The sequence below is a fragment of the Myotis myotis genome, unplaced genomic scaffold, assembly GCF_014108235.1.
Source record: "Myotis myotis isolate mMyoMyo1 unplaced genomic scaffold, mMyoMyo1.p scaffold_m19_p_16, whole genome shotgun sequence".
Classification (NCBI taxonomy): Eukaryota; Metazoa; Chordata; class Mammalia; order Chiroptera; family Vespertilionidae; genus Myotis; species Myotis myotis.
Window position 1 is genome coordinate 47,268,159 of NW_023416320.1, and position 70,848 is coordinate 47,339,006.

At 52.4% G+C, this 70,848-nt stretch overlaps 1 protein-coding gene and 1 long non-coding RNA gene across 2 annotated transcripts; one reads left to right on the forward strand and one right to left on the reverse strand.

The window, feature by feature from the left end:
* Positions 1 to 14,578: 14,578 nt before the first annotated feature.
* On the reverse strand, positions 14,579 to 19,935 carry HEY1 (hes related family bHLH transcription factor with YRPW motif 1). The gene is made up of 5 exons (XM_036338760.1): positions 19,396 to 19,935; positions 19,074 to 19,149; positions 18,875 to 18,958; positions 18,521 to 18,602; positions 14,579 to 17,618 (listed from the first exon to the last, which is right to left on the reverse strand). Exons 1-5 carry the CDS (start codon positions 19,482 to 19,484, stop codon positions 17,035 to 17,037), a joined length of 915 nt encoding a protein of 304 aa, XP_036194653.1. The 5' UTR covers positions 19,485 to 19,935; the 3' UTR covers positions 14,579 to 17,034.
* A 12,092-nt stretch (positions 19,936 to 32,027) lies between these two features.
* On the forward strand, positions 32,028 to 37,828 carry LOC118671026. The gene is made up of 2 exons (XR_004972563.1): positions 32,028 to 32,210; positions 36,819 to 37,828. It is a non-coding gene; the product is annotated as an uncharacterized LOC118671026 (long non-coding RNA).
* Positions 37,829 to 70,848: the final 33,020 nt, after the last annotated feature.

A 70,848-nucleotide genomic window follows, 5' to 3' on the forward strand; every position in this document is an offset into this window, starting at 1 on the left:
GCCAGGTGCCAGACCCAGGGACAGCCCCACGCCTGCCAGAATGCTTCCCCCGTCAATCCCAAGCTGTTTCCCGCAGAAAACACAACTGGGGCTCTGGCCTCTCTTTCCCTCACTCCTTTCTGTCTCCTGACCAACTCTGCTGTGTCCCCAGGTGGCCCTGCACGGTGTGGGGGGCCTCCTCCTCTTAGGAGATGTCCCTGGCATTAGTCTGTAAGTTACACTCCACGGGCTCGTCATTGACACAAGCTCCCATTCACTGGTCCCTCAGAAATGGTACTAAATGTAGACCGGCAGAGTCCCAGTTCTCTGCATCCATTGCAGTCTGCTGGTCCCGTCCATGAGTGGTTGTGTAAATATGATGTCTGATCAGAGGAAAATACTCTCTCAGTTGTGTAAGTGTATCACAGAAATCTCATCTGCTAAGTGATGTATTGTTACTTCAATTTGTCCTCCTGTCATCCCACTGACTTCTGAGAAACTGAAAATCAGCAAAATTAAGTCGCTGGTTTCCGGCCCTGCAGCTAGGAAATACTAGCGGCCAGGCCCACCAGCCCCCACCAATTCTGTAGCTGAACTGGGGCCACCAGGCATGTGGCCTCCCCATGCAGTCCTGCCAAGGGAAAGAGGAGATGGCACGATCTTTCTAGAAAGCAACTGTGCATACTAAGGGCTTTAAAGACTGCACGTTCTTTGCAGGTAATATCTTAAGGACCTTATGCTGAGGAAATAAGGTAAGATTTACCCCCAAATTTATGAACAAGATGTTCACAGCATCATTATCTATATACTAGAGGCCCGGTGCACGAAATTCGTGCACGGGGGGGGTGGGGTCCCTCAGCCCAGCCTGCACCCTCTCTAATCCAGGATCCCTCAGGACTGCTGGCTCCTAACTGCTCACCTGCCTTCTGGCTTGATCCCCCTAACTGCTCTCCCTGCTGGCCTGATCCTCCTAACTGCTCTCCCTGGCCTGCCTGATGGCCTCTAACCACCTCTGCCTCAGCCCTGCCACCGTGGCTTTGTTCCAGAAGGACATCTGGAAGGTCGTCCAGAAGATGTTCAATCTAATTAGCATATTACCCTTTTATTAGTATAGATGCCACTTTGTCCTAAAAATGCAGGTTGTTAGCAGGTTTTCCCATCATGGAAGGAGAGCCCGCAGTAGCATCCTGGGTTCTGACCAGGGCTTATGCACTTGTGCTTTATCTCAGCAGATGAGATTCCTGGAAGACTCTTGGATGTACCTTGAACATTTCTATAGATTTTGCCAAATCATCCTCCAAAAGTGTTGAACCACTTTAAACTCCACCAGCAACCATGCGTGTGCCCTCTGTCCTACTTTGATGCCAGTATCATTGATTTCCCCTTAGAAGCTTCCCTCCGCTCAGCCGGGACTGCTTGGCACTTGAGCCAACCTCACTGTTCAGCCTGGGACTTGATTTCCCGAGATAGAATTATGGAGGAGGAAAGATAGTTTTCCTCTACCCTTCTGAGTTCTTAGCGGAGGCCCTTGTAATGAAAGGCAGATCACCAAGAGAAAAACAAAAATTCATTAACATGTGCACCTCGTGTATATGTGGGAGACCCCAGGGAAAAATGAATAACTCCCCAAGGTGGCTTAGAATCCACATTTAAATACCTTCTTCCTAGGGAGAGGGGATGGGAGATGTAGGCCTCTTAGAGGAGAGTACATGATTTTTAGGAAAGATGATAGGGGGTTGAGGTGAGATAGTTTGTAACCAAGTTTGGGTGTGATGTCAACTCCTAGTATCCTGTCCTGTGACAGGAGTCAGTCTTCGCTGGCTGATGACATTTTTCCCATCGAGGGGACCTATGACATTTAAGATCCTTTGGGGGGGTCCAATTTTAGGCAGATCAAAAGACTTCAGTAAAAACCTCTCCTTGCATTTGCTGTTTTTCAAGCATCTGCAGCTCAAGATCATCAATATAACAACACAACATATGTTGGGGGTAGCATGTTCTCTGACCTTCAGAATAAACCCAACAAAAGCTTGTTTCCTCTCTTAGATGATTTGCCACAGTAGCATTATTCCCTGGAGACAGTATTCTGACCAGGCCTTCCTGGGAGTGGTCATAACATACCCTGTCCTTATGGAAAGGTATGGGCCATATCACTAAATAAATCAGGGTCAGTTTCCTCATCTTGTGGAACGGGAGATAAAGTGATGATAGTTTATCTCCCTTTCCACAGGATTCCTTCAGGTTTGTGTCTCCACTGCAGCCCCAGCAGCCCCAGCGCCACCACAGCTGCAGGCTTCGGGCTGCTAGGTACCGGGCCCCCCTGCAGGCTTGTGTCTCTGCTCCTCCGGTCCCTGCGGCAGTGGCAACGAAGCAGGCCCAGAGGCCCTCCGCAGGTGGGGTGGGGCAGAACACCTGCATTGTCGTGACAACCCAAGTGTCCCGGCCCAGCCGCTGCCATCTTTGCCTCAGAGTGACAGCCAATTTGCACTTTCCCTCCTTATTGGCCGTGGGCACCTCCATCTTTGTTGTGGAGTGTTGGCTAATTTGCATATTACTCTTGTATTAGATAGGATATAAAAGCCTAATATGCAATTTGTCCCCACAGGCGTTCAACCGGGAGACCGATTGCTTGCTATGATGTGTGCTGACCACCAGGGGCTGTGTTGAACGAAGGAAAGCCCCAGCCAGCAGCCGAAAGGCCCTGATCAGCCCTGATCACCAGCCAGGTCTAGGGACCCTACCCATGCATGAATTTCATGCACCGGGCCTCTAGTATGTTATAGTGAGAAAGTGCAACAGCTATGCATCAAAGAAACAGCCACATAAATTATAGTGTTTCATTTTAAAATCCAATGACTCCACTGACATGGCAAAATCTTTAAAAAGACATGATATGAAAGTATGTTTCGTTATTAAGTGAAGGTCTATTTCCTATCATTCTGTTTTATAAATATACAAATAACTTACATGTGCATGAATAGACAAAGGACTGGGAGGGAGATCCCAGAGTTATTACTGTGATGAGATTAAGAATCTTTTCGGAAATGTCTGTGCTGTCCATATTTATTATGGCGAATATATTACTTTCATATCCATAAAAATAAAGTTTCTTGCAAAAGATTCATTCTTCAAAGCCTGGTTTAGACTCAACTTTCTGGATTGCACTTATTGCCTCTAAACACCTCTGTTTAAAAGACATTTTTTCATTGTTTTAGGACATATAGACTATATAAGTAAATGTTACGCATTCCATATGAGCAAAATTAAAGTGAATAACGTAGCATAATAAATTTAACTCACATGGAGCCCCCAAATTAAAAAGCGTTCATTATTAGGAATAAAATTAGAAATTGTTTTATTTGCAGCAAACGTCTGTTTATCTTGAATCCAGCCTACTGGAAAAATAAGATAAACATCATTAGTCCGGGCTGCACCACTGAAGGGTAATTACTGTTCATAATGATGACCCTAAGGCATTGCGAGACCCTGAAATGCCTCCTCATCCACCAAAGAAAGGTTTCGTTACATTCAGAACAGCTTTGTTGTTGAGACTGTTTGATTGCACTGAATTCTCTGAAAACTGGCCAACCTACGCTTGGCAGGTACAGCTGCTGACAGGAATCTAAAACTGCCTCCTAATCTCCATCCCTACTCCCCGGTGCTTTGGAATAAACTGAACTCATTGCAAGACATGCCTCTGGGCGCTTGACTCTCCTGCCCTCAGGCGTGGGGGCTGGGAGTTGCACAGAAGGGAAGGGGCTGACTGGCAAAAAGAAAGCCAGCCTGCCGACAGTGAGAACCAGGCCTGGCCTAAGACAGCTTCATCAGCAGAGACACGGAGGGGAACTCCCGCACAAGTGCTCTGGGCTCTAAGTCTAGAGCGGGTAAAGGCTGGCGGTTCCGGCGGGGTGGAGTCCCGCTGGGGGGCCTCAGGATGCGCTGCCAGGACTCTGGCAGCAGGAACTATTCTTCTCCATGCTCCCGGGGGAAGCCAGCTCCCTCCTGGGAAATGGAAGCTGGGCCCCAGGTGTGGGGTCAGCACCCTGAGCAGGGACCACCCGTGTCATCCTCTGAGGAGTTTCCCGGGGTCTCCTGCAATCACACCGCTGCTTGTTGGGACCAGACGGGACCATGGGCTGTGCTGACCTGACCAAGGAGCTGCAGGAGGTGACTGGCCCTGGGGCAGGGGGAGAGCGGGTACCTCTGCCAGGGGCCCGAAAGCCACAGGACAGCCAGCGCCGCAGCCGCCGTGTGGACCTCTAGATGTGCCCATGGGAAGACCATGCTTGAGTGGTCAGCACGGTACTTGTCCCCAGAAACAGTGACTGCTGTCCCAGGAAATCCGTGAAGCCAGTGGCTGAATGCAGTGTGTCCGTCTAGAGCTGCACTGCCCAATAAGACAGCCATTGGCCACAAGGGACTGTTTAAAGTCATACAATCTATAATAATAAAAGCATAATATGCTAATTAGACCGGATGTCCTTCTGGACAACCTTCAGGATGAAGCCGCAGTGGCGGAGGTGGAGGCAGAAGTGGCACAGGCCCCCGGCCACCATGGCAGGTGGTTGCTGAGGCAGAGGTGGCCGCAGCAGCAGCGGAGGGCCAAGCCCCTTGCACGAGTTTTGTGCGTTAGGCCTCTAGTGAAATACAATTAAAAATTTAGTTCGTCAGTCACTCCAGCCACATTTTAAGTGCCCGACAGCCATGTGGCTACTAGATCAGACAGATGAAGACAGAGCATGTTCATCATCGCAGGTGGTTACGTGGAAGCCAACATCGATATGGAAATGGAGCAGAGGACAAGAGCTTGTGAGTTTTGAAGACAAGATCAAGGCCTCAGTGAATGTTGGTGCTTGCACCTAGGCCCGCAGGTGTGCCTGTGCACCCTGCTCACCTGGGTCACCTCCAGGAGGGTGAGAAGCGCTGCCCAGCGCTCGGCCAAGAGCATGGCGTCAGGCCTCCCTCAGACCGCTCATTGTCTCAGGGCCCAGAGCAGAGGCGAGACTGGGCGCGGAGACTGTTCTCATGGGCTCCTTCCGCTTCGGAGCAGCTCCGTGCCTACAGGTAATGATTAGCGACGCCCAGACAGTGTTTCCCACCCAGGTCTTCAAGGCCCCGTGTCCGCACCCCATCCTTCAGCTGACAAACCACCTGGAGGGCATCCCAGGCAGCCACCGCCTCTCCAGCCTGGCTCTGCCCAGAAAGGGGCAAATGTTTGTGACACGCCGGTTCTTTCCAGGGTAATTTTAGCCGTCATTAGTCATTGTGCGCCCTGGAATACGCGCTGTCTCCAAGGACCTCCTGCTTCCTGCGGCGATGACCTCCCCTCACCCACCTTGGTGAGGCTCACGCCCCTCGAGAAGAATACTCCCGAGCCCAACAATCGACTCTATCTTCAGCACAATAAGTCAATCTTCTTAAAAAAAATGGGGCTGAAAGTCAAACCTTGTAAAATAATTCAGACGTTTTAGTGTTGTTCTGATTACATACAATTCCCACAAGAAGGGAAGTACCTTTAAAATCAGGACTATTCAATACTAGTACAGGATTTCCCCTTGTTGTTGATAGTTTCCTCCGCACAGAAGACACGATGCGGTCCAAGCCGAATGCAGAGGAGGTGGCCAGAGACAGCGCCGCATCGCCTTCTGGGGGAGCATTGTTCCATCTAATTGATGTTTTCCTCGCGAGGCAATAGAGTGAGTGCAACTATTTTTATCCAGAACAGAATAGGTTTCCCCTAAACTTGGGATTCTCCCACCTCCGACTGGCTTTATATAGAGTCAGAATCACAGCGTGTACCTTCCAAAGGCCACGTCTCCATGAAATGTTATCAGCAACAGGCAGATTTAAATGCCAAACTATGTTCTCAATCAGACGGCGAAACTACCAGCCACAGAGCTTTGAACTTTGGAAATTCTGGCTGCACCATGACCTTTTCAGTGGATTCTATCTTCTCAGCAGGTATGGAGCCTAGAAACGGGTCCTTGACCCTCATGAAATTAAATACCTCCCTCTTCGCTACAATGATGCTTGTATCTGCTGCTCGGTTGAGTTACCTGTAGAGGCTGATGCCTTCAGTAATCTATGGTCGAGTCTCTAAGCAGAGAATAAACTGGACTCTTGTGTATATAACAGCAGTAAATCGCCACGCACGTTTTGGCAGGACAGTTTTCCAATTTCCCCTCCTCAGAGACACATAATTCAACCTTCACAATTTGGGCTGACCGGTCAGAAATACACCAAGGTTAGCCTTTTGTCCAATTACATAGGCACCCCTGTGAAGGAGGTGGTTCTAACTTTAGGTTGCATTCGATGAAGCTATGATGGTGAAAAACAAGCTGCCTAGAAGGGGAAGGTATCATGGAATAGTAGCAGGAAACCTGTAAGAGACCATCAACGTCGGACTTATTAGAGCTTTGATGGGGGAGCTTCATAAAGTGGAAGGACGCCCGGCAGCATGGCCCAGAGCTCAGGACAGGCATCGAGGAACGCTGTTGACACCGTACGGCCAGCAATGCCACTGCTGGGTCTTTATCTGAGGAAACCGAAACACCAATTCGAAAAGACACATGGCCCCCAAATTCACTGCAGCATAATCTGCAATAGCTAGAATATGGAAGCAACCCAGCTACCCATCGATAAAGAAGATAATACATATATACTAATCTATATACATATATACACATATAAAAAATGAATATCATTCTGCCATAAAAAATAATGAAATGTTGCCATTTGCAACAGCATAGATGGACCTAGAGGGTATTCTGCTGAGTGAAATAAGTCAGACAGAGAAAGATAAATGCCATAGGATTCCACTTATATGTGGAATCAGAAAATGAAATACGTGAACAAACAAAACAGAAGCAGACTTATAGACATAGAGAAGCTTTGGAAGACAGGTTGGGGATGCGTAAGAAAGAGGAAGGGATTAAAAAGTGCAAATTGCCAGTCACGGGGTTGTAAAGGGCAGCATAGAAACTATAGTCAACAATACTGCAACTCACCCTCATCACCACGCGGTACATCTGAAAGCAACAACATATTGTATGTCAATGGCAATTGAAAAAAATTTTAACTTCTTTGCAAAGAAATGTTTTTGAATAAATAAATGAGAATGAATCTATAATCTAAGGAATTTTCACAGTAATATATGTTTTCCAGGTCCCACCAGCCATCCGATGGTTAAAGTAAAATTGCAATCAGAGCAACAGAACCAGCATTCCTCTGGTTTCACCGCTCCCGCCACCATGAGGTGAGAGGTAAGAAGGTGGGCTTACAGTGCAGGCATATCCGGTTAGAACTGCTGTCTCAGCATTGAACTGTGTGTGCGGGTCCTGGGCCGGTTACGCACGTCCTCCGGCTCCGTTTCCCCATCCGCGGGGCAGCTGTAGCCAGAGGACCTCTTTCCCGTGCTGTGAGCGTTAGAGGAGACGCCTGTCGAGAGCGAAACGTGCTGGCTGGCCCCTGTTAATCTTGTGTTACAAACAATGGCATGAGTGCGAAGTGCATATTCCTAAACCGCTGCCGTCGCCCTTGCTGTTAGTACGCGTGGTTCTGTGCCGGTTGTGGTGATGGCTCTGGAGCGCAGCTCCGCCCAGCCAGCTCCTTCAGTGGCCCAGAGATGGCTGCGTGTCCTTCTGGACTCAAAATGCCATTTTTCTCCCGTCCCGCTTAACAGTGGCCCAAGTTGTCCACATTGCCTCAAAGCTGCCAAGACCACGGCCGCAGCCAGCGTGGCTTCCCGAGTCCTTCCCCGATGCCTGGCTCAGATGCCGTCACTCAGGGCTGGGCCAGCTCCCCTCCCCTCCACCGGCCTTCCCGGGACACGGGGGATCGCCCTTCCTCCAAACCACGCGGGCCACGCTTGAGTCTGGGGTCTCACTGCCCTGGCGGTCATTTGGGGAAACACCATTGTAATTTCCGACCCTCTTAACTGCAGGACCTGGCCCCGGTCCATGGGGACTGAGCTGGACGAAGACGAAGGTGACAGACGCCCTCCTGCTCTCAGAACCACGCTGCCTTCCAGGCTGTGGCCCTGGCTCCCCAGCCCCCGAGTCCTTCCCTGACCGGCCACGTGCCCTTGACCAGCCCCGGACCGCCACCCGACCCGCGGCCATGCCCTGCAAGTCTTCAAGCCATGAGTGGTTTGGTCAAAATGGCATTAAATCCTTCGAGATAAACACCGAGGAGCTTGCCCCGGTCCCCTGCAGCCTCAGAGCCTGGGAGCAGAGACGGAGCCCACGGTCAGCATCACCTCCCTTTTCCACAGGGACCAACCAGACTCACCAGGGTCCCCCAGCCCCGGCTGGCCTTCCTGTCCTCCCCGACGCGCCTCCTGTCCAGGGCGGGTGTCAGGGGCACAGCGGGCTCTGCCCTGCACGCGCCCTTGTCCTCCCTGCGCCCCAGCGCCCAGCGCCTCCTTTTCAGGAGGGAAGGACACAGAGAGGGAACCTGATGGAGTCACGCGGGGACAGCCAGCGTTGGGGGCCCTGGAGCCTATACCATCCCGGGGCCACTTACAGTAACAGAGTAGTTTATTTTTGCAGGTTTCACCGAAGTACAAGACAGGCAGACCCCTTGCCGTGGCCCTGCCCAGCTTTCGGGGGCTCAGGCAGGTGGGGGCACCGGAGTCTCCCCGGCACCGCCTGGGACTTGACTGTGGCCCTGCTGCCCGGGCGCCATGTGACACAGACGGGCCGCAGAGCAGGGCGGACACAGACGCCTCGGGCGGCCGTGACCGCTGTGGGGAGCACATGCCCATGTACTTCATTACCTCTGGTGGCAGCGGGGTGCTGACCACCATCAGGCCCAAGCGTCACCTTTCTGGGCCATTGTCACTTGACTTGGCCCGTGTTCCTGGCTGTCTGGCCATCTGGGCTCCTCTCTCTTTTCTGTCGCGAATTCCGTCTCTGCTGTTCCGTGGGCTGAGGAGCAGCTTTGTCTGTGGGACTGAGCATCCCTGGAGCTGCCCCACCGAGGGCGGGGGGCCGGGGGGGTTGTTTTGTTTTGTTCCTAAACTCTACAAATAATAGAAGAAACGATATTGTTTGTGGTGGTGCACCTGCTTCCCCAGCCAGGGGAGCTGTTTTGTTTTCTATTCCCTCCACCCTCCTTTTATCTAGGCTGCTGCTTTGTTGTCGGTGGGAACGTCAGTGGCTCCTGCTTTCTTAGGGAACTTCCGCTCCCAGGCCGTCTGAGATCCTCCCCAGAGTCCCAGGGCTGCATTGTTTTATCGCCTCCCCACCCCCATTCCATGTACACCACATAAACACGCACCCAGACACACCAGATGCTTTTAAAGGAGCAAAAGCGACGCAGGCCTGAGTCTCCTGGGCACATGGGCACGTGAGAGAGAGAGAGATTCTGAATGTGCTTTTGCACACACGTGTGCACGTCACAGAAAGCGCAAACGGGAGTCTGCGTGATTCCTACGTGCATTCCCCTAGTCTTCAGTACAACAGAAGTAGACACCGTCAGGTTTCCTCTGGCTTCCTTTGCTTTTCTCCAAGTTCAAGCAGCTGCAGGTGATCAGGAACCCAACCCCCTCCTGGTTGTCCCTTCTTTCCCCAGGGCCAGTCTCAGCCCCTGATCAGGGGCCACCGGACAGCGCCCACCACGAAGGCCCCGGAGCCAGCTGGTGCACCGTGCAAGCCTCGAGGTACCAGATGTGCCTGGCTTCGTCTCTATGCCCCGGCTCCTGGCAAAGGGCTCACACCCAGGGCGTGCTCAGTACAGCTCTGAGAAATGAAGGCTGAATGAGGTGACCGGGGCCAGCCACTTCACCACTCTGCCTCTGGTTCTCTGCCTGACAAGTAAGACGGTGGACTTCTTAAATGTGTCTAATGCTATTATGATGCTCTCTGTCGAAAATGTATTGAATTCACCTCAGAAAGAGCTACCCTCAAAATCCTGCCACAAACCCGTTGCTGCTTGATGGTCAGATAGAAGGTGAACCCTCTTGTGTCTGCCTGAGTGAGGATGTGGGTCTGAGAACGTGGCCTCCATTTTCGGAAGACCCCCTCTTTGCATACTCGAACAGCCGTGTGCCTATCCGTTCTTCAGCCTCCCACTTATCCAGACCATTTAGTCTAAACATTGCATGTGTTGCTCTCTGGTGACCCTGGGTGGATGGAGTCTGCCCCTCCCTCTTCTATTTCCTCAGTTTCTCTAAATGCAGATGCTGAGCTCCCTAACCCCACACCATAGGATTAGACTAAAATCTGGAAATATTGAAACCGCTGAGACCCCTTAACTGGGGAGAAGGTGGAGACGAGGTGAACTAAGAACTGAAAATCAGGGGGAGATATTCACCACTGATACATTTGAGCAGAGGTCAATATCCAAAATATATAAGGAACTTACACAACTTACACACACACACACACACGGATTAAAAAGTAGGCAGAGGGCTTACATAGACCCTTCTCCAAAGAGAACATACAGATGACCAATCGACAGATGAAAAGATGCTTAAGATCATTAATCAAAAGGGAATGCAAGTTAAAAGCACAGTGAGATGCTACCTCACACCTGTCAGAATAGGGAGGATGTGAAGAGAAGGGAGCCCTCATGCACTGTTGGTGGGAATGCAGATTGGTGTAGTCACTATGGAAAAATGTGGAGTTCCTCAAAAAATTCAAAATAGAACTACCGTATGACCTCCTGGGCATTTATCTGAAGAAATCTAAAACACTAATTTGAAAAGACATATGCACCTCCATGTTCATTGCAGTGTTATTTACAATAGCCAAACTATGGAAGCAGCCCAAGTGCCCCTAAGTAGATGAGTGGGTACAAATATACAATGAAATATTACTCAGCCATAGCAAAGAGTGAAATCTTACCATTTGCATTTGTGACAGCATGGATAGACCTAGACTCCAGGTCCTAGAGGGTATTATGCTAAGTGAAATAAGTCAGACAGAGGAAGACAAATGCCATATGATTTCACTTATATGTGGAATCTAAAGAACAAAGTAAGCGAACAAACAAAACAGAACCTCATAGATACAGAGAACACCCTGATGGCTGTCAGACTGGAGGGGGTTGGAGGGCTAGATGAGAAAGGGGATAAAATTTAAAAAAAAAAAATTAGGGAGAACAGGCCTTTAGTGGGAATATAAAGTAGAGGATCAATGTCCCTTCCACCCCCACTAAGCACTTGCAAAAAAATGAAATAGACTTGAAAAATCATATTTGAGTTGGATTTTTTTTTAAAGCAGAATCTTATAATAGTAGAGAGAAAATGAAATTACCCTCCCTGGTAGCTTTTAAAATAAAAGATTGGGGGTAGGAGGGTGTTTGGATCTGGTCTGCTCTGCTTCTTCGTGGTAACAAAGGGGTGGATTGCATTCACAAATTCACTCTCTGTTTACTGGGTGCCTCCTATAGTCAAGCGCTGTGTAGGAGACTCAGCTGTAGAAGTGAACAAACCAGGCAAAACAGGCAGTAAATAGATCATCGGTGACACATCTGCCAGATAAGACTAGGAGAAAAACAAAAAGGGAGGGAGAAGAGGGGGGAGGGCGGAGGGGGGAACTAGGTAATTAGGGTTGTCAGGGAAGACCACACTGGGAAGGTGACCTTTGAGTCCCTAGAGCATAGATTAGAGTAGATTAGCAGACAGCTGAGAACATTCCAGGTGGAGGAAAAGCCAGTCGCATGGCCTGCAGGTGAGAGCACACTTGGCATGTTCCCGCCACAGCAAAGAATAAGAATGAGGTAGGAGATGAGGTCAAAGAGGGTGCTCAACGGCTCAACTGTGTCATTCTTTAATTTTAGGATTCAATTCCACATTTAGGGAACATTCCTACACACCAGAAACAAAGCAATGCCCCAGGGGAGGTTTTAAAAAAGTAAAAGTGACCACAGACAATGTTCAGCAATGAACTCTCTCAAGGGTAACAGCCAATCTCTTTCTGCCTCGTTCGGCATTTTTCGGTCTCTTCTGCAAGATCGAGGCACGGACCACCTGACAACTGCATGTTTTCAAATGGAGGAACGGTCTTTTAACTCAAGTCTATGTCAAAACCCAACACAAAGCGCTCAATGAAAAATACTAACTTCGCAGTAAATACGCGAGACATCCTAGCACATAGCTCTGAAGACCCATAGATAGCATCACGGCCTATTGACTCAAAACCTGGAGCCTGCCTGGTCCTAGCCCGTGTCCCAGGGCAGCTGTGGACCTGCTTTCTGGGCTGCGGGCCTGGGGAAGCAGCTGGGTTCAAGTGCTTGGTGATACCTGCAGGTGGAGCACAGGAAAGGCCGTCCTGGCTCGTTTCCTTCCTTCTTTCCTCCTCTCCCTGCCCCCTCCCCAGAGCAGACCATCCGGATCCAGGCCAGCATTAGATTTCAAGCTGAGGTTCAAACAGCTTGCTCTTTGTGGGACTCCCCACTTCCTGAAATCAGAGGGCGCTGGGTAGGGCCTGGGTGTGCTGAGTCACCAGCTGGCTGCACACTCCCTCTTGCACGTCAGGATGCGGGGCTCAGAGCCTCCTCCGTACAGTGAACCCTGGGCCACCTGGAGAGCACCTTAGAAGAGGGTCTGTGACCATCGGGACTGAGAACAAGAAGGATGATTTAGCTTCTCGCGGCTTCAGAAAATGTGGCTGCTCAGACAGAATTACAAAAACCTCTGCCCTTGTCTCTACAGGGTCCTCCAGCATACACCCCCCCAATTCCCCTTCCCCCAGCCCAGCTGCCTAATCATAGCCTTGTTTATTTTACACGAGGCCTGATTTTATCCAGTAAGCATAGGCACAAGCCAAACTAAGATGTCAGAAAACTCTGGGCCCCAGGGAGCCACTGGATGCAGCCCTAGGAGCTGAGCCACGGCTGGCTGCCCAAGGGCCGGTCTTGCCAGCAGACAGGTTTTGGTAAGTTAGCTACCGACTATACAAATCACACAGTTTCACCTAAAGATCTAAAATTGGAGACTCTCTTGAAAACTTGGAAGATCTGGTCTTCCGATAGAAGGTGCTGGAAGACGTGCTCCCTGGGCCAGCACCACCAGCCATCCCCTGCTGCTTCCCCCTCAGTGCCTGTTCCTCCGAGGGTGCCCCGGGCCCTCATCTAGTCCCACCCCTTCATCCCACAGGCGGGAAGCAGGTCCAGAGAATTTGCATGACTTCCCCAAGGCACTCAATCAGGTAAAAGCCAAGCAGGAACCAGAATCCGGGTCCTCTTCCCGGGACGCTCCCATTCCCCGGAGCTCCGATCGTGAAGTGAATTGGCCACGTTGGAAGCAGTGTCTTGGGTGACATCAGCTCCGAGGTGCTTTTCATTATAAACCGTCGCTGGGAATAATGCAAGCATCAAAGCTGCGATGCTGGCGCAGACAGAGGGCTGGGAGGCCTCGGAGAAGACGCGTGTCCTGAGGGCTTCGAACCAGAAGTCACCCATATTTCACTGTGCAGGCAAAGCAAGCCTGAACCGAGCTCGCATCTTCATTTAACTATAGCGAATACGTTAGAAATGATATTTCTTGCCTTTTTTTCTTAGAGATTTTTTTAATGCAAGAATTCTGCCCATCATTATATTAATTCATTTTAAGACATATACTACTAGTAAATGGGTAACCAATTGGGGCTTTCAAGATTCTTTATGAGCAGGGATGTTATTTTCCTCATAAGGCATATCTATTGGCATCTAAAGCGTATCTGTTTGCCCGGGCAGAAGTATTACACACGTATGCATAACATGAGAGTGTGCTGGCAACTGATGCCCCTGGCGGGCATGTTTTCTCATGTGCTAATTCAGAATAGAAGTGAGACTTTTCCTACGTTCACTTTTCTGCATGCCACTGGCTTAGCATCATAATTCCATCCTGTTTCCCCAGAAGCTCCAATTCCACCTGCACCATTTCCACAAACCTGTCACCTTGAAAGGATGTAAAAAGAAACCAAAGTATAGTCAATAACATTGTAATAACCGTGTATGGTGCCAGGTAGGTACTGGAAATATCGGGGTAACACTTTGCAGAGTATGATTGTCTAGCCACTATCCTATACACCTGAAACCAATACAAAATAATATTGGATGTAAACTGTCATTGAAAAAAGTTAAAAAAGAAAGCAAAATATTTCTTTGAAAAAACTATGTAATCTTGAAAATGAACCTCCACACCCCCTTAAAGAACAACAACAAAAACCATGTAGTAACTAGGCGGTGACAAGTGAAACATTGATGTGACAAGTGCAACATGCCCCATGCTTTACTCCTTTCTTACCCTGAGCCGCCATCTAAACCTGGGTACCTGTCAGAGCCGCTGAGACGGTCTGGGGCGATGCTGCTCAGTAATGCTGTAACGTCATTGGAAATCGCAGTTGCTAAAATTAAACTGGCACTTGGCAGAAATCATCAGAACACTTTGCATCACACACTGTGACAGAAAGTGTCTACAGCTCAGGCAGCCCTCAAACAGAGCTCTGTTCACAAGAGGGACCACGGGCCAAGGCCACACAGAGAAAGTCGCTGCCCAAGTTCAAAGTCCAAACTTCTCTTTGCCTTCCAGTCTTTGTTTTTTTTTTTAGTTTTTTTTTATTATTATTTTTTTTTTTTGGTAAAAATCGTTTATTATAAAACCACTGAAACTTCCCATAAAAGATCGAGTTTGCAATAATGTGAACGGCACAGAATTAGGAACCATTGCCCCACACCCTTCCTCAACCCTTTTCATGGCACAAACAAAACTAGATGGAGCCCTTAGCCGCCTGACCTCCAGGCCAGCATTCCTTCCACAAGCAATGCCGTCCTCTCCCGAGGTCAGCCACAAGCAGGCCGGGCTTAAACAGAGCACCCCGAGGCCCCAGCCGTCTGGCCCTCGTTCTGGCTCGATTTCGGCGGTTCCGAAGCTGGACAGCCGTGCTCACAATCAGGGAGGTCACAGCGCACCGGCACAAGGGCTGTCTGATAAGGAAGAGCAGGACTCTGCACCAAACAGCGTCGGTACCATCCACAATTCGACGTAAACGACCTCTGGGAAAGGGCTGTCTTGTAATAAGGTCAGGACTTGGTCGCGACGCAGCCTCGAAGCCGGCCCCAGCGCTGGCCTGGCGGCAAGCAGGCAGGGATATCCGGCAGGAGCTGCCAGTCTTCATTTTCTTAAAGCAGGGCAGGGAGGAGGCACTCGGTGGTTGGGCAAAGAGAAGGAGGGCTCTACTTTGTCACCCGCCCGAGTGGGTTTCCTCCCTCACTCCCCACCCCATCAGGATCAAGGCCAACTCCCTGTGAGCTGGCGGGAGCCCTCTTGAGTGGCAGGAGGAAGACTTTTAGGGCAATGGGAAGGCACCTCTGCCGGGCCCAGATGGCTGTCTCTGTTCCAGCCTCCTCACTGCACAGCTCAGGAGTCAAATGCAGCTAAAGGGTTAAACACATTCCCTGGAAACAAGAGCAGGAAAGATCCCTGGCCGTGCAGGTGCAGAATCACAGCCTGCCGCCGCTCACCAGGCCACAGACTCCCACAGAGTCCCGGCACTCAGAGGGAGCCACGCGTGGCTTTCCTTATTTTGCCATTTTAAGAAAAAGGAAAGAAATGAAATAAATTTTCTGCTCTCTTAACATGGGACCAAGCACACAGGAGGTGCTCTCAGTAAATATTTCTGGAATGGTCAACACAGTTTTATAAGATTTCATCAGAGTTCCTTCCCACCTGCACCTCCAGCCTGATACTGAGGTGTCTGGTCCACAGGCGGCCAGGTCAGGGCCAGGTCATGGGGCATAACGGCCAAAGGGCCATGTCCCCTGGTGGGAGACAGGCCAAAGCCTGCCTGGCCATGACGTCCTCTCCCTCAACAGCACGGATCCGCAGAGTTTAGAATTCCACAGGAGATGAAAGCGTTAAACTGGTGATTGTGAAAAATGCAAACAAGAGAAAATGTATCTTTTCTTAGCCAACAGAGGGAAAGGCCAAGGGGTGCAGACACACAGCAGAATAGTTTGTTCCCTCTTTTTTATTGAGTCACCACACATCAGTACAACAGCGGTCAAGCCCAGCTCGGTGGAGGTGTTCAAGTTACTCCTGCTAAACGAATAAACCTGTAATAGCCCGAGTCCAAAGAAATAAAAACAGGAGGCAGCAAAGCCCTTTTAAATATCTCAACAGCCACATCTGCATGCGCCAAAAAAGGAAAACGCAACATAAAAGCTTCCAGTGAGAAGAAAATATGGCCAGTCCTGGAAGAATTAGGGTATGCCTTTAACAGGATCCACTGGACCGTTCCACCGGACCACCTGCCCACCTGGTGCACTTCTCCGTGTTAGCATCTGGGAGATCTGGGAGATCAAAATGCGTCACACGGCTCGGGGCTGGAAATGCAGGGTAGTCTATGCAATTATCCTCATCTCCTCACAGCCCACTTCAACAGCGGCACATGGCTCCCTCCTGACTAAGCCAGAACTGCCCGTCTGGTCCCGGCAGACGGTTGGTCATGAACTCAGGGCTCCTGGTGGACTCTGTACATCCACCTTTCCTGCTGTAGGAGGCAGAGAATTCGCCTTCTTTCTTGGATAAAGCTGATCATCTGATTTGTCAAACGCTTTGTTCAGAAATACAAAATCCAATATCCCCCCACCCCAAAAAAAGAATATTATTTATACAACACCTTCATTGTCAAAGTATTAACAGACAGCTTCACGTTAATATTCAGCATCGTGGTTTGGAAAATTAATTCTAAAAACAGAATGTAACACAGCCCCCAAATACTAAGAATTCCCCAAACTCTGAGGCAAAAATTGAATCACTCGTAGACCAATAGGTTTACAAAGTAAATTAGGCACAGTACAAACCTATCAGCAGGTGTCGGTTTATACTATTTCCATTTAATGTTTGGAACAAAATTTAAAACCTGCTAATACATGTCATGATTTAAAAAAAAAAAAACATTAAGAAAGAAAAGGTAAAACAACAAACCTTTCGCCTTTCAACAGAATTTATCTGGGATTGTACCTGTTTCCTCTTTATTATAACTGACGACTTTAAGGTGATGTCGGCAACCGCCAGCGCAGCTGGGATTGTAAGCGGTCCCTCCCTCCTTCTACAGCATCAGTTCTTTAAAAAGCTCCGATCTCCGTCCCCCACGGTCTATAGGGCTTGCCGAGGTTTGCTGCCTGCGTGGGTGCCGACGGGCTCAGCGCACTGGGAGAGAGTAAGTGGAAGGAGCCGAAAGAGAAGGGGAAGGCGGAGAGGGAGGCCACGGAGGAGAGCAGGGGTGGCGACAGTTTGGAGGCGGAGGTGACCACGGGGAGCACCGGTCCAAGGCCACCGCTAGGGGGCGCTCGCAGGGTGGGCGCCTCGGGATGAGCCGCCGCCAAGCGGCCCTGGTGGTGCGGGTCCGTGGGCGAGGCCGCCGAGCCGCTGTTCCCGTGGCCGTTCTGGGGCAGCAGCAGCGGGTGCGCCCCGTGCGGAGGGTGTCCGAAGGCGCTCCCCCAGGGAAGGTGCCCGAGGCCCGCGTGCCCACCACTCGCCGCTTCCCGCTGGGAGGCGTAGTTGTTAAGATGCGATACCAGCCGGACTCGAAGCGGGTCGGAGGCATCCAGCCCCTCGATGATGCTCAGGTAGCGGGCGACCTCTGCCAGGCACTCCCGGAACCCCAAACTCCGGTAGTCCATGGCCAGGGCGTGCGCGTCGAAGTAGCCTGGGGCAGAGAACAAAAGAAACACCTCTAGGCTCCGCTCGCGGCCCGCCTTCCTTCAATCCCGGCGGCAGCCCTTCCCAGCAGAGACCTACGTCCTGAAAAGACCGCATTCCCGGGCTCTTCTCAAAGTCCAAATAGTTTGGAGTCGACCAAAATCTCTGCATTAACCAACAGGAGACGTCTGTGTTCGCTAATGCGAGTTCAAAGCCCAATTAGAAGCCGCCGAGCAGAAATTAGAATTCTACCCTACCGGCAGATGAAACTATGCTCGTTCGTTCCTTTAATGTTTTCCCTCAACAACAACAAAAAAATACATCAAGGGCAGAGAAACCACAGAGCAGTGAAATGCATTAGACACGCAGATGTAAGTTACCATGCAGCTTGCAGGCACTTGGTCCCGCTGGAGACAGACACACAGACCCTGGCCCCCCACCTTCCCTCAGGTTTGCTGCTTCCCCACAACAGGTTTCTTGCCTCAAGAGTTATGTGGTGGCTCTTTTTTTTTTTTTTTTAATTCTGTATATAAAATTAACACCATATACTTTTTAAAAAGTTCTCTTCTCAAAATGGCAATACACAAATGTGGAGGGAGCTACCTGACCTTCTGCAGGGCTGCCACAATTTCAGGGCACTTCACACATAATAGGCATTTCCCATAAGAAGGTGCTAATGTGCAGGGAGGGGGCTGGGGCAATGAATCCAATGGAGAAAAACCTCTGTGCATTTCAAAACGGACAGACAGGCAACCGCACACACCTCGCAGGGGTCCCTCCCCACCCCCAAAGCACACAGTAAAAACAAGGCAGCGGCTGCAAAGACCCAGGCCTGCACAGTGGCTCCATCTGCCCCAGCTCGGCCCCCGCCCCCCAACTCCGGCCCAGGCAGGGGCCAGGCACGCGTACCTTTCCCTCCTGCAGTGTGCAGCATTTTCAGGTGATCCACCGTCATCTGCAGGATCTCGGCTTTCTCTAGCTTAGCAGATCCCTGGGGGAGGGAACAGCAAAAGATTGACTCGGCACCACGTGCCCGTGGGGAGCAACTTAAAATGCATATGCATATCTGTGCTGTGTGCACCCCAACAGTACAGACTAAGGCGAAACGAGTTGTCTTCCAAAAGTGTGTTGGGTCTGTATGAATTCTCCCCGGCGCAAGCGACACGGTTATTTTCCCAGACACGGATGGGGTTCAAGAGAATGACCGGGAAGGACTGGGGTGAGGGTGGCTACCCTGGGCGCTCTACCTACTTCCTCCATTACCTGCTTCTCAAAAGCACTGGGCACCAGCCTCCTCAGCTCAGACAAGCTGTTATTGATCCGGTCTCGCCGGCGTTTCTCAATGATCTGCAGAAAGCAGGCAAAACAAAGGAGGGCACTTCCATTACGGCTGTAAATCCCAAAGTGAAGAGGTGGTTCTTTCCGTTAATTTTTTTTTTAAGAGCACTGTAAAAAGACTCACGCCTCTCCGTCTTTTCCTGGCCAGGATCTGCGAAGACGTAGCTGGGGACATGCAACCTAGGGCCGAACTCAAGTTTCTGAATGATTGTAAAAAACAAACAGGAATCGCCGTTAGGAGAGGGTCGGGGTCTGGAGGGTCGCCCCACGCTCTCCCCGCACTCAGACTGTTTTGGCAACTTGGGCCTGACAGCGCCTGGGGGTCCCGCGCAAAGGGATGGGCAGAGGGAAGACAGGGCACCAGGGCGCCGGCCCTCGCCCGCTGTCACCGCGGCCGGCCCGCGCTCGCCGCCCGCTCCGGCCCCGCTCTGCCGCCGCCGACTCACCCACTCTCATCCGCGCTCTCCTTCTCCACCTCGACGGCCTCGTCCAGCTCGCTGTCCGAGGAGCTGGACTCGGGGTGGGCGCGCTTCATGCTGGCTGCGCGGGGCTCCGGGCAGCGGCGGCGCGGCGGGCAGGGAGGAGCTCACAGCAGCGGCGACTCTCCGCGGCCGGCTGCTCGGGTTCCGCACACACTGATCCGCTCACGCTCTGCCTCCGGTTAAAACTCAGCCATCCCTTTCCCACGCTGCGCCCCTTCCCAGGGCCCTGGGGAGGACGAGGAGCGCAGGGGGCGGGCGCGGGGGCGGCGCGGGGGCGGGACGGCGGCGCCCGGGCAACAGCCTCCCCTCCGCCAATCCGGCTCCTCGCTTCGCTGATTGACAGCTGCTCGGGGGAGGGGCGCGGACGAGGCTGGGGGCCAGGGCGAACCCCGCGACCGCCCCCGTGCCAGCCCCCGCTTGGCGGCGCGGCGGCGGCTCCTCGGGGGCTTTGCCGGCCGCCGCTGGTGGGAAGGAGGCGGCGCGGGCCGGGGAGGCCGGGCGGGACCCCAGAGCGCGGGCGGCCGCGGCCCGCCCCGCCCCGCACGCCCCGATTGGCCTGGCCGCGCGCCAGGGGCCGCGCCTGCAGCGCCGCCGCTGAGCCGCACGCGCCACGGGCCGTGGGAAAGTGCCGGCGCCGCGGCCGCCAGCCAATCCGGCGGCTGGCGACGGCGACGGCGGCTGCGCTGGCGGCGGCGGCGGCGGCGCTGGGCGTCCGCATGAATGGAGAAGAATAGGCGGGCGGGGGCGCGGGGCCGCGCGAGGGCGCGCCGGCGGGGGCTGGGCGGCCGGCCCCCCGTGTGAACCTGTAATCGGAATCCGGGCGCCGAGCTGCCTCGGAAGCCGCCGCCCCGCGCGGGCCGGGCTGGACCGGGGCCGGGGCCGGGGCCTCTGGCCGGGCGGAGCGCCGGCCGCTCCGCGGAGGGTGCCGGGCGCCATCCACAGTGGCCACCGGCCCTGGGGCCGGCAGTGTGGCGTGGCAGAACGTGGGTCGGCGAATGTTCTTTTTGGTTTCGGGGGCCACGTCTCCCACTTGCAGCCGGCCTCGCTTCCGCAGGGCCTCCCCAGCCTCTGGGATGGGATGAATCGGCCTGTGCATCCAGTTTCCGGGGAAGTGGAGCCCTTGTTTTCCGGGCTAACGAGTGGGGGGAAAGGGCCCCTGGGGATATTTGGGTTTTTTTGTTTTCTTTTTTCAGCCGTTGATGGTCAGATGCTCTCAGAGGGCGCCCGGGCGCCCAGGCCTTGCGTCTGAGGCCGCCCTCTGCGGATTGCACGTCTCTGATCTGGAGACGCAGACACATGCACCCAGGCACGTCCAGCCTAGTGGTGGCGTGGCCAGCACTGAATGCTCAGTGAAGTCCCTGTCCCCAAAAGGACAGATTGAAAAGAAAAAAAGAAAGACAGTGTAGATCTCGGACTGAGTCCCCATTCAAGGATTTGGAGAAGCAGCCAGATGGGTGGTTTGGACCTGGAATCCAGGCTTCTGTCCCCTACCGCGGGGCAGAGCCGTGTTTTCCTCTCAGGACTGCTCTTGCGGCTGCTGACCTTGTGGCTGTCGGGGAGGAAGGCTTGCTGCGTATTGTTGAGGGTGATACAGATTTCTCTCCTCTGCAAATAGCTTCTCCGTTTCTGTCCCTCCTGCATTATTGACCTGAATGCGGCACACGGGGTGGCCTGAGCCTAACGCTCATGTTCCTTTCTTTTTCTCAGCCCCTCGCCCCCCTACACGGGTTAGGCCACCTCCTGGCTCCCACTGAACCTCATGCTACTTCACTTCACCTCCAGGCCCCCAGCCCTTCCTCTGGCCTCTGCTCCCTTGTCTAGGCTGGGCCCCTCCACCCACCACCTGGAATGTGTTCCTGCCTGCACACCAGACACCCGAGCTCCCCAACATCCCACCTCGAGCCACTTGCCAGTGCGCAGCCAAGATCAGTCCTGCTGCCCCGCCCGCTCACGGGGAGCAGAGCTCTCTGGGGGCTGCTATCAGCACAACAGGAGAAGTTCCCCCTCCGCGCTCCTTTCTAGTCTGCCATCAGGCACATAACTGCCGCCTGCCTCTCCCTCCCCGAACCCAATGGAACCATCCACCCGTGCCCATCAGCTTCCCTCTGACCCTCTGACATTGTTCCTTCCCCAAAGTGACAGGACACCCTGCCCCAGAAATCCGGGTGCCCCCTGCCCCTCGGAGGGTCTGTAACTGCCCCAGCCTCTGGATTTGTGGTGCCAGCTTTCCTGCCCCGCCCGGCCCTGTGGGGACACTGACAGCGCAGATGGGCGGGTGAGAGGACAAAGCGAGGTGGGGGGTTCCTGGCTTCACTCTGGCACCTCCACAAAATAGTTCTTCCACATTCAGTGTCACTTTTTCTGTTAAAAAACAACACAAAGGTTTATATTTAAAGTTTCCATTTCCCCTGCTTCTCAACTCTGACTCTCTTATTCATCCACCCAACAAGTGATTTTCCATTGTCACAGATTAAATAAGATCAACTATGTAAAGCATTTACACAGTGCTTGGGCATTAGTAAGCACTTCATATACAGCAGCTGTTATTATTAGCTATGAATATACCTGATTTACCAGTGAGCACATCACTGAGTGCAGGCTACCCTTTGGTTTCCTTCTGAGATTCTGTTGCACATCTAATGAGGCTCAAAGGAGGAAGAAGTCCTTGTCTAGTAACTGGACGTATTAAAAACTCTAGAAAGTAGTTCCCTTCTAAGAGGGTGAGAAAGCCAGTGCTTCTCGTTAGATGCACTAGATTATGTTGTGTAGAGCTAGAACGTAAGCACCTACTATTCATTAAGGAACGTTGTGTTTTCTGAGCCTTTTATTAGGGACCATCCCCTGAGCAGACTGTGCTGTAAGTGTGTGTATACATGAGTGGTGTACTTGGGAACACACCCTGTCAGAAGCCACGAGAACTGTCAGACCAGAGCCCTGAAAAGTGCCAGTTTTCCTCTGTTCTCATACCTGCTGCTTTCTCTAGATGCCGTCTCAATGCCCGGTTGCCTGGTGGCCTGCCCTGCCATGCTGTGCAGAAGTGCCCGGCCACACCCACGCTCCCAATCCAGGTCAGATGGAAGACCCCTGGCCTCAGCCCTGCAGGAAGGAGCTGTTTAACTGGAAACCCCGCAGGGCCCAGCGCCAAGCAGCGGGAGAGAGGACCCCGAGTCTCCTGCTTGGATTCGTACCCTTTCCTCGCAGTGTCACTGGAGCCTGTAACCTCTCTCTGCTGTGTCTGTTTCCTCATCTGTAAAATAAGAATAATCCCCCAACATTTGTTCTTGGTTTTTAAAGGCATGCCCTTTTTGGGAGATCCTAGTAACACATCTGATTCTTTTTCTTTTTTTAATCCTTGCCCAAGAACATGCTTAGAGAGAAGAAGGGAGGGAGAGGGAGGGAGAGAGAGACATCCATGTGAGAGAGAAACATGGATTGTTGACCTCCATGCATGCCCGGACCAGGGATCTAACCGGAAACCTGGTCATGTGCCCTGGCCAGGAATCGAACAGGCACCCTTTCCGTGCACAGGACGATGCTCAACCAGCTGAGCCACCCAGCCCTGCGGCTTTGCTTCTTTTGAAAGGCGAAACGAGACAAAGCATGTGTGCACCGCCGCACGATGGCCATAGGGCGGCTGCTTGGTCCTGAGCTGGGCCTGGCCCCGAGAGGCTGTTTCTGTAGGTTTTCTTGCTCCTGCCAGTAAATTCCTTCAGGAGGGGCCAGGGGATATTTAAAATGCCAAAGCGCATTTCACAGAACCGTACTCCCCAGTTTCTCTATTTTCAATTACATTGGGGAAACTCAGAGATGTCAGGGTGCTCGCGGCCGTGAGCGGCTCTGAGAAATGACCTGCTGCGGAGGTGCGTCGTCCAACACAGACGCCACTCCCGCCCGTGTACTTAGCCAAAGGCAGTGCTGAGACGCAGGTAAGTTCACCAGGGAGAGCGGGGGGGGGGGGGGGGGGCATGGCAAGGCCTGGTGGTGGTGTCCTGGGTCCTGAACATCAACGAGGTACTGCTCAGGCAGAACTGAACTTAGGGGCCAAGATCCCACAGGCAGTCACTAGAATCTGGGCCTTCAGGTGACCTTGCTTGTACTCAGAGGCTAGTGGGGCCAGGCAACATTCCAGATACAAGAGAAAAAAAGAAGCAAAAGGTGTTTGGATGTCATTTTTGCTATGGACTGAATTGTGTTCCCTCTACATATGTGGAAGCCCTAACCACCACCCCCCGCTCCGCCCCCCCCCTAGAGTGGTGGTATTTGGAGATGGGGCCTTTAGGTTTAGAGGAGGGTGGGGCCCCATGATGGCATTAGTGCCCTTATAAGAAGAGACCCCAGAAAGCTATGCTTTCTCTGCCAGATGATGGCAGTGAGAAGGCAGCCTTCTGAAGGCCAGGAAGGGAGCTCTCACCAGCCCCTGGCTGTGCTGGGATCCTGATCTCAGACTTCCAGCCTCTAGAACTATGAAAAAATAAATCTGTGTTGTTTAAGCCACCCAGTCTCTGATATTTTGTTATGGCAGTTGACTAAGACAATTCCTATTTTGAAACTCATATAATGCTAATGTATCTTTCCAGGTAGGCATTTCTGTTATAGATGTGTTCTATTCCACAGTTTTTAAAATATATCAGATTTTGCCCTGGCCAGCAGCTCAGTGGTTAGAGCATCAGCTTGCGAATGGAAGGGTGGGAGGTTCAATTCCAGTCAAGGTCACATACCTGGATTGCAGGCTCCCCACCCTGTTTGGGGCTTGTGCATGAGGCAACCAATTGATGTGGCTCTCTCACTTCGATGTTTTTCTCTCTCTCCCCCTCCCTTCCACTCTCTCTAAAAATCAATCGGGGGGAAAAATCCTCTGATAGGATTAACAAAGCAAAACACTTCAGATTTTACTTTATCAGTAATTGAAAGAGCTAAACAAAATATTTTATACATTTTTCCCACTTAAAAGACCCCATTTTTACAGCATCAAAGATATATTTTTATTTTAAAAATTTTTCATTTCAAATCCCTTATCAATTACAAATTAATGAAATAGGTCAAGTTTCTTTCCAAATAAATGTCAAAGGGCTTGGTGTTTCTGGCAGGTGTCACCATTTAACAGGAGCATGGAGTTCAGTCTGGAATCTTCCTCCTTTCCCTCTCCTTTTTTTTTTTTTTTAAAATATATTTTATTGATTTTTCTACAGAGAGGGAGGGAGAGGGATAGAGAGCTAGAAACATTGATGAGAGAGAAACATCGACCAGCTGCCTCCTGCACACCTCCCACTGGGGATGTGCCCGCAACCAAGGTACATGCCCTTGACTGGAATCGAACCTGGGACCCTTCAGTCCGCAGGCCGATGCTCTATCCACTGAGCCAAACCGGTTTGGCCTTTCCCTCTCCTTTTTGAGCTGCTCATCAAATGACAATGTTGATTTCTGCTGCCGGTTCCCACCGTGCAGAACGGGCCCTACTGGCCTCCCCCGGGGACACGAGACCAGTGAGCCCTGGACTCTCTTCAGGCTTCTACCCCACCCACCCACACCCAACCCCAGAGTGCGATTTACTAAGGTCTCCCTTCTCCCATCCTGAAACTGTGGGCATCCCTCTAGGATCAACTCCCAAGTGCCAGGCGATCGCTCACCCTCTCTCTGGAGCACAGAAGATCTCATTCTTATTAGAATGTGTTTAGAAAGAGAAGTTTCATGAACAGTTCTTTGGCGTTTATCAATGTGAACTTAGATCCCCTTAAAACACATGTGTGCACACACACAGATCTCGCATTAAGAGTTTTCCACACGAGGCATTATATTATAGACTGCAGACATTCTTCCTTCTTGAACTGTTGGATTGGGCACGCAGGCCCACAGCACTGAACGGGGCGGACACACCTGAGAGCTCAGAGAAGACCGAACAGCAGCACATCACAGTGTCCTCTGTGTCAGCATTTTCTCTCTGGCTCTCCTCTGTGACAAGGCCGACAGGTAAGGAGCCCAGGAGGCAGCTGTGATGCTCCCTAGCAGGACTTCTCCCACTGCTTCCTCCACACGTTTACTCCTGGGACAGGTTTCTAGGACCCAGGCCTTACGTGCAAGCCAGAGAGAGTATATTGACAGATGTAAGTGAAGAAAGAATTCTGCAGGATGAGATGCTTTGATGCAATGGGTCAGGGCACCGGGCTTCCCTTATTCTCCCCGCATGTAGGTGTGGCATGGCTGGCGTTTGGAGATGGTTTGGCGGGCTGTGCCATGGTGGGAGAAGAGGACCTCCAGGGTAAGGACATGGAGTAGGAGAGGGACAGTCCAGTGAAAAATGATGACCACGCCAGTGAGGACAAAGACAATGAAACAGGACAAGACAACTTAGTTAGGCTCAGGACAGAATGGGGAGGTTATGAATCCCCATTACACAGGTGAGGGGATACGAAAAGAATACACACGTAGGAGACAGAAGTTCTAGAATTACCTGGAAACCTGCTCGGCATGTACCTGGATGAAGGCTACGATTTCAGGAAGGGAAAGAAAAAGAGAAAGGAGCTCTGACGGGACTGAGCGCTACTCGGCATGTCGTCCTGTGGCGATCATGCAGTGAGCGGAGAATCGCGCCCGGGCTGCTCACTCTGAAACAGCTGTTCTCAGCTCCTAGCCCCGCCCGTTCCCGGGAGGGAGGGCAAGGTGACGCTGGCCCAAGGACCGCACTTTGGGAACCGCTGTTCTGAAGACCATTTGTCTTGGTTAATCGAGAAACTTGGTCCGTCAGAGGGCAGTTGAGAAAACAAGGTGGGAGGGGTTTGAGTCTATCAGATCACACTGAGAGACACGACACTCAGCTCTGCGTCTTGGAAGTCAGCCGAGATCTTTACAATGATCAGAGCCGAGCACTTTTCCAGTTAATGCGGATAGATGTTGAATTCCTAAGTTGACCTCTTTGCATTTGGGGATGGGTTTTGCTTTCGGTGGTAATGGTTTTGGTGTTTAAGAAAGTAACTAACTGCTTGAGAGACCATGGACTCTGCAAATAAGTTTCCCGTGGGAAGGGCTCCGTGGAGAAGAAAGGAAACCATTGTTTTCTCTGTGTCCAAGGACATGTGCAGGCCCCTGCAACCCAAATAAACGAGCAAATAAAAGATAAAAGCGCAAAGGAGACCATCCTTTCCATCTGCAAAGGCAAAATAATTAAAAACTCGGTGAACATTACAGTGGCAATAATAGAACTTAATACTATGTGTTAATTATATAAACAGAGAAACTGTTATGATTCCTCTAGGGCCCACTCCCTTGTTTTGTATTGAACTATGACTCTCTCTCATATATGTATATGTGTGTGTGTGTGTGTGTGTGTGTGTGTGTGTGTTCCAACTTCAAACCCTAGAACTATGCTGTTCAGACTAGTAGCTCTCAAGCTTTACATACATGTTGGGTGTATCAGAGTTCAATATAAAATATACGATATATAACTTCAGGCCCTAGAACTACACCATTCGGCCTGGTGGTTCTCAAACTGTAGTGAGCACCAGACTCACTTGAAGGACTTAAGAAAACACAGGGTCTTGGGCCCCGCCTGGAGGGGGTCTGATTCAGTAAGTCTAGAGTGGACTCAGGATTTGTATTTCAACTTTCCAGGAAAGACTGATGCGTGTTTAGGGCCATACTTCAGGAACTGAGGCTTAGATCTATAGTTCACAACGCACCACTTGGCCACATGTTAGAATAACTTGAGGTGGTTTTATTTTGTTTTAATCCCAATTCTTATCACAGACCTCAAAACACATCCAGAATCTCTGGGAAGGGAACCAAGGCACCAGCAGGCTTTGAAGTGCTCTGTGAGTCCAACGCGGAGCCACAGTGGAGGATTTCTAGCTAGATCGGTAGTTGTCACGTCAGAATCCCCGGGAGGACTCCTAAACCAGACTGCTGGCCCCTCTCCGGGGGCTTCTGAGTCAGAGAGTCTGCTTGGGTCCGAGAATGTGTATTTCAATCACGGTCCCAGGTGATGTTGCTGCTGGTCCCAGAACCACACTTTGAGAACCACCAGTTAGACCAGCTTGAATGAACTTGGGATCGAGGAGGGGATCTGGTATAAAAGACTGAAGTTAGGCTCCCCAACCCCCCAACATACCAACAAAAACTGGGCACTGGGATTTAGTGAGTCCGGGATGGCATGGGCAAACTCTCCAGGTGACTGTTACGTGCGGCTAAGACTGATAATCACCGCCACACCCACAAAGGATGCAACAAATGCCTCACCTGTAACTTTTGTTGCTCACCTGGTTGAATATGATGTCTTCCAACTACAATATATTCCTGCTTTAACAATTACATGCAGTATACATCTCTGTGCTACATTGAAGTAAATGGAAGTTATGGCAGTCATTTCTGAATTTGAGAACCAACTAGGTTAAGCGAGGAGGGGATTCTCCCCCCTTTTTTTGCTATAAATACAAGTTACTGCCTGAAATCATTTTAATGTAACATGGTAACCCACCCCTTTGTTGATCTGCAGCTAGTCATGTAAACAGAAACATTATACCTGTTATTATAAAAGCAGTTTCCTATAAATGAGAATTTATGCTTATATCTAAATAAACTTGAAACCTGATCAAACACCCTGGCTCCAGGAAATGACTTTGGGTTTGGACAACACAAACCAGAGAAAGGGTTTACTGCCAGCTGAGATTATGAATATACGGGGTCATTTTAAATCACATAGTATGACAGTAACTTGTCTGCTACAGACAGTAGAAGCTGAGATTGGGGGGCGGGGGCGGGGGGGCAGGGCGGGGGTCGGGGGGGAAGTGCCAGACGGAATCAGCTCCTAACCAGACCAGCTCAGCCATATCAGTCAAATACATGTTTGTAAATAATTACTTTGTACACCAGCTTTTACTGGAAACTATTGTGTTTTAGCAGCTGATTTAGTATGTTACCATTCATGACCCTTCTAGAATATACTATGCAAGTTCCAGGTCTCACCCGGAGAAAGGCTTTAGCAAGTTAGCACTGGGAAAACAGAAGCTCACTAGAGGGGTGATGACAAAAAAGACACGCCACAGCAAGAACTGGCGAGGACCTGCAGGGCTGAGGAGCCCACACATGGCTGGCTGGGAACTCATGGCCAATGTGGAAGCCGTTTGTCAGTTTCCTTAAAAGTTAAACATAAATTGAGCACACAAGGAACAATCCTGCTCCTAGCTATTTACTGAAGAGAAGAGAAAGCATGTCCACACATAAACATGTGCATGCAAATGTTTATAGCAGCATCCTATATAATAAAGAGGTAATATGCAAATTAGACCTCACACAGTAACATCATCGCAAGATGGCGGCGCACAGCAGGGGCTGGTCCCCGCTGCTGCTCCGCACAGCTTCCCCGGAGTTCCCTCAGCCCTGCCAGGGAGCAGGTCCCAGCTGCTGCCCTGCACGGCTTCCACCGGGGTGACCAGGCCGGCAGGGGAGGGCAGTTGGTGGCCATCAGGCTGGCAGGGGAGGGCAGTTGGGGGCAACTGGGCCAGCAGGGGAGCATTTAGGGGGTAATCAAGCAGGCAGGCAGGCAAGCAGTTAGGAGCCAGCAGTCCCAGAATGTGAGAGGGATGTCCGACTGCCGGGATCTGACTTAACCCAGCAGTCAGACATTCCCCAAGGGGTCCCAGATTGGAGCGGGTGCAGGCTGGGCTGAGGGACACCACCACCACCCCTCCCATCCCCCCCAGTGCACAAATTTCATGCACCAGGCCTCTAGTTATTCATAATGGCCAAAAGGTGGAAATGTCCATCGAATGTCCATCACAGATGAATGGGTACACTAACTGTGTTTATAGCCCTTGCAGCGGGATACTAGTCAGCCATGAAAGGGCAGGACTGACATACTCCGCCGCAACCTGGATAAACCTTGAAAACAGGCCCAGTGAAAGAAAGCAGTCCCAGAGGTGGCAGCACAGGATTCCACTGCGATGGACAGTCTAGGTTAGGCCGACTGTAGACAAGGCTAGAAGAGGCAGGAAGCACCTGAGTGATTGCTTAGACCTGGGGTGGAGGGAGGGAGGGAGGGAGGGAGGAATGCGGGGGCAGGGAAAGTTAAAGGGCTTTTTGTTTTTTTGTTATCTTTTGAGAAGATGAAAATGTTCTACAATTGACCCTACCGATGGTGGCGTTTACCTGGGAGTGTCCTAAAAGCTATGGAATCGCCCCCTTTAAATGGGCATGTGAACGACATCTCAGGAAAGCGATCCTATACGGAACGTGGCTTACTGAGAAACGGGGAAAGCCAATTCCCCTCAGCCCATCACTGACATCACCTTGGACAGGACTCGGGGCGCATGCGCAGGGAACGTCCCACAGCTGGTTAAGGGGAGCGGGGTTTGGGGGCGCCGCTCGGGGTCCTCGCCTCCCCTGCTGCAGCCGCACAGCTCGCGGAAAAAGCGGGGACCACTCTTCCCGCCGGGAATGCACCCCGTGCCGCCGCGGGCACACGTCCGGCGGCGGAGGACGGCCGGTGACCGTCTTTCTTCCCCCTCTTCCCCGACAAAGGGGAGCCGACCTCCCGCGTGACCTGGCAAGAGCTGCGGCTCCCTAACCACGTTTCCCCCCATTGTGTGCCGGAGGGACGACCCGGAGGCCGGGCAGGCGGGGGGCGGGGGGTGGGTGGGGGAGGGGCGCTGCCGGGCGGCGCGGCCCCGGTTCCCACGCTCCTATTGTTGGCGACTTTGTTCCCGATGCCCGTCACGTGTGCTAATTAGCTGGAGCCGACGGCCGGCTGGGGGGCGTGCGGCCGCCCCGCGCAGAAAGAGCGCTTCCTGGGGAGCAGCGCTGGGGCTCCGGCTCCTCCCGCTCCTCCGGCGCCCGCGCCCCCGCCGCCCGGGAGGGAGTGGGAAGGGGAAGACGTGCTGAGGCTGGGGCGAAGGCACGGAGGAGCGGAGGGGCGGGGTGAAAGGAGAAAGTCCCATCAGACTCCCAATGTCGGAGCGGCCTTACTGACTCCTCCACCATCTCGGTGGGCGAGTCTTCCCCGGGAAGGTGTGGCGTGAAATTGTAAAAAGCCTGTGCTCAACTCCCGATAAGACAAGCACGCGCCACCGGAAAGGAGAAGGAAGAGCGGTGGCTTTCCAGTCGGTGACTTCTGAGCCAGTGGCCGTCTGCGGACGCCGGGCTCTGAGATTGATGCGCTGGGTGCTGAGCTTGTAGGAGGCGCAGGGAGAGGCCGCGCACAGAGGACAGGCCCCGCCGCGCAGGGAAAAGAAAAGCGCTTCTGAGTGCCTTGGCCTTGTTGGGTTGCAAGATTCAGCAACACTCTGATGCGCACCCTGGAAGGCCCACGGGGAAGGCAATGTCCCCCACATCCCTTTCTATAACTAAGCAGGGGGGCGGGAGGGGGGGGGAGGGATGGCTCTTTAGAAGCCGCGGGGTCTAACCGTATATGTTCTAGCAACGCAGAAGGTTCTGCTCTTTCCATGGAGAGGGGCCGGGCGGGTAGACGGAGGGCAACTTCATTCAACAGGCACCATTAAGGATTTTTTTAAATGTTTTTATCGATTTTAGAGAGAGGAAGGGAGAGGAAGAGAGAGACAGAAACATCAATGATGAAAGAGATCGGCTGCCTCCTGCGCACACACACACACACACACACACACACACACAGCCATTGAGGATGGAGCCTGAAACCTAGCAGGTGTCCTGATCGGGAATCTAACCGTGACCTCCTGGTTCATGGGTCCGTGTCAACCACTAAGCCACACAGGCCGGGTCAGCAAAGATGTTTTGAGCGTCTCCTATGAGCCAGGCACTTGCCCAGGGCTGGAGGTGGAGCGATGAGACACCCTGAACCTGCCTTTAAGCAGTTTCCAAATTCAGTGGAGGAGACAGATAAGCCTGTAGGCCCGTAGTTAGGGGTGACTCCGCATGGAGGTCTGTGTTGGGGACCCTGAGCGCCAGACAAGGGCACCAGAGCCAGCAGGGACTTGGGAGAGGCTCCTAGAGAAGGGATGACTCATCAGACGCTGAAGTGACAAGTGGCCAAGAGAAGGGAGCAAAAGCATCCTGAAAAGAGGTACCACGGCCTTGGAGTATGACCATAGCTGCTGCAGGGCCGGAGTGCTGGGGCCACGGAAACTCTTGTTGAGGTAACCTTGGACTTTATCCTAAATGCCATGAGAGATTTTAAGCAAAGGAGTAAGAGCATCAGGCTTGTCCTTTAGAAAGGTAACTTGGGCCCAGCCAGTGTGGCTCAGTGGTTGAGCATCGACCCATGAGTCAGGAGGTCACAGTTCTATTCTTTGTAGGGGCACATGCCCCGGTTGTGGGCTCAATCTACTGGGATGTGCAGGAGGCAGCTGATCAGTGGTTCTCTGTAGAGGGCCGCCAGGGAAGCACCTAGGCATTTTCTTATAATTATTGTCAGCTGAACTCAGAGCTTAGGCAGAGCCACGCCCTGGGAACATGCTTCCCCAATAAGGCTGGACATGTTAATCAGGCAGGAGCGGAACTAGATAGGTAAATCTAGGGCTTTAAAATAAACCTGCTGTGTGGCTCAGCCGCTTTTTGCCGCCTCTCCATCAGAGAGGATGGCGCCCACCTGGCCCCAGCTTAAAATCTATTTTCGCGTCTTGGTCTTTCTTTAATTTCTTAATCCCCAGCTCCTCCACTCAGCAAATGGACTGTTTCCTTTTCCATGCGGGACATGGAAAAGAGAGAAACAGCCCCCCACATTTGGCGCCCCCCAACAGGGACTGAGTACGGAGGCAAAAGAAGAAAGCGAGGGGGTCACTCCCAGAAGCGTGTGCACACAGATTTAAAGGAATAAGGTAAGGGGAGTGTATTGTTGTGAATTGATATGAAATAGCCAGGTGTAAAACATGGGTAATCCTCAAAAAATGCTTTAAACTATGCTCTGTTAATTGTAGTCAAAGTCTTGATTTCTTTCTTAAGCTTTGTTGATGAAACCTGGGAAAAGGTTAGAAAGCAGTTGTGTGACCAATACTCAGCAAAAAGTCCAGAGAAAATTCTTATTTTAATTGGTGATGGCCTTGATTTGGCACAGGAGAGTTTAAGAATGTCTAAGTGGGGTGCAGCCACGGCCTTACAGCCTGGAGTGGAAGGGTGCGAGTCTCTAAGAATACCATCTGCACGTCCTCTGCCTCCATGTATAAACTACTTGTAACCAAGTAGAAAAGGATTAAAGGAATTTCTCAGGAACTGCCGATGATTCTTTATCTTAAAAAATCTTTTCTTTCCTTAAAAAAATAAAAATAAATAAAAATTGAAAAATAAATATAATAAAAAGAGTAAATGCCAGACCATTACTGAATCTTCCCCCTAAGAAACGAGGTGGGGAATCTCACGTGGCCATCCAATATGGACGTCACTCCCCAAGAAAGCCACTTCTTCGCCTCATCTTCGCCATCTTTATCTTTTCCAGCTAATGACTTAAAGCTTTTACAAATTCATAAATGCATCTGGGATTTCTGTGCACATGTAAAGGGAGAAGGCCAGTTTAAAAACGAGTGCGCATAGTTTTGAGCTGAACTTTACCTTTTGCTGTGTACAGAATAAAAACCCGAGACTGTTTTGGCCTTAAAAATGGCGGAGATGAACCTGAGAAAGAAATGCAGGCTGGTTTCCCAAGGCGATCTAAAGTAGCTCTTTTGAAATTTCCCGCCCTGAGGCAAGTACCACCAGGAAGTTGATAGTCAAGCTTACATGTGAATAGCTATGGTTTTGCTTCTTGACTTCCCCAGCAGGAAAATTGTGACCATTTTTAAGTTCAAATCATCGAAAAGTATTGAGATTTATAATATTGAAATGTTGATCTGAGTATGCCTAGTATGAAGTCTAGATGATAGAAGTTAATCTATTAATTGAAAATGCCTTATATTTTATTTGAAATGTATCCTTAAATGTAAAAGTCTCTTTTTTTTGCCATTAAAAAAGTTTAAAGTTACACCCTTTTTTTAATGGAGGGAGGGGTAGACATGCCCTTCTCTTAGCATTCAGGTAATCCAATTCCCGCCAGCAGCCATCTTTAGGAATGTTAATTTGCATTTCAATGGCTACACCTTTTGCTAGCTACCTTCCCAGAAAAGGTCAAGCAGCCAAAAGGTGGCTCCTTTGAAATCAGCTTTCCACCAGTAGTCATTTTGTAATACCTACAAGTTCGCTTCTCAGTTTCCCCGCACAGAAAAAATATGGTTTAAAGTTAATTATTAGATTTCAATATTTATTCTTAAAAATATAAAAGTGTAGTCAATCAAAGAACTGCTAATATTTGACTTATAAGCTCTGAAAGTTTAAAGTGCAAATTGAATCGGGAGAAATTAAATATCTAATGTATAACTAGTTTTTGAAAAAATAAAGTGTGTTTTCTCTTAAATGATTAGGAATTCAAAATATGTTATGTCTTGGTCTGATTTAAAAAGAGGATTAATTTTATGATCTCAACTGAAAATTTTTTAATACAAAAACCAGTTTAAATTTGATTGATATTCTTTAAGATAATTATAGAGGGTATATACAGCTAATGAGATTTCTGTTTGTCTACAATATAATGTTGGCCATCTATCTTTTAGGGGTTTTGGTTTGCTCTATCAAAGAACAGTGTAGATAGCTGCCACTTTGAGCTGCCTGACTTGGCAGCCACCATGTCAGCCACATGGCTTACCATGCCCCTGGGGGCCGCCATCTTGAAACAGCAAAAGCCCCTCCCTCTGATTTAGTCAAACACCAAAGGAGTGTCTGCTCACTAAGGTAGGCTGGGATTTCAGGGGTGGAGTTTTAAGGCGGAGTTTTACTGCGGAAATGCAGATGGGGCAGAAAGTGTGCTTGCCTCACGAATTTATTTAATACTATTTTTAAGAAAATATTTTTAATACTTAATAATTAGCGATCACGGTCTTAATATAATTTCAGTGGTATGATAGACCAATTTTTAAGCAGTTGGCTTATAAGGGCCGACAATAGAGCTCGTATTTCTTAAAAGGCTTGTAGATAAGAGACATTTTTAAGTCATCTTAAATTCTCAGTAGAACCATAGATATACATATATCGTAAACAAACAAAGAGTAATAGATTCCATGGTCAAGACTAGATCATATTATGTTGAGAACTGCTTTTAAATGTTGAAAATTTTTTAATTAGATATGTATTTGACAGTTTTTCCCAAGTGCAATATTTCAAAATATAATATGCTTGGTTGCATAAGAAATATCTTCCAAATAAAAGAAAACATTGATTTATTAGTAGTAATGTCTTTATTTAAACTAACAAAAGCACCACACCGCTGCATTTTAAATTAGGCTGGAGGTGGGGCAGCGTTTGCACCTCGTGTATCAGACATAAAATTACTAAATTTACTAATCTTTGTAAGCAATTGAATCCTAGTAAAGTAAAATTCTTCTAAAAAGTTACTGAAGGCTTCCCATGATCCCTTTGTATATGTAAATAAGTTGAAAGGGAATGCTGTTTAAAAATATTTTAAATTTAATAAAAAGGAGAAATTTTAATATTTTGAAATATCTTCCACTAATATTTATAGGATAATCTAATGATTTGCTGTTAAAATACCAAATCTGAAAATAAGTACAGTCACCATAAATGTTTAATGACTTTGACTTGAAATACATGGCCTTGCGGCACTCTCAGTCAAGATCCAAGAAATAATCCTCTGGGTTACTTGGTGTAAAAGAGAAAGATTTTTCTTTTTTAAGTTGAAGTTCTCCAAGTGTAATCCAGCAGAAAGAAGACAAACCAGACAACCAACAGCTCAGAGACCACCTGGGGCATAGTAAAGTGAAGTATGGTAACAATTAACTCAGGTAAAAACTGTAAGTTTCATATTGGTCTTAGAAGGCACAATTTTCCTTTACCTGGGAAGGACAGCACAACTATCCCAAGGTCAGAGGGCTCCAGTTAGTGTGTCAACTCAGTGTTCTGGAGACCCAAAACTGTAATTTAGATAATATGCCTAAGTTTAACCTAGGTTACCCAAGGACTCTAGATAATGTATTTACCCAAAACTGTAATTTGGATAGCATGCTGTCTCTGCTTCTATAAATTGCATTTTTTTGCAAACTAGGTTCCTCATTCCAAACCTCTAGACAGCCCATTTAAAATTGAATTGTCATGACCTAGAACAAAGAATATTCTTACATGGTATTATTCTACAAGTTTCATTAATAATTTTGATGCTTTAAAACAGTATATTGTGCATTTATCCCAAACAAACTTACAAATTCTTTGAATGTTTGGCAACAATTTAATATTTAAGGACATAAAAGGATTTATTCCCTTCCACTGTGTGGAAGGCCCCCTGGGAAGGCACTTAAGCATTCTGTATTGACCTCTCTTGCCCTTTTTGCCAAGAGGATTTCCTCTTCTCACAATCCAATTGTCTACAGCTGTTATCTGAGCTCTCCATTCAAACTGAGATCATGAAAAGCTGGTACCATGGATCTGTTTCTTGCCCAATGGCATAAGTTGGGCCCTCTCTGGAAAAGAAACCTGGGTTCCCTATGATCAATGCCTGGGCCCGGCCAGCAGGCGAGGGGATCCAAAGGCAGTTGGTGGGCATGGAGGCCAGAGGGACATAAGTTAACAAGGAGACAGAACTAAACCTCACATCACCCTACTTGGCCCAGAGATGGCTGGTAGTCAAAGACGGGTAAGACCCCACAGGGTGGGGCGACCTAAGACAGGCACAGTCGGGGGCCAGTAGGAGAAAACTTGGGGTTCACCAGAGGTGGGGCACAGATCCTCACCCCCCACAATGGTGCAGGGGCTTGAACACTCGCCCCTTCTGAGGAAGGTCTCCTGTCCCCATGGCTGCTTCTTGCTTCCCATGCCCAGCCCAAATCAGGAACCAAATAACAGAAGAGACTTGGCCCAGCTGAAAATGGTACCCAGAAAAATGAAGGCTTAGTTTAACAGACTCTAAATTTAAATCTAGCCTAACAACAGAAATGCTTAAGCCTCCTCAAGGATGTAAAGTGATCCTTTCAATTAATATTTACAGTGTAAATTAAGATTATTGTTAAAATATTAAATTTGACAGTAAAATAGTTGTTTTCAAATTAATTAAATTTGGCTAACTTTAAATAAGTAATTATTCAAAAAGTATTAACCAAAATTTTCATTTTGTGGTAAAATTGCTTAACATACAAAAAAGTTAGTTATCTAGACTGCATTATATATTTTCCAAAAATCCTCCTAATTAAATAAAAAAAGGGGGGGAGATAGTGGAAAAATGCCATGTAAGAAAATAGATCCTATAATTAAATTAAAATTTTTTCATTAGCGAGACACCCAGAAAAAACACAGATTATGTCAGGGAAAGCCAGGAGAAGATCATTTCAAAGAAAAAATCCCAAGTAAGGTTTTTCCTTTAACCTTTGGTCGAGAATATGTTTGTATATTTTCAGAAGAACAGCTTCCAGGCCATGTGGATTCCTGCAACAACAGATCCCAACTGACCAGATTGCTCCAGCCACAAAGACAGGAGAGACAGTTCAGAGATGGAGATGGTGAAGACGCCTTGTCATGATAGCAGTCAGCACCTGTGCATTGCTGCAGGTTGCCCAGGACCAAGAGCAAGGAAGAAGGAGCAATGCAGCCAATTCGGGTGCCAGAGCGTTACATCCGTCACCACAATGGACTCAGACATTCACTCAAAAGGACTAAGTACTGCCCTAATGACAGCAAAAGGGAAGAAAAAGAAAACTGAAAGATGCAAGGGACTGTTGTGCCAATATGAAGTCATCTGAAGAAGTTAACGACTGAAGTGCAACAGATTGTGGAAAAGCAAGAAGTTGAAGCTACTTCTTCAACATTGTTCCTGCTCATGCTAGCATCTGTTAGCTGCCAGTCTTCTGCAAAGTCTTGCGCAGCCAAGTCCAAGGACTCTGAGTAAATATACACCAGCAGCAAAAGAGACTTTTTTTCATTTAGTAGCAAGAATGTTAATATGTCCATAGTTCTGATTTCTCATATTGTTGTTTTGCATTGGCATTGTTTTGTTATTATTTAATAGCCAGTTTTGTTCTTAACGTTCAAATTTTGAAAATGATAACATGTATGTAGTTTAGTATTTGCATTGTTTGCAATTGTTTTAATTCTAGAGCCCTACTATTAATGTTTAAAATTTTACTTTTATTATAGTAGCTTAAAAAACAAAAATGGGGGAGATGTAGAGGGCCGCCAGGGAAGCACCTAGGCATTTTCTTATAATTATTGTCAGCTGAACTCAGAGCTTAGGCAGAGCCACGCCCTGGGAACATGCTTCCCCAATAAGGCTGGACATGTTAATCAGGCAGGAGCGGAACTAGATAGGTAAATCTAGGGCTTTAAAATAAACCTGCTGTGTGGCTCAGCCGCTTTTTGCCGCCTCTCCATCAGAGAGGATGGCGCCCACCTGGCCCCAGCTTAAAATCTATTTTCGCGTCTTGGTCTTTCTTTAATTTCTTAATCCCCAGCTCCTCCACTCAGCAAATGGACTGTTTCCTTTTCCATGCGGGACATGGAAAAGAGAGAAACAGCCCCCCACAGTTCTCTCTCACCATTGATGTTTCTATTCCTCTCTCCCACTCCCTTCCTCTGAAATCAATAAAAACATATTTAAAAAGGAAAGAAAGGCAGCTTGGGTGGTTGTTTGTAGGATGGGTTGCAGGGACTCAGGCTAGAGGCAGGGAGAGGGGGTTGGGACTGACCCCATGAGAGACTGAGAGGCGTGGAGAGGACGGCAGCTTCCGGAGCTGCTCAGAAGCTGGAACGACCGAGCATAGGATCAAACACATTTTGGCCATCGGCAACTGGGAGGCATCGGAGACCCCACTTCAGGTCTCCATCTTGCACACCTGGATGAGTGATGGTCAGGTTCACTGCGGTGGGCAACTCAGAAGACAGAAACCAGGCTTTGGGCCACGTTATACTAGACTCTAGTAACTAGAGTGACTGTGGGCGTCCAAGCAGGTACTCAGGTGGATGGGGAGCTCAGTGCATGGGCTGGGGCCATCAGGCAGGTGCTGGCCGGCCTCTCGACCACCGGCACTCTGTGAGACGCCCACCTCAGGCAGCTCCCAGGCCGGCGCTCAGGAGACAGGAGGCAGGAGCCCACTTCAGTGAAGTATCAAAAGTGTTCAAATTCACAGAAACAGATGATGGGCTTGCCAGGGGTCCAGGGGCAGGGAAAAAGGGAAATTGTGTTCTGATGGGTACAGGCTGCAAGATGTGAAACTTCCAGAGGTCCATTCACAACCACATGGATAGACTTACCTCCACTGACCACTTACACATGGTTGAAATTATAAATTTTATTATTTTTTTATCCTATATAATAAAAGGCTAATATGCAAATTGTCCCCTCAACCAGGAGTTTGACCTGGAGTTCAACCAGGAGTTTGACCAGGGGGCGGGGCTGGCCAACCGCCTGAGGCCCCTCCCCCTGGCTGGCCCAGCCCAATTGGCCCCAATCAGGGTGGGCCAGCCAGACCCCACCCATGCATGAATTCATGCACTGGGCCTCTAGTCACAATAATAAAAGAAGACTGGGGGTGGGACTCAGGAGGGGAGGAGGTGGCCCTGCCACAATCCTATGCCCACGCTAGGAGAAGATGCTGCCCTATGTGATGCCCTGTTGCCCCTTCTCTCAGGAGGGTTAAGTTGGAACAGAGAGTTAGTATTAAACAGTGTGAATCAGGAACCTTCAAAATGTTTATGCCCTATGACCTACATATGGTCTTCCACTGCCTGAAATCAATGCCCCCCCAAACCCAAAAAACATTGGGGGAAAGGTCATTGAAAATATTAGATATAATTTGTACACTAAGTATTCAGTATTAGAAAACAAATAATTAAACATAGTCGAATACCATACAACTGTCATAAATCTTTACAAAGAATTTACAGCAAAGTGGGAAATACTTAAAAAGTCAAGCAAAACAAAAGTCAGGATACGAAATTGTGTGCATACTTTGATCATAACTAGGTCAGACCCAATAGAAGATCCCAGAGGAAAACAGGCTAACATGTTTATGTTCAGATACTGCTGGTTGGGGCCATCAATGATAATTTTCCCATTGATTTTTCTGTATTTTCTAAATTTCTATATTACGCGGATATTATTTTATAATGGGAAACATAACCTATATAAATTCTTTTTTCTTAAATCCCCTACAAAATTCTCTATAATTCCTTTGACTTAAAAAGAGGTGATTTGCATTTAGCTCAAAGCTGCAACAGGTTATGACGTCGGTGACTTATAAATGTGTCAAAAGCCAAAGGGAAGGAGAAACCATCTTTTAGTAAAAACTTAGAAAGACTGAGAATTCCTCAGATAGTCCGGTAGTCTGTCTCTTTGCTGCGCTTGTGTGGGAAAGAGGAAGCGGATCTTCGCATCAGGAAGTGATGTCGGGCGGGTTAGCTGATGATAAGTGCTGCACAGGCAAATTAAGACCTTCCCTTTAATTGGGCGTAATGGGTGAGACGAGGTAATAGGCCACCTGTGGCTGGCACCGAGCCAGGTCCCAGGAGCCCCCAGATCACAGCTTTGGTGTTGAGTGGCCCAAGGTCAGTGGCCATGGCTTTTGATGCCATATCGAGTTACACAGGCTGTCACAGAGACATACTCAGGCAGAACCCGAGGGCCCGATTTGGGTTACAATGTGTCGATAAAAGGAAAAGGGGGATGGAATAGTTAAAAGAATTTATTTCTTTAAAGATAATCAGCAAAGTGAGTAAAGAGCACTTCTTATGTGCCAGGGACTTTCCTAAGCATCTCATGTGTAATTCACTTGCCAACAGCCTCTGGAGGAGTCGATTCTATCAGCATCATCACAATCGTCCCCACTTTGCAGATGAGGAAACTGAGGCACGGTGAGACTGACTCCAGATCACACGGCTTCCTGTGGCAGAGCTGGGACTTGAACCCAGGCAGGGAGACTTTGGTGCCTCTGTTCCCCCACTCCGTGCTGTTTCACCAGCTCTGGCTCAAACACGCTTTCCCGGTTAACTGTGAATCCAGATGCCCCAAAAGCCAGAGCCTGCACGTGGGGCCATGTCTGCAGGACGCTCCTGCCCCTGCGTGCGTGGGGCATAAGGACTGCGGGGACAGCATTTGGGGGGTGAAAAGCCCAGCCGAGACGGAACCGGCAGACCTCAATTACCAAGAGACACACACTTTACTCACACACATGGTATTTGGACTCGGGCATGACGCTGAGCTGATGAAGTGAGGAGCATTCATGGAGCAACCCCAGCGCCCGGAGAAGAAAAATGTCCGCGTGTGGATTTGCCGTGTGGCAGGAGCATCTTGGCCACAGCGAGGGTGGCACCTGCAGTGCAGCGGAAGATGCTCCCGAACCAGGGCACTTCCTGGGTCCCCGTGCTTCTTGGCGAGGATGCACCCACCACGTTCATAAACTTTACATTTCGAGTGGTTCTGAGTAATGAGATGACATCTCCCCCCCACCCCCACCCCCCGCTCTGTCCTGCTTGGGATGCAAATGACTCATCCCTTTGTCCAGCGTCTTCCTGCTCGTTGGTCACTCAGAGCAGACCTGCTGTCTGTTATCAGATCGGCTGTCTTGGTGTCACAGGGCTGGTGCTCAAGTCACCGTATTCACTTCACAATGCCCCAGTCACGCGACTTCCCTTACAGTGCACTGTTATAATTGTCCTATTTTATTGTTGCTGCTCTTCATCTCAAGCTGTGCCTAATATATAGAATAAGCTTTATCATAGGCAAGTATAGGCAAAACCAGAGTGACATAGGGATGGGTACCATCCACGGTTTTAGGTTCCCTGAGGTCATGGAACGTGTCCCCTGTGGGTAAGAGGGGACTAGAGCATGCGTGTCTCAGCTAATCTCCTGCATCTGTTGCAGACATCAGGTCCTCAAAAACAGAAAGAGGAAAACATAGTAAGGTTTTAAATAAAGTCTAATTTTCTGAGAGCACAGCCAGCATTTTAGAGGGAAAACACCAACTTCAGGATTGGAAATGCTAGCAAAGAAATTCCAGGAGTTGCTACAGCTTTAAGGCAGTGGATGAATGGGCCGAAAGATGCGCTGACTGAATTCAAAATCAGCCAGACAGCCATACGCCCAGGAGCAGATGTCTTTGGGGTTTCTCCAGCGCCACGTCACCTCTCATCACCCAAGCGTCACTGCACCCCTCTGCCGTCTCCAGGGGCACCTTTGCCCAGCCCCGTGCTGGCCGAGGGCTGTCTGCAGTCTGTCATCTGGGCCTGTGGTTGGAGGTGTCCAGGGGCCGCCACGCCAGCACCCACCCCCACCAGGCCCCCGACTGCCACATGGCCTGGCGGCGCGCACACAGCTCGCTCTTGAGGAGCTGGCCGTCTCCCGGGGAGTCCGTGTCGGAGCACAGAGTGGATGCTCTGGCTCTGTCTGCTCAGCTGCCCTTGAACCACATAAAGGGAAACCTTCGAGGTCGGGGCCTCCCGGGAAATGGTCCGCTCCATGTGTCCCTTGTCATCTGGTTGTCCCACACCACTTCTTCCAGGGCCCGCAGCACGCCAGCCTGTGGGCACCCGACAGGTGTCGGTCAGCGGGTCAAAAGGCCTCGTGCCTGGCCGGGTCCCACAGCCACTGGGAGCTGAATCTTCACTCCAGCGAGGGAGCCAGAGCTCCTGCACCCTCCCTCGTGGGCCTTCCGGGCATCTTAGACGCAACAGCACCGACAGCTAACACTGAAAATGCCCCCTGCTCTCAGCCGGCTAATGACCACAGGCACAGGGCAGTCCTCCGGGCAGCAGGCCTCCAGCCCCACGGCCTCTGTGCGCGCCGGGGAATGGCACTCCAGGTCAAGTCTCCGCATTCAGATTACGGGCGAGAAAAGGGACGAAGATGGGGATGGGTGACGGCTTCGTCTGGCCCATGCCCCGCTCATCAGCATTTTGAAGTACAATGCAAAGATATTTTGGGAGGACCCAAGTACACACCACGTCATCACATTCTCCGACAGGCAGGTAGCAACCCCTAACTCAACCACAGCCAGCCCCATCCTCTGGGTTGGGACCAGCGAGCCGGGCGCAGGCGGAGATGCGAAGGCTCGCTGGGCGGAGGGGCGGCTGGCTCGTGCTTTGGGAGACAGGGTCACAACCCGCCTGGAGCAGGACTCAGACGGGTCCCCAGCATTCTCTGCACACCCTGCAGGCCTCGAGGTGTTCCACACCCACTCCAACCTCAGTCAAACCCGTAGCTCACCAGGTCTAAAGCCACCTGGGTTCCCAGCCCCCTCAGTTTCACAGGTTGTGACCAGCATTTCTGAAGTAGAAGAAAAAACCCCAGCACTGCACGCAGCCGGGCCTGAGAAAGCTCAGGCTCAGCAGGTGAAGGGAGCGGCCTGGGCCTGTGCTGTCTCAGTGCCGGGCATTTCTGCTGAGGCGCTTGGCAGGGAAGCCAGCGGCCAAGAGGTGCTCTCCGCAGCTCCGCCCCCCTTTCTGCACGCAGCTATTTCCCACGCGGCTTCCCAGTGCGTCCGGGAAGCTTGCCGCACCTCTCATCTCTTGCCCCCCTATTCCCAACGCTGTCCACACCCAGTCCTGAAAGAGGTGGTTTCACTACACGCGTGGCTCAGGCGATGTGTCATTCACTTACTGGGTAAGTGTCATTCACCAAATTACAAACATGTTGCAGAGCTAAACTGGTCACACACATACACACATGCACATGCACACACACTTTTTCTGGCCAAGGTAGCAAAAGGTAAAATGTTTCAGATTTGGCCTAAGAGTCATCAGAGTTGCACGCATCCTGCTCCCGCCACCCCGCCCCGTCCAGCCCCCATGTTTAGGATCTGAATCAGCCAGACAGCCATGCGCCCAGGAGCAGATGTCTTTGCGCGTTTGGAAAGGGCCTCCGGCCGGTGCTCCAGCAGGGGCAGTGGCTGAAACAGACCCCCTCGCGGTGACTTGGCTGCAGCGGGTGGTTAATCCCCCCCGCTGAGCCCAACAGGGTGCACACCGCCGCCCCCTCACAGCTGCCTCAGCACTTCAGCAGCCTGACATGAAGTCTGACCTACCCCTCACCTGTTGCAACGTGACTCCACTTCACTCATTCACGATGCCAGACGGTCAGCGGATGTTTCTGCAGCCTCTGCCACGGGCTCCCGTTGCACAGGGTCCCACAGGGCCTGGTGTGGGCGCTCACAGCCCAGCCCCCCGGGCCACACACTCGTAAATCTCAATGCCGGGCTGTACAGCTAAGGCACTTGTGTGAGGGAGGTAGTGGGGCTCAAGGGCACGGAGGGAACAAAGGGGCGGCTTGGGCGGTCCGGCCTGGCTCCTGGCGGTCTGGTCATGGCCTGACTGTGGATGTGGCGATGGAGAATGATTGGCATCTTCCTCCTAAGAGGAATTGTCTCTGAACTTCTTCTCTCTTAAGTCTCAGCTCAATAGTCTAAATTATTATCATTTTAATCCTCACCCAAGGATATGTTGTTCATTGATTTTTTACAGAGAGGAAGGGAGAGGGAGAGAGAGACACATACACACACACACATCAACTACCTCCCATACAAACCCCAGCCAGGGATGGAACCTGCAACCTGGGAATGAGCCCGGACCAGGAATTGAACCCACAACTTTTTGGTGTACAAGACAAGGCTCCAACCAACCGAGCCATCCATGTAGGCTCATATTCTAACTGGACTCTTCTTTTTATATCCAACTTTTGTCCCTTTGGTCAATGTTGTTGCTGACGTAGTTCATCCTATCCCTCCCGCTGGGAGGCCCAATGCCCTATGAGAGTAGACTTGTTCCCTGCTTGATCCTCAACAGCTAGGACGGCGTCTGTGGTCAATATTTGCTCAGTAAATGTATGTGTCCCTTGCCCCTGGGCTTCATTAGGCTAAAGTGGGGAGCTAATATGAGTTTAATATGCGTTTCTATTATGAAAAATGACAAGGACATCCCATGCTGCCCACCGGTCTCCCCTGCTCATGGCTGAGAGCTCCTGGACACGTCCTTGCTGTGCCTGCACTCGAGCTGCTGCAGATGGTGAGACGCTGGAGACCTCGAAGAGCTGACGCAGCCCTCGGCCCCGTGGCCTCCGAGCAGGAGGCCCTGGCGTGAGCCGTGCGGGACGGGACGGGCGCCCCCGGTCACCTCTCTTCCGCAGGCGCCGACGCAGTGTGGCTCTGTGCGTGCACTTGAGGATCTGCAATGGAAACACTTCTGATATTTATTCCCAGCTCCTGTTTCCCCGGGGCCTGGCTGAGTCCACGAGGTGCTCGTCTGGAGACAAGAGGCAGATTCGGAATCTCTTCTCTCTGCGGATCATCGAGACTTGGAGTTGGGCCGGACCTGTTAGCTCAACACTCCCTCAGGGTGAGCGAGACCGGGAGGCTCAGTGTCCCTACCACAGGGACTGCCTGTGGGCCCACCCTCCCGCGCACACCTGGCCTCCAGCGGGGACCTCGGTCAACCCTGAGCTTGAAATCCCTTCTTTTAAATGGAAATATGGGTTGCCATTGAAATTGACCAGGAGCCTGACCAAGCCTGTGTATATTGTACATAATGTTCAGATTTCATATAATTCATATTTACATAATACTCTAGAGCTGGTGTGTGTCCAGAAAGCTCAGAGAACTAGACATGCACCCAGACAGCGTGGCTGCTGCGGAACACTGTGGGAGACACTCAGCTTCTCTCTAGCCCGAGGGAGCTCTGTCCGTTGAACAATCACAAAGCAACGGGGAGAGCGTGGACCTCACAGAAGACACCGCGGGTCCTCTGGGCACGCCCGCAGCGAGCAGCCACCGCCATTCCTCACACCCAAAGGGCAGCTCCTCGCCGTGTCAGGATCGGCAAGGACGCTCACCAGCTGCTGGCCGAGTGCTTTGTGAGTGCCCCCTGTGTCCTGAAACCCTTTGTATATGGAGGCAAATGTATTTATTTTTGTTTGTTTGTTTGCTCAACAATCAACACCTAGTTATTGGCAGTGCACTAGGGGCTCTCCTAGTCAGTCATAAACCAAGGGGATCGGTCACTGTTCTTGGGAAATTGACCATAATAAACAGGACACTGTAACATAAAATGACTGGGATTAGCTGCCCCAGGTCACCCCAGTCCCCTTCTCCCTGGCATTCTCGAGTGTAAAGGCCGAGGAAATAAAATGCTTATGTGCCCAACATCCATTCCTACTCGGGGTAGAGGGTGACATACACCCCGCGTCCAGGCTGAATACCCTGAGGACGGTTCCCCTTGAAGCCAAATGAAAGACTGTGACCCTCTGACCTTTCCGTCTCCCCCTCTGGGATGCAGACGGAATGCCCAGAGGTGCAGCATCTGTCTCGTGACCTTGACGTGATAATCACAAGGAAGAAAGTCAAGATGTTAAGGGCGGCTGAGGAGAAAGTGAGCAAGAGCCAGAGTCCTCGGGGACGTCACCGACACAGGCCCGGGTGGCTGATAGGCGAGACAAACGAAGACCTGTCCATGCAGGCCTGTTCCTTCCTGTTCTCAGCTGCTCGCTTCCCTAACTCGCAGAGGACTTGGAGTTGTTGGTGGGAAGCTACTTTAACCAACGTCTGTGCAGAAATCTTCTCTGAGATGACATTTTAGCTGCGACCTTAGTTTTCAGAAGGGGCCGCCGTGTGAAGATCTGGGAGGCAGAATCCCAGGTGCAGGAACTGAGAGTGCAAAGGCCCTGACGCAGAAATGCATGGTCTGTGTTAAGAACAGCGTAGAGCCCGGTGTGCCGGAAGCAGCGCGGGCAGGGGGTGTGCGCCACCCTGGAGGTCCTGGAGCGGGCAGAGCCTGGGCGTGGACACCCTCAGAAGCTGGGCCCACACTCTGGATGCCTTCCTGACTCCAAGGGGAGAGTTGGCATAGCTGGATTTGAGGGAGATTCCGGAGGCAAAGCCTCAGCAGGACTTGTTGAAGGACTGAATGGAAGATAGGGGGAGGGAAGGGAGGAAGATGACTTAGATTTTTTTATCCTGAACGTCTGAGAGAGCCAGTGCGCAGGAGGGGAGCCTGTGAAGGTCTGGGTGGGGGGCAAGGGGAGGACGTGCAGAACTGACGAGCGTGTTTTAGGTTAGAGATGCCAGTGGCCGTGCCATATGGGAGGCTGGGCACTTGAATCCGAAACTCCAGGGAGAAGCCAGGGTGGGACAGAAATCTGGACGCGTCACGTGCAGATGGCATCAACGTCGGGCTCCGGACCTAATTTCCTGGCTGAGACCCTTGGACACTGACAGGGAGATGCAGGCGGGAAGCGGCCGCAGGGGACGAAGAAGGAGCGTCCGGGGAGCGAGACAAAAACCAGGATGCTCTGAGAAAAGGTGTTTAAGGAGGAGAGTCAGCAGCTCTGTTGAATGATGCCAAGAGGTCGGGAAAACGAGACGGAGACGAGGTTGCTGGGTTTCTCGCTCATTACGTGCTTGGTTATCTTGCTAAGAGCAGTTTCAGAAAGAGGAGGGAAGAAGCTGGGTTTGAGTGGGTTCAAGACAAAATGAGTGATGAGCAGAAGAAGCAGGGCCTCTCTTGAGGAGCAGAAAAATTGGGACAGTGGCTGCCTGGGGTTGGGCCAATGGAGGGTCAGGGAGAGTTTTAGTCAGAAGAAAGCCGCTGCTCTTGCCTGCAGTCGGGAGGGAGGGGCGAGTCTGTTATTTCTTGAGCTCCTTTACAGAGGCCCTTCCAGCCTCTGCACACGCTGTGACCGAGAGTTCCCACCCGCTATGGACAGGAGGCAGGAATACAGCACACGGCGCCCTGCCTGCCAGCAGCTGTGTGGCCTGGGCCACTTACCGAGCCCACACGCCCCCGTCTCCTCACCTGAAACAAGGATTCATCAAAATTCATCTGAAAACTAATTGATTAGATTTAACGAGTCAAAACTGGCGCTTACTTCAAGTTAATGAAACTAGAACAACGCGTGCAGAACACAGCACACGGCCTCCCGCAGGGCCAGCGCTCAGGGAATGTCCGTGCCTCCGGAGATGAGGGAGGGCAGCCCGGAGGTTAAGTATCTTCACTCGTCCAACAAAACTACTGAGCCTCTAGTTTCCGCTCAGCACCACCGAGGCCGAGGCCGGAGCACAGCAGGAGCGAGCCGGAAGTGTCCCTGCCCTCACAGAGCTTAGCGCCGGTGAGATGACAACAACCCCAGCTCACGCAGACCCACTGCGCGCCGGGCCTGTGGCTCCCCGGGCATGAGTACCAGAAGCAATGCCTCTCGCTTCCTGTGGACTATTATGCCGTCTTCCCAGGAGTATCATGTGCACAGAGAATGAAACCCAACTCCAGGGACTAACCCTGTGGGTTGGACGTGCCACTGAAAGCAGAACGTCGAGGTGATGACTAGCCTTCCTGGCTTAGCCCCCCCCCCCACCCGGTTTCCCACAGAGGCTGTCAGAAAGGTGCTTTAAAGGCGCTTCCGTGGGCATCGGCCTGTCTCCCCTTCTTGGTGTCTCCCCTTCCTGGTGTCTCCCCTTCCTGGCGTCTCCCCACGTGGCTGAGTGAACGAAGGACACATGGGACAGGAACAGGTCAGGTCCTGGGGAGTGGCCAAGGCCAGTGTCACGGCTGAACGTGGCCCCTCAACGTTCCTCTGCTGGGGTCCTAACCCCAGGAGCTCAGCACGGACTGTCCGTGAAGGCGGGGCCTTAAGTGAAGCGGTGATTCACTTAAAATGAGTCACACGCGTGGGCCCTGATCTAACGTGCCGGCCGTCCCTGTAGGAGGAGGTTAGCAAGACAGGTACGGGGGGGGGGGGGGGGGGGGGGGGGGAGGGGGCGCCAGACCACGTGAGGACACGGCGAGAAGGCGGCCGTCAGAGAGCCGAGGAGCGAGGCCTCAGAGAAACTGAGCCTCTAGCGCCTGGAGCTCGACTTCCAGCCTCCGAACCGTGAGAAAGTCCGGTGCTGCGCCAGCCCGCCCGTCTGCGGCCCTTTGTCACGGCGGCCGGGAGGACGAGTACAGGGAGTCCAGTGCAGGCTCGGCTCCTGGCAGCCGTGCGAAGGAACTGACACGCCTCTGACCGGCGCGGAGGAGGGTGGGCGGGCGGGCGGGGGCCACGGACGAGCTCTGAGCGGGCAGGACGAGGCACCGAGGCCGAGGCAGCCAGCGCCGCCCCGGGGTGGGGTGGGCAGCCGGGAAGGATCTCAGGAAGACACAGGAGGTGCAGTGGCCGAGGATGCCTCCCAGGGACTTCCTGGCATCGGATGGAGCCGAGAGTGTTCCAGGGAGAGGGCTCAGCACCCAGGGGCCCTCCTCAGACACTGTCCTTACCAGGCCCTGCAATCGCATTATCCTCCTAGTTACCGCATTGTTGTGCTTAATCACAAGCACAAGTGCTACTGTCCCATTTCCCCGTGAGGGAGCTGAGGCCCAGGAAGGTGGCAGATGGGGCGCACACCAGCTGCGGAGGGCACAGCGGGCGGTGCGGCGGGCGAGGCTGGGTAGGAGCCTGAGCGGAGACCCTCTGCAGGACGTGGCGGTGGGCGGGATGGAGACAGCCAGGCAGTGCCAGAGGAGGACAGGGTGTGTTTATTTTTGAGGACAGGGAAGATCAGTAGCCGTGAGTAAAAGGGAGGAGGGAAGAAACAGTGACGATAGGAAAGAAGGTGGCTGGCAAAGAGAGTTCCGGAAGGAGCGCAGAAGCACAAGATAAAGTGCATGTGCAGGTGGGCGGGGGAGGGGGGTGAGCACAGCCTGAGTGCCCTTGAAGAAGGGTCAGGACGGGCTGGGAGGAGGAGGGGGGCGGCCCCGGGCCCCTGGCCAGGTGTGGTGTTTTCTGTCTTCCTTCTTTCCTTCCTTTTTTCCTTTCCTTTCTTTCCTCCCTTCCTCCCCCTTTTCCCTCTCTCTCTGTCCTCTCACAGCCAGGGTGGAGGGCCTGCTGCAGCCCAGCTGTCAGGGTCCTGCAAATCGCTCTCACCTGTGCGCATCGCTGCCCCTGCGGAGGCCCCTGCAGGCAGGAGCCGCCTTCTGCCCTGACTGGCCTCCTCAGCACCCGGGAGGCCCAGGGCCTGCCCCCTCCCGCACGCGTCCACCTTCTACCTCTCTTTCCCGGCTCAGCTCAAACGCACTTTCTGTGACCCGGCCTCGTCTCTATACAGAAGCATCCCTCTTCCTCGGGAAATCCTAACTGTATCTTTTCAATTTCCCGCTGCGTGTTTCAGTCATTTGCCCATCCCTCCCTCGTCTCTGAAGACATGGTGACTGTTCGCAGGAGGGAGGATCGCGCCTGCCGCGGGTCTGGGTGCGGGTCTGGGTGCGGGTGCGGGTGCGGGCCCGGGTGCACAGTGCGTTTATCTTCCCTCGGTGTTGGTAAGTCTGATTGTTGGTAAGCTGGCTGTTTGCAGAGGAAGCAACTCGCCTTTCCGAGTCGCAGTCCTTCTGCTGGGCCCTGCGGGCCTGCGCGGGGCCTGCTGGCGGCAGTCTGTGTGGTCTAATAAGGGGCCTCAGAAGATTAGCCGTGGAGAAACGGGAGCCCGCAGGAAACCGAGCCAGAGGAAGCCAGGGCGACGTGCAGTCACTCGGGGAGGAAGGAAAGGGCTCACCCCGGGGTGAGGGCCAGGAGCAGGAGTCTTAATTGTTACCATGGCCCGTGAGCCGTCCTGCCCGAGCTAATGGGAACCTGACGCACCACTTCCTGCGCCCGCCGCTGCCTGGACTTCAAACAGACAGCCGCCCGCAGGGCCCGCTCAGCCTGTTCACTTCCTCTCTGACCAAGGAGCATCGTCCCACCCGCTCCCACCCATGGGCTGGAGCCGCTGCCCGGGACCTGGCAGGGCTCTGGGGCCACCCCACCCGCTCCCCCTCCGCACCCCGAAAGTCCTCCAGACTGGTCTCAGTAGCCCCAGGTGTGAGAGAAAGCCCTGGGGCATTTGCCATCCATCCTGAGCTGGGGGGGGGGGGTGCAGGGGAGGGGAGCGCCAGGCCTGCACGTGCTGGGGTGGCACCAGGCCCTGAGCACTGGCAGTGCCAGGAAAGACAGCCCGGGCGCCCGGCCTTCCAGCTGGTCCTCGGGTCCGGCCTGTGGGGCTGCTGTGCGGCCACCAGCTCTGGCAAGCAAACGCTGGGGCAGAGGCCAAGCAGCCTCCTGTTTCTGTGACCGGAGAAGCGTCTGCCGTCGGGGTTGGGGGCAGCTGGAGCAGGCCGGCTTCATGCCCGAGGCCGGAGTTCTGGCACACGGCGCTTCCCGGCCTGTTTCCCTCTGCAATTCCCACCGGCAGCACAGCGCACAGTTTGCCTGGGCCCAGGTTTCTAAAGTTCTCTGTCACCTCCCTTATCGACATGTAAGCTGCACAGGAGGTGACAGGTAGGTGTTTAAGACAGATGACAACAGCTGGGGTAAGCTGCCTCTGGAAGGCCTCTTGGGGAAATGCATCCCTTTCTCCGGGGGTGTCTGCGCAGAATGGGATGAAACCCGAGGAGATTCTGCGATAGCCGGGCTGCATCCTGTCGGAGGGAGTGACTCCAATGACACAAAGATGAGCTTCTAGATGGCCCGGCAGATAGCTGCTTCCGCCGCCCAGCCTCGATCTTCCCTCTTATTCGCTTTCCTGTAGACTTCCGAGGTCAGAGCTCATTTCCCTGGAGAGACTGGCCTCGGGAAGATCTGGAATTCTGCAGGTAGAAAAGCCACCGTTCCTCTTAATGGACACTTGCTCCACCCAAATCGACCTGTGAAGGCAGGGTGGAGTGGGGGGCGGGGGTGGGGTGGGGTGGGGAGGTTGCACGTCCTGAGCCTGCTGGCAGGTGGTGGAGCAGGGGTACCCGGTGGAGACCAGCTGGAAGGAGAATGAGATATTCCTCAGAAGAGCAGAGGCGCCGCTGGACTCTCCTCTTAGGGGCGAGGCCTCTGCAAGCTGCCCGCTGGCTTTGCCCTCTTCAATGTCAGTCGCCTGGCAGACAGCACCTTTCTTCCCCGAGGGGTGCGCCTCTCCCCAAAGGGGCTCAGCCATTTTCTGGGATGTAAGCGCTCAGTCCTCTTTGAACCTTAAGTTCTTCATCTTCTATAACAGTTCCCTCCCCTGCAGGCTGTGAGTGAACAGTGTACGTGGACTCGCCTCGCCGTGGGGGGCGCTCAGTCTCACATTCCCTGCCTTCCTCGACTTACCCACAGAACGGAGGGCGGAGGCCTTCAGAGCCTGACCTGGGTTCGAGCTCTGACTGCTTGTCTGTGACGTGGTCCCCCTGACCAATCCCTTAGCCTCGTCTTCCCTGAACTCGGCGCCTCGAGTGGGAAAACGGGGCCACACTGCCTCCCCTCTCCCCGAGAGGGTCCCGAAGGAGCGAATGGAAATCTTAGAACGAACTTGTTCAGGTTTGTGAACCATGAGGCACAGATATCCTCGCAGTCTTTGCAACTGAATGAAATACATCGAATGCTATTAAAACCACAGATACACTAAAGAAATCAAAGAAAAAGTGTTTCTTTCTTACAAAACAATGGTCGTGCTCTAGTTTTCACTGGTTTCCTTCAAATTCGCCTCTTTTGGAGGAAGGCTTTCATAGGGGAGCTGTGACATGAACACACACTCTTTAAGAGACCAGAAAATGAAGATTCAAAATACATGGCTGCCCCAATAATGCACGGACTGCACGTGAGCAGTAACGGGTGCCCGGCGCCCCCTGCCTCCCTGGTGGATACGGAGCTCGCACCCCGTGCAGCTGGAACAGCTGGGGATCCTCCGAGCCTCCTGGTGTCACAGCTTATCAGTGTTGACGGACAGACTGCATCAGGCCTCGCCTTGCTGGCCAAACAGAAGGCACCCTTCTCTGATTCCACCGCGCCCTTCTCTCCTGGCGATGGAAGACCGGCTTTATCTGTGACGCTAGAATATACAGGAAGTAGTCGATGCAATAATGACACCGGGCAAATTCTATCCCTAAACCTCACTGGTCCGGCGTTCTATTACCGACCCTATTCTTAGGAGCTCCAAAGACTAACAGTCAACTTTTGATCATCCTCAAAAGAAATAGCATAGATCTTATGAATATCATAGACACATAAGACCTTGCAAAAGCCACGGGAAGTTCAGACAATTTGTGAATTGGAGAATGCACTCATTCGATAAAGTAAATACAAGTGGTACAGTGGGCACCCCCTCCAATTCATCAATTCATAATTCTGGAAGAAGGTAATCTGTCTACAGTTTGACTTGGGTATTGAATATTTCAGATATCCATGTAGATATAGATATATACGACAAGCAAGGTCTTAGTGGTATGCACTGGTTTTAAGTTCATTTACCCCTCACATGAGAAATTAAGCATAACCCTGAGGAAGTCCGAACTCACTTTCTCAAAAGAGGAACAGTTAACACCATGAATGCACTTACTGTCTATCCCACAGGTACTTAATGAGTCCTCGCTGTGCACCAGGCTCTGTGCCGGGCACTGGACGTCCATGGGTGAATAAAGAGATACATCCCTACTCTCAGTGCTGTCTCTCTGATACAACACAGCTCCCCTCCCCTTGGCCTAAGGAAGGAGAGCCTCACATACTAGTCAGAAAGCCATCTCACACTCCTGGTGACTGCCACTGCGACTGGGCTGGGACTAGGACAGAGTCACTTCGTCACCTGTCAAGGCGAACCTGAGGCCGCCAGAGCCGCAGCCTGGCCCAGCAGTGGAAGTGCAGGCTCTGGAGCCCGGCCGCCGGGTGAAGCCCAGCTCCCCGCTCTCTAGCTGTGTCCTCTGGGGCGAGACACTCCATCTCCCTGAGAACCTGCAGAGGGGGGTCGCATTAATGCCCACCTCGTAGGGCCGCGTAATGACTAAGTCAAAACAGACAAAGCCCCTAGGACAGGGCCTGGAAAACAGCAGGTGATCAAGAAATGTTAGCAGCTGTGATTCTACCTGGTCCGCTCCCCTCGTGGCTCCGCACACGGCCAGGGGCCCAGGCAGGATTACTTCCATTCCCAACATCTGCACGGCTGCCCTTGGCTGCCATCCCCAGCCCCTCCCCTTGCACATGGCTCCCCATCAGCTGATGGCCTCTCCTGTCTTCTGTTCCCAGCAAAGGTTGCTTGTACCCTTCAAGGCTCGGCTCAAGCTCACTTCCTCCGGGAAAGGTCCTTACCCCTGACGGCCAGTGGCCGGGCCCTCCGCTCTGCTCAGGGCAGTTGTGCACAAGTCGGACTCTAACACTGAACCCCACGTGCTTGTGTGTGTCCCATCCCAGCAAAAGGGCTGCTATAGGCCACAGGAGGGGTTCCATCAATGTTGGTTATATGAACAAATGAATTAGTGAGTGAATGGACAAGTGGGAGGGAGGGAGGAGGGGGAGGGAGGGAGAAGGAGCACCTCATTGGGATACTTCCGTGTAACATGTGGAGCAGGAGCGAGGAAAGCTTGAGGAGCTCTGGGCTCATGATTATCGCCTCATCCAGATTCTACATAAAGACACAGGGCAAGCAGAGATTGGACCAACCACGGGGGCAGCTAACTCTTCATATGACCTGGCCATCCACGCACTCTGACCACACCAGAGGCGCACACAGTCCTGACACAGCATCCGCACCACCCGCTGTCCTGACACCCACAAAGCCCTGCATTTCCCACGAGGGGCGGCTATCCACAGCCCGGAGCGTATATCCAGGTCCAGGCGTGCCCAGTTCCCCCCGCGGTCCCGCTTCAGGACGCTTCTCACAGAAACTCTCAGCCTTCCTTATGTTACAGAAAAACCGGAGAAGAACCAAGCAACGCTCAGAGAGATGGAGTTACATTTATTATTATCACGCGCGGGCCCAGAGGAAAATGTCTCTCAAATTCTGGGCCAATTCACACAGGAAGTTTCCCATATTTATACCATTCCACCTTCTTTGTCTCCCAAATATGGGTTTTTTCCAGTTCCCTTTGCAAGTTCTTAAAGGGCCCTATGTGCTGGGGCTTTGAGACTCAACCAAAGGCTTGGCCTGACGCCAGCCCTGATAACTTCATCTGGAGAAGGTTTAATGGCCTCTCTGAAATGGGAGTAGTCTTATTTTCCTTATTATTTAAGCCAGCAAGCATTTACAGAAGCCAGAAATAGCAGGGTTAAAATTTCAAACAGCAGTTATTAGATAAGATGGATGCTTCACTTAAGCCGCACCCCAAGCCCAGGACTGCTGTCCTCAGAGTTGGTCATTCTTCCCACCTCTGGTTTGCCACCAGCACTCCCAACCCCCAAGGGAAAGTGAACTCCCCCAAACCGAAGACCCCAGGCACATCGACATTCTCCAACACACGCTCACTGGGCGAGCGGAGATGTCATTGCGTTTGGATATCATCTAAACCAGCGGTCGCCAACCGGTGGCCCGCGGACCATGGTGGTCCATGAGGTCCGAAAGGTTGGCGACCGCTGATCTAGACAATGAGAAAAGATCACAGAAGGGCTCCTTCACCGAGACCTCTGAAAAAGGCAGGTGTCGTGTTCATGGGTATAGCAGTTTATGCTGGAAGAGCACCTTATTTTCCCCATATGAGTAGAACATTAGAATAACACAGTCTCATTTTTCAAGGTTCACAGTGGAGACCTCCATAGCCCCATGTCTCTGTCCCTCTCTCAGCCGTCTGCTATGAGCTCACCTCGGCGCTTAAGGAGCTATACCCGTGGCTTGCTGTCCGGTGCCCAAGGTGGCCAGCTGTCCCCAGAACAGAGTCACTCTGGGACCTACTCCTCACCCAGTAATTATTTCATGACCTGGGGAGGATATGCCACCAGCAAAGGGATGAACAGTGAGCACAATCACCCTCTGCCCTGGGAAGTTCTGATGTGTGTGAGTCTGGGTAGGAGACAATTTGCATGTGTGTACTGAATACATTTAACTAATAAATGCATTTTTAAAAATATGTTTTTATTGATTGGAGAGAAAGAAAGGGAGGAGAGAGATAGAGAGATACTAACATGGATGAGAGAGAAACATCAATTGGCTGCCTCCTGCAATTGGCTGCCTCCTGCAATTGGCTGCCTCCTGCACGCCCCACATTGGGCATGTGCCCTGGCCAGGAATCGAACTGGTGACCTCCGGGTTCCTGGGTCGATGCTCAACCACGGAGCCACACAGGCCGGGCCTGATAAATGCATTTTTAAAATATCCCATAAGAATCGAATCTTAATCTAATTTAACTTTTAACAAAATGAGATCCCTGTGTCCTCCAGCACAGCGTCTGGGCTGTCGAAGGCACTCAGTCAACATGCATTTCCTTTCCTCCTGGCTTTGGAAATCAAGTCGTGTTTAAGGTGCATTTGAGGCCTTGACATTTTTGGCAAAGCGTCAGATCCTGCTGCGCAGAGGAGCTGTCTGTCAGAGAGCACCGGCGCGTGTTCCTGGGTGAGCTGGTGCTCTCCGCCCTCCGTGGAGCGGCAATGGCAATGGCGGCAGCGGGAGCTTTCTAAGCCTTAAGTTCCTCACCTGGAAAGTGGGAGAAGTAGGGCCCGTCTCACCACGTGGTAACATCATTTGAGGTAAAGTGTGTAGCGCTCTGGTCCTATGAACCTGGTGTCAGCAGTAGCTACGACTTAATGCACCATCTCCAATTGATCTGTGCTGGGAGATCAGCTTCTTTATAAAAACTGGATTATTTTAAGAAAAAGTGTACCTGTAGGATAATTACTCAGAACATCACCTCTGGAATGGAGGCTGTGGGATCCTGGCCCCCTGCCATTTTCCAGGACCTCGTCCCAGGAACCCTTCCCGCCCCAGCAGGAGGGACTGTGCACCGGCAGGCCTGCGACTCGCCTCTGTGCTCCACACTCACCCCAATTCCCACCAGGAGGCTCAGCAAGTGTGAATGGGCTGGCTGCTCCTTAAGGTTCTCACTTAAGTTTTCTCTCTTCGTTAACACATCCTCCCAGAACACGGCCTGGGGGCTGCTGCTCTGGGACCAGGGTGTCAGCCCCTCTGCGGGTGGGGGTGGGGTGCCTGCCTGCTCTCGGGTGCCATCCCTCTGCTGTTGTTCCCATGGAGGTGCGTGGACAGAGCAGTGGCCCCGTAGGGAAGCCAATGACCCCAAGGTGACCTTTGGAAAATCCTATATAATAAAAGGCTAATATGCAAATTGTCTCCTGCGGGGCACTTGGAGGGATTGGGGACAGGGCTGGCCAGCCAACCACCCAAGCCCCCCCCAACCGGCCCCGCCCCCGTTTGCCCCCCCCCATTGGACCCCATCTGTGCACCAGGCCTCTAGTCTTTAATATACAAGAGTAGTTCTTCAGTCTGGGGGAGTCATGGGCTCTTAAAAGTCAGTTGAATCCATAAGAGCACGCAGTCGGGGGTTGGGAGGACACATAGCTCGTTTACATAGGAATGTTTACTACAAGTTCAGGGACTCACAGGCTCCCTGCCATCTCCCATGCACCTGACCTCAGGGAGCCCTAATGGCACCCATGTTCTGGTCAGGATTCCCATTTTCTCTTCCTGTGAATCACCAGGCCCAGCAAAGGGGCGAGCACCTAAGAATTCAAGCCCAAGTGGGGCCGCCCACCGCCTGCCTCCAAGCTGGGGCCTCTGTCTCTAACGCAGGGGTGACCATCCGTCCTGCTGGGAGTCCTGGCCAGTTCCTCGGCCCGGACGCTGCAGACTCCCCTGCGCGATAATAAACACGCATCTTCACGGACCTCCGGGACCTCTGGGGCCTTCAGGACCTCGGGGAGTCCTCTCCTGCGGTCATTTTCTCACGCACAGCCCTGGGCTTGAGCTCAAATGCAAACCTGCAGATTGAGGGGCCTGGCAGCCTGGGGCTGCTTGCTGCCGGTTCAGGGGAAGCTGCCCTGGGAGTGTTTGCTCCAGCCTCTTGTTGAGTGACAGGGAAAGGAAAAGGGTCATCGGAAGGAAGGCTCCGAGGTTCGCAGCCTGGTGAGTACAGAATGCTTGGCCCAGGCTGCCCTGGAGAGAGGCTGCTGCAGCCCCAGCAATGCGCCCCTCTCCCTCCTGGAAGGCTGCAGAGCCCCTGACTCCTCGCCCTCTCCATGGGACTGCGAGGGTTCCCTTTCCACCCTAAAGCCCTCCCCGTGTTCCACCCTCCCCGCCGCCCCTGGAAGGCTGGCATCTGGGCCACTGGAGTGGCGTCAGGTTAGGAAGCAGAGAAGGGAGATTAGGGCAGTGCCTGCAGCCAAGTCCTGGCAGCGAGGGCTCACGTTGCATGTTAATGAAACGCTATAAAACATCAAACCCGAAAGGTACCAGTTAAAGCCGCCCAAATCCCTGCTGGAGTTCAGCTCTGCAGCTGTGGGTCTAGGAGGCTGAGCCTTTCCCATACTTCCATAATCGCCCTTGGCCTCCGTTAAAGGCACTCAGACTCCCTCCCAAGCAGGCGTGCTTCACGGACCGCCCCAGCTCCCCCGACACCGCGGAGCCTCGCAGTCTAAAGCCCGGAGAGGCCGTGCGCAGTAATTAAGTTTGTTGTTAGCTGCCTGAACGGCCGGGATTTCTCCGCAGCTGCCTCCTCTCCCTCCCACATCCTCCTGCAGCCGGGCTGTGTGTGTGTGTGTGTGTGTGTGTGTGTGTGTGTGTGTGTGTGTGTGTGTGATTGAAGGAGGTGCCGTTTCCCACAGCTCTGATCTAATTCAGCTGAAATTCAATCTCCGTGTGACCAACCTCAGCCAGCGCTCTCCCACCCGCCACCGGGCTCAGGGCTGTGTGTGCCGCCCTCCACGGGCCCCTGGGTATAGACTTACATTGTCAGTGGGCCTCCCGGGGCCTGCCTGCTGCCCGGATGCTCACCCCGCATCCCTGGGCTCTGAGGGGGACACCCTATCCCTGCCACTGGCGGCTGAAAGGGGCGGCTGAGTTATCGCTGGAGAAAAGGCAGCTGAGCAGGAGGAGGTGAGACCCCGAAGCAGATGTAAAAGACATCAGGCGGTTCTCGGAGGATCTGCCGCGCCCAGAAAGATTTATGGCCCCTTTCAGCCCCTTTAACGTGGGGCGAAGCGGGCTTGTTTTATGGCAAGGAAGCAGGCCTGGCAGTCACAGTGTCCCAGGCATGGGGCCTGCCCAGGGGTCTGGGGACCCTGGCTTCCCGCTTTGTCCTCTGCCTTGAGCTGGAGCCTTTGGTGGGAACATTCCATCCCCAGAGCCCGAAGCCACTGGGCTGCCACTGAACCTGCAGGGAGCCAGGAGTCCGGTACCTGGGGAGGCGGGGCTGCCGGCCTTCTCTCCTGTTTTTTCTTTTATGCCTAATTGTCACATAATCGTGTTATACTGGATCAGACACACTTTCTTCGACGAGAAAGCTTTGAACTTTGCACTTCCTGCAAGAAGAGGATTTCCACCCGGAGGCAGGGAGGGGCACGGGCAGGCAGGGTGTGCGGCCCTTTTACAGGCCTGTGAAGCCGAAGGGAAGGGTTTACAAAGGCACTGAACTTGGGACGACGTGTCATGGCAAGCAGGCGCCTCCGGAACCCGAGCCTGCCCTCCGCCTGCTGGCTCAGTTCCGGGCGCCCAACCTCCTCCCAGGCCCAGGGGCCCGGAGGACCAGCCAGCTTACCCTCTCAGTCACTCAGGGTGCGTCCCAATGGCAGGCACCGTCACCTGCTTATTTTGACTGTTACCATTTCCTTAAAGAGCAATGAGCTCCTATGAGAAGATTCCTTCTGGCTAACGACCAGCAGCTGGCTTCTCTTGATGCAGAGATAAGGGCAGGCAGGTGGAGCAGGAAAGCCTTTCTCCCACCTCCTCCAGACCCCTCACCTCCTCCAGGCTTACTGCCCCCCCTCACCTCCTCCAGACTTCCTGTCCCCTCACCTCCTCCAGACTTACTGTACCCCCTCACCTCCTCCAGACTTCCTGTCCCCTCACCTCCTCCAGAACTACTGTCCCCCCCTCACCTCCTCCAGACTTACTGTCCCCCCCTCACCTCCTCCAGACTTACTGTACCCCCTCACCTCCTCCAGACTTCCTGTCCCCTCACCTCCTCCAGACTTCCTGTCCCCTCACCTCCTCCAGACTTACTGTACCCCCTCACCTCCTCCAGACTTCCTGTCCCCTCACCTCCTCCAGAACTACTGTCCCCCCTCACCTCCTCCAGACTTACTGTACCCCCTCACCTCCTCCAGACTTACTGTACCCCCTAACCTCCTCCAGGCTTACTGTCCCCTCACCTCCTCCAGACTTACTGTACCCCTCACCTCCTCCAGACTTCCTGTCCCCTCACCTCCTCCAGACTTACTGTACCCCCTCACCTCCTCCAGACTTCCTGTCCCCTCACCTCCTCCAGAACTACTGTCCCCCCCTCACCTCCTCCAGACTTACTGTCCCCCCCTCACCTCCTCCAGACTTACTGTACCCCCTCACCTCCTCCAGACTTACTGCCCCCCCTCACCTCCTCCAGACTTACTGTCCCCTCAACTCCTCCAGACTTCCTGTCCCCCCTCACCTCCTCCAGACTTCCTGCCCCCCCTCACCTCCTCCAGGCTTACTGCCCCCCCCTCACCTCCTCCAGACTTACTGTCCCCTCAACTCCTCCAGACTTCCTGTCCCCCCTCACCTCCTCCAGACTTCCTGCCCCCCCTCACCTCCTCCAGACTTCCTGCCCCCCCTCACCTCCTCCAGGCTTACTGTCCCCTCAACTCCTCCAGACTTCCTGCCCCCCCTCACCTCCTCCAGGCTTACTGCCCCCCCCTCACCTCCTCCAGACTTACTAACCCCCCTCACCTCCTCCAGACTTCCTGTCCCCCCTCACCTCCTCCAGACTTACTGTCCCCCCCCTCACCTCCTCCAGACTTCCTGTCCCCCCTCACCTCCTCCAGACTTCCTGCCCCCCCTCACCTCCTCCAGGCTTACTGCCCCCCCTCACCTCCTCCAGACTTACTGCCCCCCCTCACCTCCTCCAGGCTTACTGTCCCCCCCTCACCTCCTCCAGACTTCCTGTCCCCCCTCACCTCCTCCAGACTTACTGTCCCCCCTCACCTCCTCCAGACTTACTGCCCCCCCTCACCTCCTCCAGACTTACTGTCCCCCCCTCACCTCCTCCAGACTTACTGTCCCCCCCTCACCTCCTCCAGACTTACTGTCCCCCTCACCAACTCCAGACTTCCTGTCCCCCCACCTCCTCCAGACTTACTGTCCCCTCACCTCCTCCAGACTTCCTGTCCCCCCACCTCCTCCAGACTTCCTGTCCCCTCACCTCCTCCAGACTTCCTGTCCCCTCACCTCCTCCAGACTTACTGTACCCCCTCACCTCCTCCAGACTTCCTGTCCCCTCACCTCCTACAGAACTACTGTCCCCCCCTCACCTCCTCCAGACCCCTCACCTCCTCCAGGCTTACTGCCCCCCCTCACCTCCTCCAGACTTACTGTCCCCTCAACTCCTCCAGACTTCCTGTCCCCCCTCACCTCCTCCAGACTTCCTGCCCCCCCTCACCTCCTCCAGGCTTACTGCCCCCCCCTCACCTCCTCCAGACTTACTGACCCCCCTCACCTCCTCCAGACTTCCTGTCCCCCCTCACCTCCTCCAGACTTACTGTCCCCCCCTCACCTCCTCCAGACTTCCTGTCCCCCCTCACCTCCTTCAGGCTTACTGCCCCCCCTCACCTCCTCCAGACTTACTGCCCCCCCTCACCTCCTCCAGGCTTACTGTCCCCCCCTCACCTCCTCCAGACTTACTGTCCCCCCTCACCTCCTCCAGACTTACTGTCCCCCCCTCACCTCCTCCAGACTTCCTGTCCTCCCTCACCTCCTCCAGACTTACTGTCCCCCCCTCACCTCCACCAGACTTCCTGTCCCCCCTCACCTCATCCAGACTTCCTGTCCCCTCACCTCCTCCAGACTTCCTGTCCCCCCTCACCTCCTCCAGACTTCCTGTCCCCCCCTCACCTCCTCCAGACTTCCTGTCCCCCCTCACCTCCTCCAGACTTACTGACCCCCCTCACCTCCTCCAGACTTACTGCCCCCCCTCACCTCCTCCAGGCTTACTGTCCCCCCCTCACCTCCTCCAGACTTCCTGTCCCCCCTCATCTCCTCCAGACTTACTGTCCCCCCCTCACCTCCTCCAGACTTCCTGTCCCCCCTCACCTCCTCCAGACTTACTGTCCCCCCCTCACCTCCTCCAGACTTCCTGTCCCCCCTCACCTCATCCAGACTTCCTGTCCCCTCACCTCCTCCAGACTTCCTGTCCCCCCTCACCTCCTCCAGACTTCCTGTCCCCCCTCACCTCCTCCAGACTTCCTGTCCCCCCTCACCTCCTCCAGACTTCCTGTCCCCCTCACCAACTCCAGACTTCCTGTCCCCCCACCTCCTCCAGACTTCCTGTCCCCGCTCACCTCCTCCAGACTTACTGTCCCCCCCACCTCCTCCAGACTTACTGTCCCCCCTCACCTCCTCCAGACTTACTGTCCCCCTCACCAACTCCAGACTTCCTGTCCCCCCACCTCCTCCAGACTTACTGTCCCCTCACCTCCTCCAGACTTCCTGTCCCCCCACCTCCTCCAGACTTACTGTCCCCCCACCTCCTCCAGACTTCCTGTCCCCTCACCTCCTCCAGACTTACTGTCCCCTCACCTCCTCCAGACTTCCTGTCCCCCTCACCAACTCCAGACTTCCTGTCCCCCCACCTCCTCCAGACTTCCTGTCCCCGCTCACCTCCTCCAGACTTACTGTCCCCCCCACCTCCTCCAGACTTACTGTCCCCCTCACCTCCTCCAGACTTACTGTCCCCCCCTCACCTCCTCCAGACTTACTGTCCCCCCTCACCTCCTCCAGACTTACTGTCCCCTCACCTCCTCCAGACTTCCTGTCCCCTCACCTCCTCCAGTCTGTCCCCCCCTCACCTCCTCCAGACTTACTGTCCCCCCCTCACCTCCTCCAGACTTACTGTCCCCTCACCTCCTCCAGACTTACTGTCCCCCCCTCACCTCCTCCAGACTTACTGTCCCCTCACCTCCTCCAGACTTCCTGTCCCCTCACCTCCTCCAGTCTGTCCCCCCCCTCACCTCCTCCAGACTTACTGTCCCCCCCTCACCTCCTTCAGACTTACTGTCCCCTCACCTCCTCCAGACTTACTGTCCCCCCCTCACCTCCTCCAGACTTACTGTCCCCTCACCTCCTCCAGACTTACTGTCCCCTCACCTCCACCAGACTTACTGTCCCCCCCTCACCTCCTCCAGACTTACTGTCCCCTCACCTCCTCCAGACTTACTGTCCCCCCCTCACCTCCTCCAGACTTACTGTCCCCTCACCTCCTCCAGACTTACTGTCCCCCCCTCACCTCCTCCAGACTTACTGTCCCCTCACCTCCTCCAGACTTCCTGTCCCCTCACCTCCTCCAGTCTGTCCCCCCCTCACCTCCTCCAGACTTACTGTCCCCCCCTCACCTCCTCCAGACTTACTGTCCCCTCACCTCCTCCAGACTTACTGTCCCCCCCTCACCTCCTCCAGACTTACTGTCCCCTCACCTCCTCCAGACTTACTGTCCCCTCAACTCCACCAGACTTACTGTCCCCCCCTCACCTCCTCCAGACTTACTGTCCCCTCACCTCCTCCAGACTTACTGTCCCCTCAACTCCTCCAGACTTACTGTCCCCTCACCTCCTCCAGACTTACTGTCCCCTCACCTCCTCCAGACTTACTGTCCCCTCACCTCCTCCAGACTTCCTGTCCCCTCACCTCCTCCAGTCTTACTGTCCCCTCACCTCCACCAGACTTACTGTCCCCTCACCTCCTCCAGACTTACTGTCCCCTCACCTCCTCCAGACTTACTGTCCCCTCAACTCCTCCAGACTTACTGTCCCCTCAACTCCTCCAGACTTACTGTCCCCTCACCTCCTCCAGACTTACTGTCCCCTCACCTCCTCCAGTCTTACTGTCCCCTCACCTCCACCAGACTTACTGTCCCCTCACCTCCACCAGACTTACTGTCCCCTCTCCTCATCCAGACTTACTGTCCCCCTCACCTCCTCCAGACTTACTGTCCCCTCACCTCCTCCAGACTTACTGTCCCCCTCACCTCCTCCAGTCTGTCCCGTCTTCCAATGTGGGCAGAGAAACATCCCTCCGGATTCAGTCTCACAGAGTGTTTACAGATTGCAATTAGGACCAGAAGCAGGAAGCAGTCTTAAGAAAAAAATATTTGAACTTATTCTGGTGAAGTTGGCTGTGTCATGGCAGGAATGTCACCGAATAAAGCAGCATTGTTTGAGGAAGGTGAGTCTCCCCGAATCCTGAGAAGCTGCCCCCATGTTAGCACCTCCATCTTGAAGGAGGCAGGGCTCCTCCCCACCTCGTGTGGCAATGGTTGCGGAGTCGGGCCCACAAAGAGGAGGGAGCGGGGGATGCGAACAGTGCGGACGACTGGAGAGGAGTGAGATTGTCAGTCTCAGGTCCCCGTTTCTGTGACTTCCACTCAGCAGCCGAGGCACAGCCCACGCTACAGCCCGTGGGTTGCCCGGAGGCCTGACCTGGCTCAGCCCGCGTGTCGGGGACGTGACTAAAGCGCCCTCTGTGTGCTGGGACCCAGACACCAATGTGCTTGCACCGAGGCTGCGAGGCCTGCACGCCAGGCCGGCCCCGGGCTCCTGAGTCCATGTCTCCTGCCCACGTTATCATGTCAAAGGGGCCGCAATGCCATCCCCACCATCGAGGTCATAGCTCCTCCCGGACAGAGGACAACACTTTGACAGGTTAGCAGTGCTGCCACACGAATGAAAGGGAGTGTTCTTACCAGGACAAAGCCTAACTCTGAATAGGATTCTGTAGGCATTTAAGCATAACTATGTCCTGTGTTCCCCTGAGAGCCAGCTGCGTGGATTTCAGTATGTCAGCAAGAGCATGGCCACACCTGGGAGCCTGCCATGCAGCGCAGAGCCAGACGCTCCCATCCGGCAGGTGCGGGGTCCGCGGGAATCTGTGTTTGAAGCGGACACCTCGGCAGAGTCGGTGCAGACAGGTGAGCAGGCCACCCTAGGGGAGCACTTTGTTTTTGAAAAAGAAGACATTTCTCCTTCCCTCCCCTGACCTTGCCTACGCCCTGGGGCTGAGGACGAGAGGGCATGTCCCTTCACTAATAGCTCAGTAGCACCGTGAAGGACTGGCAGGAACAAAGCAGAATGGGGCAGGGGGAGGGAGACTGTGGGTGGGTTTGGTTTCCCTTTAATGATGACAAAAATGCATGTCCACTCTGAGCAGATGACAAATTGACCCAGAAACTGTGCACAAGTGTTCTTCGCTAGGCGGCAGGGTCAAAGTCAACAACCTAAGAGAAAATATACCTCCGTTTAGTTCGGAAGGACTTCGGTTGCAGGCTCTGCCCGAGGAGGCAGGTGTGGGCTGCACTCTGCGGAAGGGCCTGGCTCGTCCATCCAGCTCTCACCCAGTTGTGCCCAAGAGGACGGTGAGGGAGAGCACGCTGTGGTGGAGCTTGTTTTGACACCCGCGGGATTTTTAATGATCATGGTTTGAGAAGATCATGATGATGTTTATAAAGATTGTCAATGAAATAGCTTGCATGTGACGTTGGGATGATAAAATAAAGAAATGCTCATAGAGGGAATCCCTCTTCACCAGCTGTTGCTGACTCTAGCATGAAGTGGAAACAAAGAATGAAGCTAGGAAGAAACTTCTAGAAAGACAGATGATGCCTAGCGACCTGGGAGTAACTTTTCACCAATGTCAGACTCACTGTCTTACAACTTTCCAGTTGCTGAAACTTTCATTTGCTAAAATGAGCAAAAACATGGACAAAAATGGCCTCTGGGAAATCAATATAGAGAACTCATGACCTATTTAATCAACTCAGAAGAAACTTCACAATTCTTTACACACAGCTCTAATGCACACGCATGTGTACGGGTGTGTGTGTGTGTGTGTGTGTGTGTGTGTGTTTATGGGTTTCCTGTGCCCACAGTAAACAATGGAAATTAGAAAATTAGGGTAGAGGAGTTTCTGAGGATAGGTCCATTGATAGCCAGAAGTAAGAGGTAACGGCCTGATGAAACACAGGGAGAGAGGGGGTCTATTTAAAAGTTTACATAATAACTTTATAACCACAGAAATCTAGGACCCTTTGTGTTGCAGTGGAGGACAAAACCTTTGCTCACAATAACATTCTGAGACATCAGGATGAAGTTAAATCACGTTCTGTTTTCTCTGTTTAAGAAGATCCTAAATGATGTATTTTGGGAAGACGTCCATTTAAAGGGTTAAAATTAAAGAAGTTTCCATCGCGAAAGTGGAAAACCCTTATCTTTTCAGAACTCTCCCTTATTGCAGAGCTCTGTCCTCCCAGGACAGGCTCCGAATGAGCAAGGGCTGTCTGAGGAGGACGCTGGGGAGGGAACCGCTGTTCTGAGTCACACGAGAAGCAGGTGAGTGACAGCGGCGGGTCAGGAAGCTCCTCGCAGTAGCTGGTGGTCAGAGCAGCAACGTGCTGGATGGTGAATGGAAACCGCCATTCGAGGTCTGGGATAACGGGCGGGAGGCGGGAGGCTGGGAGACGGCGCTGCCGGATGAGTATCCAAGGCATGAACCATCCTCCCCAGGCCTGGACCGTGGTGGGCGGTGGGGACACACTGGGTGACGGTGCTTAAAAACAGGCCAGACCAATTTGCCAGTGTTCGGACCCCCCGGAGGGCACGTTCTGGGCAGGGCGATGGCCAACACACAGAGGGGCCGCGCTGGGGCGAGCGGGGGAGATGGGGTGCTTCCAGGTGGAATGGGCATCATAAACACAAAACGTCCTGGTTGCTGGGAAGGTTACAGGCACAGGAACACCAAGGCCAGCAGCTGTCAGTCATACCTCTGTGCAGTGGTTCCTGCGAGGGGCAGCAGGTGGGACAGAAGCTGCCAGTGAATCATCGCCTCTAAGACAGCCGGGGGCCTCTGCTCGGAGCTCGGGCCTCTGCAAGGACTGGGCCCATGGTGCACCTGGGTCAGCCAGGTGTCAAGGAGGATCCCAGCAGGAACCTTCCTGATGTACCAGGCTACTCCACCCCGCCGCCCCCCCCCCCCCCCCCCCCGGCCAACCATGCCCCAGCGTGCCTGCCTCACCCCTGCACCGCTTCCCACAGACCCTGAAAACTCTCCCAAACTTCTACTGACCAGGGAGCTCATCTCAGCTGAAGGGAGACAGACTGAACTGCTCCAACCACAGAAGTGGGAGGAGGCGGGACACAGTCCCCACCAGCCCTGCTCTCACCTGGACACCAGCACCCTTCAGCCCACCCCTCTCCCAGGGCAAGAGGGAGCCGCATTTAGGAAACATCAATCCTTCAGAGATGCTTATGCTCCATGTCACATCATCTGACTTATGCTGTAGATCATAGGAAGTGTAAACACACAGTTATTATGTTTGTTTTTAAAAAGGGCACAAGGTCATGGTTATGAACCACCCCTGTATATACACAACTCTGAAATCCAGCTCTCTTGGTCCTGGCCGTATTTCCCGTCGTTCCTGGACATCTCCCCCGGATATCCCACAACTTCTCACCTTTGTACCTGAACCTGCTTTCTTCCCAAGGCAGGCCTGTTGTCACCTTCTCTTTCTGGGAAGTTCTTGAGATAAAGTACGATCAGTAGGCTGATGATCATAAGCGTGTGTCCCACCAAAGCACAGAGACAGGCAGCCTGGCCGGTCTCCGAGAGTTTGTAGGACGTGGCGCCCGGTTGGCAGTGCAGCCCACGGTCCCGCTGGGCGCACTGGCCTGAGTCACCAGTACTCCAGGTGCAGGGTGACCACGCAGAAACCTGTCACTCAGATCCCCACCCAGCAGTGCTCTGCCCACACAGTCTTTCCTCACAGGCTTGTAGAAAGTAGAACCCAACAGGAACTTGAGGGACCTTCTTGTTCATGTGCAGAGGAGGCCGCAGACCTTCTGAGTTGTATGCCCATGGCCACAGGAACCCAGGGGCAGAGCTGCCGCTAGGACCTGGATCAGCCCTTCTGCTTTCACAACCACACAAGGCTGAAGAGAATTATGCCCTTCCTGGGGGCATCTACCCTTCAACAGGGTTCACAGAATCAAGCTAAGCCAGCTCTGAGGATAGAGCATCAGGGGCACCTACAAGGGGAGCAGGTGTCCCCAGGAAGCCATAGTCCAAGATGCATCTCTTTCAGCATCACAGGTCTAACCAACCAGGGTGCAACGCTTCATTGTCTCTTCAACTCCATTCAATAGTAATGCCCAGCGAAGTGCCATGCCCAGAGGCCCAGAGGAGGAGCCGGGAGGAGATTCATGACCGGTGTGGGTCCCAGCTGTACCAAACTCACCCCCCTCCCGAGGCTGAAACTAGAGAGGGCAGAGAGGAGCACCCATCTTAATGCACCTCCTTGTTTTCTGCTGCCCCTCTCCTTGTCCTCCCAAACCCACTTGCCCAAAAGAGGCAACACTTCTGTGAATTTAACACTTTTTGTGGGGAGATGGGGCAGGAGTTAATCATAGGGGTCAAACTTTATGATCTGATGGGCCAAGCTGCCTCTTGGGGGGCTAATGAGAAACCAAAGGAACCATAAGAGTTAATGTTTATATAATACTACTGGCCCGGTGCACAGATTCGTGCACATTGAAAGGAAATTAATTAGAAGAAATATTTTAATATTGCTATTTGCCCTTTCTCTATAATAGAAGTGTCAGAGATGAAAGAAAATTAGTAAAATGTATATGAAAAAAATATAAATTGATTAATAAATAAACAATAACAACATGATATAACAACAACAAAGACATGATATGAAATCAACATCGATAAAAATAATGACTGATAAATTGATTAAACTTATTCTAATATCAACTTGTACACCACATTAAGAGTAAAAAAAACACTTTCAGAGTGCTTGACTAATTTCCCTAGTGATGAAGTATTTAGAACTTTAGCTTTAATGTCACACGCTCTTTGAACTCAAGAGAAAGCAACATATAACTGACCATGTCCGAAAACGGGTTCAGGTAGGAATATTCCTACTCTGTCTTGAGTTTGTCCTTGTGATCTGTTAATAGTCATCGCAAATGCTGGCATCACAGGAAACTGTATTTGAATTAATTGAAATGGAGACCTGTGTCAGACAGGGGCAAATCAATTCTTGGAATCAGAACAACCTCTCCCTCTGCAGATCCTATTAATGTTTCAGCTTCGATTATGTTAGGTCAGAATCTTGTGATAATAAATCTACTACCATTACAAAGACCTCATTTAGTATTAAGATTTCTCAGTAGCATGATGATTGCACCTACTTTCAATTTTAATTTATGACATGGCATTCCCGAAGGAGTAATTCTATTAAGAAATACCATTAATACTATTAAGAATATTAAGAATTCACAATCGACAATGACAAATCAAAACACACACGTGCGATTGGCACCAGTGAGAGCTTTACATGTATTGCGCATGCGCGAGTCAATTAAATTGCCAGTGCACGTCATATGTTCCTGCCGGTCGAATAGACGGTTGCTCACTTAGCCTTTTATATATGTAGATTATATGCATGTACATGCAATTATCTGCACATGGTGAGGCCATGAGGAGCCCAGATAGTTGGTCAGACATTTTTCTGGCTGTTTCTGGGAGGGTGTTTGGGTAAGCTGAACACTTACACTGGTAGACTCAGTAAAGCAGATTGCCCTCCCTCATGCATGAGCCTCGTCTAATCAGTTGAAGGCCTGCATAGAACAAAAAGGCCAACCATCTCCTGAGTAACAGAGACTCCTTTTAGCCTGTCTGGGATACCAACCTTTTCCTGCCTTTGAACTTGAACTAAAACACTGGCTCTTCCTGGGCCTTGAGCCTGCTGGCCTTCAGACAGGAACAGCATCTGCTCTCCTGGTTCCTGTCCTTCCCACTTGGACTGGAACTGAACCATCGTCTCTCTAGGTCTCCAGCTGCCAACTCACCCTTAGGCTGCCCTGTCTGCTCTCATGCGGACAGCAGGCTGGATGCAGACTCCCCCCGTCTGCTCCCACGTGGACAGCGAGGCATCGGGAGAAGCTAGCAGTCAGGCAGGCACAAGTGGGGCAGAGAGAGGAACCAGCGGGTGGCAAGGCACGTCTGCCAGCCCCTGTCAATAACGTGTGTACTGTCGGCGGGGTCCTGAGCGCGGCCCTGTCCCTGCGGCAGGCTCCTGTCCCAGGGGACAGTCGGGCCAGCTGTCCCAAGCCTGGGCCTGTGGGAAAATCTCCAATGGCCAGTAATTGATTCCACCCTGCAGCTCCATCACTGTGGCGGCAGGTGTGGCGGCAGGGAAGACCGCTGGGCTGGGGGCCGGGGTGGGAGCAAAGGCCATCAGGGCCCTGCAATTAACACTAATCTGAAAATTGGCCTCTGACAGCAAAGCCCAGCACCTGACAGCTAATGGCTCCTGTCAGGCTGATGTGCGGGCGATGGGAAGGTTAGTCTTCAGGCCAGGGCACTCTCCCCCGCCCCCTCTTCTGTTTGCCTTCCTGGAAAACAGTGGGGAATTGTTCCTGGTGGCCTAGATCCCAGAAACCCCAAAGTTCCCATACCTCGTTTAACGAGAGGCTCCGGTACCCTGGCCAAGCCCCGACTCACGGCATGCACTGCTCACCCATAGGGTGGTCTTATTTCCTTTAATACATGGAGCCAACGTGAAAGATAATCGGGAAATCCAAAAACTCAGCATAGAGGCAATAAGGGTTCAAGAAGGGCAAACCAGCTCCATTCACCTCGTTTTCAAAAAGCCAGTCCACACTGAGGAAGAGCCGTCAGTGGCTTATTTTGCACATAAAATCAAAAGCCTTCTGTCTTATGACGGTGGAATAATTTCTCCATCTTCCTATGTGTACGTAGTGAGGGCCCAGGTGACTCACCAGGTAGAGTGTCTCTAAGTTGGTGACGTGACCTGCCTGCCACTAAAAGTGGTCAGCAGGGAGGAGAGGGGTGTACATGGACTCTCCTGTTCTACTTTACACTTACTTGGTCAGGAAATGTTTTTTGAGCACCTGCTGTGCGCGAGGCGTGGTGCTGGGTCTTGGGCATGTGAAGTAGACATGAGGGAGGTCAGTATGGCTGTGGGGGATGGAAAAGGGAACGGAAATGCTGTACAAAAACCCTGATGCAACAGAGAATTCCAGAGGGTGGAAGCCCAGTGCATACAGGAACCAGGGGAGGCAGATGTTTAAAGTTGATTTGTCTCACAGTTTTCTACATAGAAATGATAAGACTTCCAGTTTAATGGACTTTTCACTATCCATCTTCTGTCTTCTTTCATCCCACCTCACCTCACCCCAGGGATCAAGTACTAGACAGGCTGCCAGGAAACCCCAGTCCGACCTCACTCTCTGAAAGCTAGGCCAGGGGAGTCAGGCTGGAATGCCAACGTGCCCCCCGGCTCCTCCCACCACCTCCAGTTCCCATTCCTTCTGCTTACCACTTACCACATATCATGAAACCACGTGTGTGCCCAGGACCCCAAACCATTTCTGCCTGAGGAGTTCCCCATACAGCCCTCTGATTCCTGGAACTCAGCCATCAACCTCAAAGCTCGAAGCCTCCGGACACCCTCGGAGAGCCCCTCGGAGCCAAGCGACACCTGCTCCCCGCCTGTCTGGATGGGGAG

Coding starts and splice junctions, on each gene's coding strand:
- HEY1 (XM_036338760.1), bottom strand. CDS start 19,484: ATGAAGCGCGCCCACCCCGAGTCCAGCTCCTCGGACAGCGAGCTGGAC. Junction 18,959..19,073: donor CCAGGAAAAGACGGAGAGGC/GTGAGTCTTTTT, acceptor TGCTTTCTGCAG/ATCATTGAGAAACGCCGGCG. Junction 18,603..18,874: donor CCAGTGCTTTTGAGAAGCAG/GTAATGGAGGAA, acceptor TCCCTCCCCCAG/GGATCTGCTAAGCTAGAGAA.